Source organism: Gossypium hirsutum, chromosome A02 (genome assembly GCF_007990345.1).
Source record: "Gossypium hirsutum isolate 1008001.06 chromosome A02, Gossypium_hirsutum_v2.1, whole genome shotgun sequence".
Lineage (NCBI taxonomy): Eukaryota > Viridiplantae > Streptophyta > Magnoliopsida > Malvales > Malvaceae > Gossypium > Gossypium hirsutum.
Window position 1 is genome coordinate 18,874,285 of NC_053425.1, and position 71,456 is coordinate 18,945,740.

General features: G+C 34.7%; 4 protein-coding genes across 11 annotated transcripts; 3 read left to right on the plus strand and 1 right to left on the minus strand.

The window, feature by feature from the left end:
• Positions 1-6,300: 6,300 nt before the first annotated feature.
• LOC107951124 (BEACH domain-containing protein B) lies at positions 6,301-36,781 on the plus strand. 8 transcript variants are annotated; one of them, XR_005906218.1, is made up of 42 exons: positions 6,358-6,521; positions 6,976-7,193; positions 7,495-7,558; positions 8,416-8,638; positions 9,208-9,378; positions 9,769-10,089; positions 10,461-10,683; positions 11,595-11,663; positions 12,076-12,534; positions 12,698-13,004; positions 13,790-14,239; positions 14,331-14,489; positions 14,601-14,750; positions 15,704-15,859; positions 16,014-16,055; positions 16,177-16,521; positions 16,673-16,846; positions 17,069-17,229; positions 17,352-17,667; positions 17,781-18,216; positions 18,357-18,693; positions 18,836-19,024; positions 19,694-19,955; positions 20,068-20,259; positions 20,356-20,574; positions 20,683-20,859; positions 21,239-21,354; positions 22,277-22,738; positions 22,882-23,095; positions 23,773-23,994; positions 24,152-24,625; positions 24,723-25,034; positions 25,125-25,577; positions 25,689-25,735; positions 25,840-25,933; positions 31,694-31,900; positions 33,682-33,807; positions 33,909-34,280; positions 34,404-34,635; positions 35,049-35,799; positions 36,123-36,193; positions 36,344-36,781. XR_005906218.1 is itself a non-coding variant. In XM_041082971.1 (40 exons), the coding sequence occupies exons 2-40, from the start codon at positions 7,075-7,077 to the stop codon at positions 35,732-35,734; spliced, it is 9,738 nt and encodes a 3,245-aa protein (XP_040938905.1). In that variant the 5' UTR covers positions 6,358-6,521; positions 6,976-7,074; the 3' UTR covers positions 35,735-35,800. The 8 variants fall into 8 exon arrangements, 1 of the variants encoding a protein (XP_040938905.1); XR_005906223.1 differs by lacking the exon at positions 36,123-36,193 and having other exon boundaries at positions 6,301-6,521; XR_005906226.1 differs by lacking the exon at positions 36,123-36,193 and having other exon boundaries at positions 6,357-6,521; positions 35,055-35,799.
• A 5,998-nt stretch (positions 36,782-42,779) lies between these two features.
• LOC107952201 (GATA transcription factor 25) lies at positions 42,780-47,487 on the plus strand. Its single transcript, XM_016887479.2, has 7 exons — positions 42,780-43,292; positions 43,555-43,638; positions 43,724-43,857; positions 46,104-46,202; positions 46,420-46,525; positions 47,083-47,142; positions 47,254-47,487. Exons 1-7 carry the CDS (start codon positions 43,020-43,022, stop codon positions 47,362-47,364), a joined length of 867 nt encoding a protein of 288 aa, XP_016742968.2. The 5' UTR covers positions 42,780-43,019; the 3' UTR covers positions 47,365-47,487.
• A 3,074-nt stretch (positions 47,488-50,561) lies between these two features.
• On the plus strand, positions 50,562-55,099 carry LOC107952202 (serine hydroxymethyltransferase 2, mitochondrial). Its single transcript, XM_041082980.1, has 15 exons — positions 50,562-50,832; positions 50,941-50,979; positions 51,088-51,174; positions 51,335-51,456; positions 51,747-51,823; positions 51,968-52,092; positions 52,299-52,391; positions 52,883-52,975; positions 53,073-53,270; positions 53,393-53,497; positions 53,628-53,693; positions 53,832-53,909; positions 54,105-54,216; positions 54,317-54,427; positions 54,532-55,099. Exons 1-15 carry the CDS (start codon positions 50,743-50,745, stop codon positions 54,678-54,680), a joined length of 1,545 nt encoding a protein of 514 aa, XP_040938914.1. The 5' UTR covers positions 50,562-50,742; the 3' UTR covers positions 54,681-55,099.
• A 3,088-nt stretch (positions 55,100-58,187) lies between these two features.
• Positions 58,188-61,019, minus strand: LOC107951126 (probable beta-1,4-xylosyltransferase IRX9H). Its single transcript, XM_016886056.2, has 4 exons — positions 60,084-61,019; positions 59,139-59,388; positions 58,812-59,028; positions 58,188-58,546 (listed from the first exon to the last, which is right to left on the minus strand). The coding sequence occupies exons 1-3, from the start codon at positions 60,836-60,838 to the stop codon at positions 58,858-58,860; spliced, it is 1,176 nt and encodes a 391-aa protein (XP_016741545.2). The 5' UTR covers positions 60,839-61,019; the 3' UTR covers positions 58,188-58,546; positions 58,812-58,857.
• Positions 61,020-71,456: the final 10,437 nt, after the last annotated feature.

The following is a 71,456-nucleotide window of genomic DNA, read 5'->3' on the forward strand; positions in this document are numbered from 1 at the left end:
GGATATTGGTGGTCACATACTCTCATTTGGGACAGGTGGAAATTCAGGACTCCATACACTGTGCATGCATTCTAGTCTATACACATCGTTGATATAAGGTGTGTACTCAATTTGTAAGTTCACACATGTGATAATTACATGTGTGCATGGGAACCGAAGTGCTTGGAACCTCCCACAATCACATGTCCTTCATGTTAGGTGCACACAATATGATGCCCCTAACATGTCTTGGCCGAGCCTAGTGTACTCCGTGACCCAAAATTCCATGTTCTGATGCGAATGGCACACTACATTCATAGTTTTCGCTCTTGCTATATTTTGTCTAATTTCTTTCATGACATCCTTGCACCAAACATGGTTGCCCACTATCTGTCCAACATACGCCACCGTCCACTTTGGAAATAAGGCAGACAAGTGAAAGTATGTTTCTTTGACAATCAAGGTTATCGTCAAATGGTGCATCCCTTCCAGTACAAAATTGATGCATTCAGCTAAGTTTGTCATCATGTTCTAGAAACACGAAAATATAGACACTTTTTCATGCCCTTTTTAACTCAAATTCATATAGTTTCGGTAAAATTCTTGTCAAAAAATATATAATAATTATAAAATAATTAAATTGCACTCAAATTATGAACATGTTGAATTTTAATTAACTTTATATTAAATTTTGATTATTTTCAACAGATTTCACAAAGGGTGAAAAATGGCCCGGCAGGCACTGCTAGAAGAGCAAAACCGAGAAGCAATTTTGAAGCATCAAGGAGAATTAATTTTTCAGCCTAAGACGGTCCAAATTATGTGTATTAATTCATAATATAATGAATTTTAATTTTAATCAAATTTAATTTGGGTTAAATAAATTATTATTAATTAATTACGAAATGGGGCCCAGTTGAGCTGAACCGAGAAAATCGATCCAACTGAGCATTGGGCAGCCCAAAACTGTCCCACATGCTGAGCCAATCAGCTTGTTTGTCTGATTATTTGACTTGCAAAATGGCCCTTGAAGAATCCTTCAATTTGCATTCAAATCCCTCTACTATTCATGCCTTTCAAGATTTGCCCTTACATAAAAATAGCAAGTTTGAAATCTTCAAACATGCTACATGTGTGGCCCGACATGGGGGGAGTCTTTAGCTACTGATTTTGGATATTTTTAGTAGTATTCTCAACCTATAAATACCCCCATTGGCTGCTTACTTTAAACACATCTCAAAACCATTCATTCTTCACTTCTTTCTCACTTTTCTCCCTTCATTGTTCTTCATTTTATTCTCCATTCCCTTGCCGATTTCACCTCTTGAAAAAGAGTCATTCAACCACCATTTAGAGCAACATTCAAGTGTTCGTGGAAGCCTCGGTTCAACAAGAACAAGCAGAGAAGGAGGAGTGGAGCAAACTAGTCATGCCTCGAAGACACACTGGATTTGATTCTTGTTCCTTATCCTTTTAATTTTATTGTTGTTGCTATAAACATGTCTATGAATATTTGTGATGTTGATATGTTTAATTTAATTAATTTGGCTTAAATTTAATTCATGTTAGGTTGATTGCATTTCGTCTACTTGAGTTGTTAAAATTGTGTTTGTGTTGTTATAGGCCTCGGTAAGATGTTTGATTAAGTAAAACCATGACTAAGTTATTCTTGCATTACAATTGTAAAGTAACTAATGAATTAATTATTTAAACTGATTGAAATTTTAATTAATTGACACGAAACTTAATTAGTGCATGTTTAATCATCTAAGGTAGCTGAGGGCAAAATTAGCAACAGTATTTAACGACACATTAGCCTTGCATAAGTTGCAAGATTATTGTGATTAAACTGTTTCAAGGTGGAAATACTTTGTTACCTCGCGTAATCTTTTATGTGCTTATGAGATTGAATTAATTATTTGAATTGGCATAAAGATTTGTATAAGAGATTATTTTAATTTCATAAGTATGTATGTGCATTAACATATTTGCTTATTAAAATTTGTTGAATCGGTTGAATTGACATAGAGATATAGTCAAGAGATAAATGGATTTTGGTAGGTAAGTATGTTCATAAGTTAGCAAATTACCGAGTTGTCGTGAATTTATTCGTAACAACATAAACATGAGTTTAATAATTCTAAGTTAAGAAATGTAAATAATCTAGCACAATTATGTCATCTTGATTAAAATTATCTTTCAAAATTGTGCATTGGAATTTTGTATTTTATTTTTATTTATTTTACTTAGTTAAAATCCTAGTTTTTAATCACCTCCTCAAATTAAAAAATTTTTCTTCACCAAAATGTTTTTAAAATTGCATTCATAAATAATTCTTTTCACAGTCCCTGTGGGTACGATAACCCGACATTTACTTGTTACTTTATTACTTGTTTGCGAATATGTATACTTGCACTTTTTCGCTGTACCATGTGCCCATACTATAGACCCCTGTTATACAATTTCATCCACTATTTGAATGCTATATTCGCTATGTATGTCGCACTGTAGTTGTTGATGACACACAAGGTGTCCAACATTTTATGGAAACGGTGTTGGATGAGCTCGTACCCTATCAAAAAAAGCATACTTATGAATGCAAAGAACAAATAAAATATGGTATAGCATAATTGTGCAAATAGTGGCAACTACATACCCATGTCAATGGCATGATCTCGCTCACTTTCTGATATTGCTCTGAGATGCACACATTTCATATATCATGCCAAGATGGGACTATTACCTCTAAAACCTATCATGGAGAGCTCGGGCTCCGGAGTGCTTTTGCTTTATACGGTCACAAGTGGAAGTCTACGTAGAGGTTTCAATCGACGACTGTTATGTGGTCATGGATTGAGGTATAATGGGGGAGCCAGTTATTAAACAACCCATTAATAACTACAACAGCTGTCGAGTCGACCCGAGTTTGACTTGTACTATGCCAAAACATCCGCTCTCTGCTTGAGAGCCCTCTTATGTCCACCTCGGTGTCAGCCTATGGATAAGAATGATGTTGGGATCGCTGATACACCCCATGGTGCAGCGAAAAAATTATTTCGGCGATCCACAGCCATGGATCGATGTACGAGGAGCGAAATGAGTTGTACTAGGGTTGAATATATTCTTTCTCAACTAAAAAATGATGAAATGATGTTGTTCATTCGATGTCGATTCCAAGCCATAATGAAAAATGTCTCATCCTCTACATAGTCCAGCCAGTCAACCACGAACAGAAAAACTCTTTAAACAATTTCAGAAAAAATTCAAAGACGACTGCTATACTTTTTTTTCTTGAGTACCCCAACACACTAAGGGATATCTTCCTTTTATTTTATTTTTGATATCATATATTAGAAAGAAAAAGGAGATTATTCCTTTATTATTAGAGAAACAAATGGAAAGTCATGAAAGAGAATTATATTCTTTCATAACAAAATATCACTTTCCATGCCCTTTTATATTTTAACTAGAATTATTATAACTATTATATTAATAATGTCGGTAAAATATATACAATTAATATTTTATATGAATCAAATTCATATATTAATTTTAAATATGTTTTTTATTTGTTTACAACAAGTTTGTACGTATAATGTGTTCAATATTTAACCATCAAATTAATTTAATTCAATAATTAATTTAATTCATTCGATAGCTAAATACAATACCAAATGTATTTTGATTCTGTTCGCTTCATTATACGGTGTGACCTTATAGGCTCTTGTAACATTAGTAGTAATACTAGAACGTTTCTAATATTACAAGCAATGGGTGGCATTTAGCAATGCATCATTGCTACCCAAGTTACAAGAAATCGTGATTCGACATAACCTTTCTGTGATAACTTTTTCATGTATTATATTTTTTATCCTTAATATCTAGATTGGACACAAGTCATGGATTTGTCACACTTGCATAGTCCAATCTCATATTTCTTGATGTTCTGAGTGGATTATAACAAACAAATAAGTGTGATATCTTATATCAACTTATTCAAGTATGGCCATGCATTTCTAGTCCCATTTCATCAAGAGGCCTAAGATATTACTCTCATTATGTAGGAGGGATAAATTCTATATTGATTAATCATCTTCCACTACATAGATTGTGGCATACCCAACATCAATCTTTTTAGTATAATTTGTTATGGTAGACATTTGAATGTGTCAAAATATGCAACTCACGATGTTGGGATAATAATGATCTCAAGTCTAAGGATCATATACATAGTTGACACTTTGAGTAATGTTGTAATTATTCCATAATAATCCAAGAAACATACTCATAGTGAGTTTGTCCAATATGTTTTTCTCTAACACATACTCATGTATTGATTTTGACATCTCTATGTCAATGGCAACACTTTGTCATCAATCAACTACACATTAGTCTCAATGCATTATTATTGTCCAAACCCATAATAATACTTGACTAAGAACCTTTTAAGAATAATAATATTTTCTTAGGACTTTACTACAATTCAATTTATTTATATACACAGAAAAAGAAACTTAAATAATAATGGCAATGCCTTATATTAATAAACAATGTAAAATAAATATGTAATTGCAATAATCTCATGATTGGTCTTTGGGCATACTATAACAAATGAAATGTTAAAGATACCAGCTGCTTGGAAATAGAGAAAAAAATTATGTTGATTACACCAGAAATCCCTCCGTTTTTTCTATGATTATGACCTCAATCTTATGACCGAAAATAAGCATATATAGTTAATTTAGCCTACTATTTGATAGGCTATTAATTTTTTTTAAAGCATGTTAAAAAATAGACTAAAAATATAACTTAAGCATAATTTAGGTACTAAATTAAAAAAATAAATATAATTTAGGTACAATTTAAAAATAAATATAATTTAGGTACAATTTAAAAAAAAAACTCTTCTAAGTATGGAAATTGAAAAATGTGTATATAACAAAGGGTAAACTATTAAAATAGTCACTTTTATTTGCCTTAGGTTACATTTTAGTCACTTATGTTTGAAATGTTATGTTTTAGTCATTGATATTATTGTATTGTAACATTTTAGTCATTGAGTCATTAATTACCTCTACCAGTATAACAGTAAGGTAATATGGCACGTTAAATCATCATTTTAAACGAAAATTTTAGGTTAAATTATACAATTGGTCCCTATATTTTTTCGTTTTGAGCAATTTAATTTTTTCTTTTATGTTTTTTTAACTTTTTTTCTTTATTTTCCATTCTGTTTTGCTTCTCCCTCCATTTTCCTCACTTCTCTATTTATTTTAACATAGTTTTTCTTTTCATTTGTTAAAACCAGTCCTTATACTTTTATTTTATTTTGGTATTGGGTATTTCCTGTACGTTCTATTTAATCTTCCTTTTGATTAGTTTTTAATATGTTTTCAGCTTAGGGTAACAATTTTGTATTGATCTTCAATGAAACCCAAAATAAAGATTTTTTTAATCTTTTTTTTTGCTTATTATAGACAATTGTGAAATGAGGTATCTAATATTTTACAGTTATTGGTGAAGCCATACAAATGATCCAAAAATGGATTATTGTGATGATTTATAAAATTGCTTGAACTAGATATTTTAATGAAGATCATCATGATACTAGTTAACCCTTCTGATCTCATCAGGGTTAGCTTTGTTTTTAGTTCTTGGCATCAATTTGTTAAGCAAATCAATATCTTTGGTAGAATTTAGCTTGGTGTTCTATTATGTATCAAAGAAGAATTGGTATTGATTAATTCAATAGGATCGATTTCATTCATCTTGTAGTGATCGAAAATGGTCTCTAGGTTTACACAGAGTATGTAATCAAAGATATTTGGCTTTAACAAATAAAGAAATAAAAATAAAAAATTAAATTGTTCAAAAAAACAAAAGTATAGGGACTAGTTTTAATAAATGGAAAACATAAAAAAAAACTATGTTAAAAGAAACGGAGAAGAGATGAAAACAAAGGGAGAAATAGAAGAGAATGGAAATTAAAGAAAAAAAGTTAAAGGAACATAAAAAAATTAAATTACTCAAAACGAAAAAAAGATAGGGATCAATTGTATAAATTAACCTAAAATTTTCGTTTGAAATGATAATTTAACATGCCATGTCAGCTTAACGTTTCACTGTTAACAACAATTAACGGCTAAGTGACTAAAATATTATAATATGATAACATAAGTACTAAAACGTAATATTTCAAATATAAATAACTAAAATGTAATTTAAAATAAACAAAAGTGACTATTTTGATAGTTTACCATAAAACAAAACTGAAATCGTGAATTAAAAGGAAATAGTGGTATAGTTGGAAGGCTTAAGTTGGAAGGCTTAGGCCTAATTATTTATTTCTTTTTTTGCCCTTAACCTTCTTCTTTGTCCCTTTTATTTCCTTTTTTATTTTAGTATTCGCTAATTAATTATTTCTCTCTTTAAATTTCTCACTGAACTCCATTGAAATAAGCTCAACGAAACAATCAGAAGTCAGATCTTGCATCATAAACCCTAGAATTCAAGACAAGACTCCAGCTGTTTGATCTGATCGGGTACTTTTACTTTTTGCAACTAACGACTGCTTTATTTCTATCGTCTTTAATTTGATTTTGCTTGTATGATCGACTATCATCCGCGAGATCTCTCTTCATTTCTCTTTACTTTTGAGATTCTTAATCTTCAATAGCGTGTTTTTGAATGTTTCTCCATTTTATTATCTTCGTGGAAATGTAATAACTACCATCGGTATTACTTAAATTAAATGACTTTCATAACTAATAAATTTTACCGGCTTAGCGAAAAAAAAAAAGACTTAGCTCTTTCCATTTTATTCGGCGTAGAATTTTTCTGTAGAAGAAGATGAAAGTGGATTTACAACAGGGGTGATAGTAAGTTTTTAAAAAGAGTAAATAAATAAATTATCTGTTCCGAGTTATTTGATAAACTGAATTTATAACTGCCTAGGTTACTATTTTGAATCATTTCAGTGTGGTGTGATATGTACAGCTGGATTGATATTGGCTAAAAGTGATGGTCTGGGATGGCCATCTGTTTATTGATTGTTGCATTGTGAAGCTGTAGTTATTGCAAATCTTTGCGGACAGCATGAATATTGTGAAAGGTGTGGCTGATCTTATTCGTCGGACATCTAGTGGCCAAACTGGAGATTCACCAGGGGCACAAGGGGAGAGGTTGTCTCCTCCTACTCCAAGGATTTGCTTCAGGTACTGATGCTTGATGATTGATAATTGATGGTTGTTATTTTATTTTACTTTTTAAATATGTGGTGATACAAAGGAGTTTCTGAGTGAGTAAAATTTGGGACTGCTGAGCATTTTAGTTTAAACTTACTGTTCTACAAGTTTGATTAGTTCCTTATCTGACGGGAGTCCAGCTGTACTAATTCATTGTTTGGAGGTTTAGATTAATCCACTTGGTGCTTTTGGATGCACTTGATTTACCTTATCATTTTATTCAAGCTGAACTTTATTATTATCTTTTCCCCTTTGGGGTACTATCTTCCAGTGAAGGAAATGATGAGGCAGTTTTGAGTTCACTGTGGGAGAGATATGAGAACACGGTGGATAAGGTATGGCCCCATGCCTGAAGTTTTCAGATTTCTATTTATCTTTTCTAATTTCACCAAACCGTTGTAGAACTTATTACCCACTTGTATCAGTTCATATGTGTCATGCATTCTTTTTTCTAGATTTAATACTAGAAAAAGAATGTTATGTTAGCAGCATAAAAGGATGCGAAAATAATCTAGACTGAAATTCAGCCACCTTTAAAGGAAGTGTGTTCAGCCTGCTAAATAAGTTAAAAGGATTAGAGAAGAAACTTGTCTTGAATCTTTGAGCATTGGAAGTTTGTTTGCAGTTATGTAATATTCTTATAGTATGCTTAACTACACTAAGTGTGTTCAATTCAAAATTTTAGAGGCTTTTCAATGTCACTGAACAAGCAAATTTTACTATCTCTTTTACATGCTTTCTCACTTAGGCTATGACATACAATCGAGATTACAATTGGGCCATCTTTAAAGGACGTGCATTCATTCTGCTAAATAAGTTAGAGAAGATACCTTTCTTGGATCTTTGAATGTTGGAAGTTTGTTTGCAGCTATGTAGTATTCTTATAGTATGCTTAACTACTCTCAAGGTGTTTAATTCAAAATTTTAGAGGGTTTCCGATGTCTATGAACAAGAAATTTTACCGTCCCTTTTATATGTTTTCTCACTTTTGGCTCTGGCAATTGTCTTACCAATTTATTCTTTTGCCCTTCTTAAATTCGGGTCTTTCTAAGTAAGCTTTTATTTATCAAAACATTCTCCTTTAAAGTTTTCATTTCAAAGGATTAATGATCATCTTTGAGGTTCTTTCACGTTTATGGGTATAACTTCTATGTTGTTAATGGGTTTCTGTCAATGGTTTGCTCGATTTTAGGCGGAAAAGAAAAGGTCGTTTCATGTTTTCCTCAAGCAGTTTCTGACAGTATTCAAGAACTGGGAGCCTGATAATGGTGGCCAGCTACCAGAAGCTGCTTCAATTACTGAGTATTCTATGAGAGTTAATGATATAGTTGTTGGCTGCTCTGCTGGGCATCCCGCTGAAATCATTTTGACTTTGATTGAAGAGATTGGGCAATTAACCACTTTGGTCTCTGAGTGTAAGTTTATTTATATCTTCTGTTGGAGTTGCTTTTGTTTGGGCAGACAATTTTGTTGATAGGGAGAACTTTTAAGACGATAACAGCAAACAGTAAGAAATTGGAATGTCCAGAAAGAAAAGGAAACTGTAAACTCCCATGATTCCAAAATATTTGTCCTTTATGCAAAATGATGTAAAATTAATGAAGTAATTACTTTTAAAAAATGAAGAAGCTCCATGTGCACCTTAAATTTGTGTGTTCTAGTTCAAGTTGAAGCATTTTTTAACTTGGTACTTCTATTGGGTGGATCTCTTGTAAATAAAAAAACCTCTTCTTTTTGGTACTCCGTGTTACTGTCATTATGTCCTTTATTGGATTCTGGAAAGCTTTTAGTAAATTGTTTTGTAAAGTAAAATTAGTCAGAGGGCATTGTTTTTTGGAGATTATTGTACGTAGATATGGTTATATGCAGTCACTTAAATCTTCCTACTTTTTATGAGTCTCTCTTCCTTGTATAGATTGATTGAATATTTAATGGAAAATATCTAATGTCATTTTATGTGCTTTATTTCCTTTGTTGTATCCAGTAAATACTGGTGTGGGACGCACAGGAATGGATTTTCCAGCAGTTTCCATAAGCTTCACTTCTGAAGGATTACCTGTTTTGGATGCTTTAAAAATTGTTACTCGCTCGTTGCATAATTGCAGAGTTTTTGGTTACTATGGTGGAATTCAGAAACTTCCGGCACTGATGAAAGGTATGATTAGTATTATTGACGCCTCCATAATGTTATTTGAGAAGCTGACACTTTTTGTTCTGGTCTATTGATACTGAAATTCAATGTTGTATGTGATTGGAGGTGGAATGCTTTTTATAGTATCCTAGTTTCTGGTTGTGTAAATAGCTTTATAGAACATTATTCATCAGGTCTTGGATTGTTTTGAAGATTAAATGCAATTAGTTAAAATTTCTTTTTTCATTTAGGTAACTACAGGAATTAAAGATTCTTTAATTGGATTCTACTTGTATGTTGATCTTCCCATTAATTCTGATATGAACTTGTCATTTTTGTTTGTCGTTATGATTAGATTTTACATGGAAGTGTCTGAATTTCATTGCTTAATTCCAAGTTCATTTTTTATCTCAGGGGCAGTTATCCAACTCAAAACAGTGGTTGGTGCAATTCCAGCTGATGAAAGTTTTTCTAATTTGATAGTAGAGAAAATTGCGTTCTTGCAGCGAGTACTTGTATATGTGGTGTCGATCATATGTTGTTTTATTGATTTAAATTCCAATGTATATGAGAAAGCTCAGATTTATAGTATTACTGAAAATTTTTCTGTAATTGGTGCTTTGTCTTCAATTGACCCTGATAGTTTAAAAGATTCTCTTTCTGAAAGAACACTACATTGGCATCGGAAGGCAGTTGTCTCAGTGATGGAAGCTGGCGGCCTTAATTGGTTAGTAGGTAAGGTAGGCATTTTTGTTTATCGTCATACATAACTTGCTAACATGTGAAGCATTTGCTATGGCTACAATATGCATTTTCTTTTGTTTGACAAGTAAAAAGCAGCTGAAAAGCAAAGATACCAATAGGTTCAATATGGTTATTCATGGTTTTGCTGAAAACTGAAATGATGCCCTTATAATTGGCTACCGAATTTGATCAGTTGGTACACTTCTTTATTATTCCTTATAGTTCATTGGGTTGTTCCTTTTTAACGCTTATGTGTTTAAGATTTATTGCTTTTTGATTTTATACGTCTTCACCCCTCCCCCCTCCTATTAGCTGTTCGTTTGCATTTGATCTTTTGGTCATGAAAGCTTCTTGTTTTTCAGAGTTGTTGCGTGTCATCAGAAGGTTGAGTATGAAAGAACAGTGGACAGATATGACACTTCAGTTCTTGACTTTGAGAACCCTTTCTTTTGCATTGTGTGATAATCCACGTGGTCAAAATCATTTCAAAAGCATTGGGGGGCTTGAAGTTCTGTTGGATGGACTTACACTTCCATCAATTAATATGCTACTCTTAAAGAGTGCTACACAGGTTGATGAGCGAAGGTAGTTTTTCTAACTTGGTTTGGGAATTAACTAGTGTCTTGATACTATGCTGAACACTTCATATGAAATATCGTACTGAGAATACTAGTTGAAAAACAGTGGGTACCATTTTGTTTGGTTAAAGAAAAAGAACTAGACCATTTTCTGATATACATTTAGTCACCTTCTTATAAGTTCCCATCAATTTCGTTTCCACTCCACCTTTTTGCTTGGTCAATTGACTACATAACTGTTTAGTGATGTTATCCCACTTCTGTTAGTATTGGATTTCTTGCGGCCTTTGCATTAGAGTTGGGCCTTTCCACCTATAGCCAATTGGTTTCAGGTGGGATGCTTAACAATAACTAATTTAAGCATATCATTTGATAATTTTTCTGGTTTATTTTTCTTCCTTTCCTACTCCCATCCTCCAATGTTTAAAACTTGAACTTTTTAGTTGAATTGAAGTATATGGATGCATTCCATGTGAAGTTGTGTGCATATTGTATGATTAGGTTACTTCCTAGAAGATTTTTCTTTATACTTTCTAAATCCTATAGATAGAGCCAGAGTAATGGCTAAGGTATCCTGTCCTAGGCCATTTTGTTTGAGTATTGTTTTTGATTATGTGATGGCTTTTTGTTTATGTGATGGCCATTTTGTTTGTATCTGGTAAAAGTGTGGTAGGTTATCTTAATTTCTGGTGGGCATATCTGGGAATCTTATAGCTTCCCTGCAAAGTCAATGCACAATGATCTTACAACTTTCTCTAGTTGATTCTTTCCAGCTCTGAAGCCTTGAATTTTTTTTTTTTCCTTTTTGTGTTGCCTGTGAAGAAAATTTATTGTCTCTGAATCTGTAGATGAGTATTTTATTCCTTCCTTATCTACTCTTTCTTGATCTTATGATCTCGTGGTTAAACTTTTATGCAGGGAGCAATATAGGTTGCTGAAAATTTTTGAGCTCCATGTTCTTTCTTTGGAAGTTCTTTGGGAGGCTGTGTATCCTATTTATCACTCATATTTAGTATCTTGTATGCTGTTTTGTTTTAACTGAAATTTGTGAACCTTGTATGCTATTGGAGTTATATAATCTCCTGCTCATATAGTTGAATCTGCAATAAGTGTGTTTCTGCTAGCATGCTGTACCTGTTACTTACTCATGTCATCTTCCTTTTGAGACTAAGGACACTTTTGGATGGACCGTCTTCTTTGAAATTTCAATCTGATTTTGTTTAGTGCAGCAATGACAATGTGCTATTTCACTGTTCCTCCAATTTTCTATAAAGTGGATCTTATTATCAAATGAAATAGGTGAGAATAGTGGTTTCTGTTTTGAACTTATTGCTGAAATTTAACAATTTATGCTATCAGTATGCCTGAACATGTATTAATGACCTTAACAAATCATCAGCTTTGGGAATGTGAATAATCTGCAGTTTCTATGTGAAAATGGAAGAGTTCATAAATTTGCAAATAGCTTTTGTTCACCTGCTTTCGTGTTTCAAGAGTACATACAGCTAATGGAAGATTCAGCTCTGCCACAAGGCAGTCAAACATCCATTTTAAACTTAAAAAATGATAATGCTGAAAGTTATTTGGCGGAGCCTTCTGCTCCTTCACCTGAGAAGGCTCCTTGTAATCAGCTTTGGAATGATTGCGTTGTCAAGTTGAGCAGAGTACTTTGCTCATTTCTTCTTGCTGCAGAAGATGTTAAACTTCAACATGGCCAAGCAACCTCTGGTCGGATTCCCACATCAATTTCTTCAGTTTATGCAGAACTTTCGGTTAAATGGGTACTGAGGGTTCTTCTCCAAGTTTTTCCATGCATTAGGGCTTGTTCCAATCAAAATGAATTTCCAAATCATTTATGGTAAAATTATTCTATTCCTTTCTGTCTCTATTTTAGTTGTGGTGCCCTGAAGCATTGTTCAGATTCCTGCAAGCTATGTTTCTGTCTCCCTTTAGCACTTTGTTCTCTTTTCCGCGTTAGTAACCTACCTCCCCCCCCCTGGGTGTTATTTTGTTTCTTGTAGGGTCTTCATCAGTACCTTGCAGCATTGTGCTCTTAATGCTTTCAAGAAGGTTTTGACTTCGTCAGCTCCATTGCTTGAGGTGTTCCGCAAGGAGGGAATTTGGGACCTTATCTTCTCTGAGAACTTTTTCTATTTTGGATCATCTTCTGAGGAATATTATGAAGGGTCTACTCCATACCCTGATGGATCTCCAAAAAAGGTTGAAGAATATTCTGCTTCTGGGAGTACTGGGATTCAAATTCTTCAGATAGAAGCAAGTTCATTTGTGGAGTTAGCTGCAACTTCTAATGGGAGTATCCATAACTTGGTATGTTCTTGTCACTTCTGAGATATTCTTTGTGAAATGGTTTATGTTCTTGTCAACAGTTATCTTCACTGTGTTTCATGCTTGAATAAATAATTTGTTAGCTAGTTAGATTTGTTATAATAAATAGCTCTGATTGTTAGGATAATCTAGATATAAGTTTGAGATAGACTTGGGTGATCAAGGGTCAGAGTGGGCAAGTCAGAGGTGTTTTGGGCATTATCAGAAGTCTTCAGTACTCCCCTTTAACCATTCATCCAATGTTTGTATACTCGTGTTTCTCATGAATCCAAGTGGGTTGGTAGGTCCAGCATGGATACCAAAATGCTGAATCACAATGCTTGATATTGCCCAAACTAGGATGGTGCCGGGAAATTACCTTAATGCTCTCTGTATAATTAAGAATTTTCTACATGTATGATGTTCTTCAACTTGGTATCTTTCCTTTTTGCTTGCATGTGCTGTTAATTTCTTTTGCCTATGATTCAAAAACATTTCTATATATATGATATTCAGGGTATTAAGAAAATTATAAATATTTAAGTTGATACCTTTCATATGGTTTTGTGATTTAGTGGACCCCTATGGTAGTTTATGATGTTTATGTCTGGGTACATGTTTAATGTTTTTGATATCTGTGCTTGGACAGTTATTCCCATGAATGTTGTAGTTGTTCTTCAATCCTACCCATAATCTGAAAGGATTTTTTTCTTGATTGTTTTTAGAGGCCTCTATTTTTTGTGCTTGGAACATCACTTACTTTTTACCTTCACCTCATGTTGTCACAGCCTGAATTGTCTGCTTTACTGGAAGCCCTTGAACACTCTGCTTGTAATCCTAAGACTGCCAGTGTTGTTGCAAAGAGTTTGCTTCGAATATTACAGCTTTCATCCGAGAAAACTGTTGCTTCCTTTAAGACACTCAATGCAGTTTCCAGAGTTCTTAAAGTTGCTTGCATTCTAGCCCATGAATCTAAAATGTCGGGAAATATGGGCCCTTCGATCGATAATGATTATTTGGAAGGGGTTCTGTCTCATAGCCACCAGAGACTTTATTCTAGTCAAACATCACAGTGTTGGATTAAATGCATGGAACTCTTTGCGGAATTTTTCTCAGTAGCAGATGATGCTAGAACTTTGGTTTTGCATGATTCTACTTGCATTGATTGTTTGTTCGAATTGTTTTGGGAAGAAGGTTTGAGAAATCAAGTTTTCAGATACATTCTTGACCTCATGAAGGTATGCTTTTTGGCTGTTAGAAAGTTTTGTTCTGGTCATTTTAGTTATTAGCTTGCTAAGACTCTACTTTTTCTTCCCCCTATCATTTTAGATTGAATCACTGTTTGAAGAAGATCGAAAAGCGGTGTTATACATATGCTCAAAATATTTTGAAACCTTCACTGTTATAAAGGAGCGTGAAAAATGCTTTGCTGAATTGTCTATTAAGCTATTGGTTGGAATGATAGATGTACTCCAGACTGATCCACTGGTATGTTCCATGAACTGCTCACCTTGACTTGCCTTTTCCCAAGGTCTGCGTATTTGGAAGCTTGGCCATTGAGTTTTATACAAATATCTTATGCATTTCATGTTTCATCAGCATTACCAGGTTTTATTTCGAGATGGAGAATGCTTTTTGCATGTAGTCTCTTTGCTAAATGGCAATCTTGATGAAGCAAACGAAGAGAGGTTGGTTTTGGTTGTTTTACAAACTCTTACTTGCCTGCTTGCAAAGAACGATGCCTCAAAGGTAATTTTCATTCCTTTTATAATTTTTTTTTCTGTTTTCAGAGTCAATGGTTTTTCTGGAGTAGTTGAATGCTTTATCCACGTTTATCCTGAAGGGTGCAAAGATTTAGTCTTTCTTGATGAAGGATTTTGCTTCAGTACTATTTTGACTTTATTTTTGTATGCCGTCATTTGAACTTGAGATTTTATGTTCTTAGTGTGGCCGCCATTATTTTCTATGCCACAGTACATGAGAACACCAAAAAACTTAGTAGCTGGTGTTGGTATGACTTTTCCGAAAACGTAGCTTAATGTTCGATGTCATTCATGTTTATCTCAGGAAGGCAGTGTCCAGTTTGCATTACTGCAGTCCTTTTGTCTTGTGTAATATTTGCACTTACATGAGAACACTAAAAAACTTTGTAGCTGGTGTTGGTATGGCTTTTCTTAAAATGTAGCTTAATGTTCAACAACATGCATGTTTATCTCAGGAAGGCAGTGTCCAGTTTGCATGACTGCAGTCTTTTTGTCTTGTGTGATGTTTTCGCTCAAACTTTATTGTGGAATTAATATGTATTCATGTGTTTGAATCCTTGAGCTTTGGTCTGTGTAGCAAGAAATTGCTTGTTTGAACTTGAGATGATAAATGGCTGCATGGTAAATATTAGAACTAGAACTAATTTTTCATGTCATTAGAACAGTTGAGACATCTAGAAGTGGTGGTGAATTGAGTTCAATTTTTTATGTTTAAGGATTTTAATTGTTCATGTTGTTTAGATCATTGTAATCACAATTTGTTGTTCTGGGTCATTTTAGGAAACTGGTGTTACTTCTCTCATGCTTTTAAAGCACACCAATCTAAAATTAGGTTGACATTTCCTATATCATTGCTGTCTTAAGAATGTTCATGTGTCTTTGCAATTATTCTTTTATTACTCTTATTTTCCATTTTTAATTCAATAATTAATTTTACAGGCAGCATTTAGAGCTCTTGTTGGCAGGGGTTATCAGACATTGCAAAGTTTGTTGTTAGAATTCTGTCAATGGCATCCAAGTGAAGCACTTTTAAATGCACTTCTTGATATGCTTGTTGATGGAAAGTTTGAAATTAATGGAAGCCCTCATATAAAGGTGAATTAATGCCCTGAGTAGTCTCTTTGATCCGCCATCACATCCTTTGTCTGGTCATGTGAATGGATTTCATGATCTTTTGTCATTTTACTCATTGTGCTTGTTAAATTGTTGTCCCTAAATTGGTTTTTTTTCCTGATCCATTTTGATTTAGAATGAAGATGTGGTTATACTGTATTTGAGTGTTCTTCAGAAGGTTAGTAATTCTCTACTCTATTTGATGATACCAAGTTTTCCCAGAATCTGTTATAGCTGATTCTTACTCAATATCCTTTTGAATATTGATGTCATTATTTGCTATTTTTGTGATTGGCCAGAGCAGTGAGTCTTTGAGGCATTATGGTCTTAGTGTTTTTCAGCAGCTGCTTAAGGATTCCCTTTCCAATCGAGCTTCATGTGTTGCAGCAGGAATGCTTAATTTTCTTCTTGATTGGTTTGTTCAAGAATGTGATGACAGTGTCATTTTGAAAATTGCACAACTGATTCAGGTTATTGGTGGCCATAGCATATCTGGGAAGGATATTCGCAAGATCTTTGCTCTCCTTCGAAGTGAGAAAGTGGGGCCTCAACAGCAGTACTGCTCATTATTATTGACCTGTATTTTGTCAATGCTAAATGAGAAGGGACCAACTGCCTTCTTTGATCTCAATGGGGATGATTCTGTAAGTCCTTTTAGTGTCTTAGGGAGAATTTCTGAACAATTTCTTCTGATATCCATATTCCTTTTAGTTATTTTTGGAACTTGTTCCATTCAATTGTTGCCATATGACCATAATTGGAACCTGGTATTCATCTTGTAATTTCTTTTTGTAGGGTATCATAATTAAAACACCCGTGCAATGGCCTCTCAACAAGGGTTTTTCTTTTTCATGTTGGCTTAGGGTGGAGAACTTCCCCATGAATGGAACAATGGGCGTTTTCAAATTTCTAACTGAAAATGGAAGAGGATGCTTAGCGACACTAGCTGAAGATAAGCTTATTTATAAGGTAAAAGATATGCAATATATTTATCTCTAGGAAGTTTCTTCCCAAACACATTACATGTTTATTCACTATTAAATAGAAAAGCAGGCCCCCTTCCCCCTCCCCCAAACACTGAAACGCAAAGATACCTGAAAACAGCTTGTTTTTGTTTTACTTTGTTTTCCTCTGTCTTTGGCGTTATTTCCAATTTCATGCACTTATTAATGTTTTTCTCATGTCCTTCAGACCATCAACCTGAAAGAACAGTGTCTTGAGATGCATGTTAATCTAGTCAGGAAGAAATGGCACTTTCTTTGTATTACTCATACCATAGGAAGAGCCTTTTCTGGGGGTAGCTTATTGAAATGTTATCTTGATGGTGATCTTGTATCCTCTGAAAGATGCAGGTAACATGCCACCTTTAATCATCCTGTGTTTGCATTTTACGTTTTATAGTTAATAACTTCAAGATTAATATTTTCCTCAACACAGTTAAGTTCCCTCTTGATCCCGTCATTTAATGTCTCAGATATGCAAAAGTCAGTGAGATATTGACTAGCTGCTCTATTGGTACAAAAATTGTCTTGCCTCGACATGAAGAAGATGATCCTGTAGAGACCATTCAGGATTCATTTCCTTTTCTTGGTCAGATTGGTCCACTTTATTTGTTTGGTGATGCCATTTCTTCCGAGCAAGTCAAGGCTGTACATTCCCTTGGACCCAGCTATATGTACTCATTCCTAGATAGTGAAACTACTGCATTTGGTGATAACCCTATGCCTAGTGGAATTCTTGGCACAAAAGATGGTCTTGCATCCAAAATCGTATTTGGACTCAATGCACAGGTTCTTTTCTCTCCCTTTATTGGAAACATGTCCACACAAGCACACACATGCATGCCTAAAAGGTAATTTTGCTTTTCTGTTAGCTGAATCGAGGTGTTGATTCCTCTTTTCAGGCGAGTAATGGCAAGATATTGTTTAATGTCTCACCTGCATTGGATCCTGTATCAGATAAGACTCTATTTGAAGCTACTATAATGGTTGGTACACAGTTATGCTCTAGACGCTTGCTCCAAGAGATAATTTACTGTGTTGGAGGGATATCTGTGTTTTTCCCTCTTATCACTCAGTCTGATAGACATGAAAATGATGAAACTGGAGTTTTAGAACGTACACTACTCTTTCTGGTTGTAAAAGAACGTTTGACCGCCGAAGTTATTGAGCTGATTGCTTCTGTCTTAGATGAGAATTTAGCGAATCAGCAGCAAATGCATCTTCTTTCTGGATTTTCAGTACTGGGATTTTTATTGCAGTCACTTCCACCTCAGCAACTCAATATGGAAACACTTTCTGCATTGAAGAATTTGTTCAATGTTGTATCATCATCCTCTGGTATGCATAATGGACCATATCGGGTTGTTTTTATGTAGCAATTATTCATAGCAAATTTTATTTTTGATCTTTATCGTCATTTTTATACCCCATTTAAGGATGTATCTAATTTCTTTTGATGTTTTTGTTTTCCTCTTTAGGATTGTCAGAGCTGCTAATGAAAGAAGCCATATCATCTATTTTTCTCAATCCCCATGTCTGGCTATACACAGCTTACATGGTGCAGCGTGAGCTGTACATGTTTCTCATTGAACAATTTGATAAAGATCTGAGGCTGCTTAAAAGTTTATGCCAGCTTCCACGTGTTATTGACATAATACGAAAGTGTTACTGGGATAGCGTGAAATCTCGGTTTTCCATTGGAGGCCAACAACTTTTACATCCTATTACTAAACAAGTTATTGGAGAAAGACCTGGTAGAGAAGAAATACATAAAATTCACCTTCTTTTATTAAGTCTTGGCGAAATGAGTCTCAGGTATGCATTGTCAACTGGGTGAGGGCATCTGATGTTGCCAGATGTGAAGTATTGGATCAGCTGCTTCATTTTTCATGGACATGCATTGCAGATTATCCTATTTTCTCAGTTTTGTTAAAATACTGTTGCATGTTGTATGCAGGCAAAACATTGCTTCAGCAGATATAAAAGCCCTTGTATCATTCTTTGAAACAAGCCATGATATGACATGCATTGAGGATGTTTTGCATATGGTTATACGTGCTATTTCTCAAAAACCATTGCTTGAGTCCTTCATCGAACAAGTGAATCTATTAGGTGGCTGTCACATTTTTGTCAATCTCCTAAAGAGGTAGGCCTTAGGTATTGAAAGAATGAAATGTGGAAACTTATTGTCATCAGAGACAACAACGACCTTTGTTTCATTGAATAATGACTTCCAGCATTCTTATTGTAATAGTTTCACTTTTGTTGTATATTCCTTTAATTTACTTTAATCTTCATAAAATGTATAACTTTATCTTTATGCTTCTCTACTAACGTTGAGTTTTCTTAAATAATGTCCTTCTCTGTGGAGAAATCTGAAAATTTAATTCGACTCCTGGACTAATCTTTATGCTGTCTATCCTAGCTCATGTTTCTCTGGAATCTTAGAATTTTGTTCCTCTTATTTTCAACTTTAAAACAGGACATTCTTTTTGAAATATGTTTCTGCTTTTCTGCTATGGTCCGAGACAACATCGTGTACTGGTCTTTTGATAGAAAAATTTAACCATTTTTTTGCTCCAAATGCTTATTTAGAGAAGCATTCAGTTGCCAGAAAATGATCCAGTTTCTGAACCAAATGCGTGCTTAAGTATAATTTTACTTCTCTAATTTGCTTATATTTTTCATATGTTGATCTGTTTCCCTTCCTATGAAGATTGAATTGTTTTAACTAGAATTGGTAAAAGTGATCTGCTTTAAATCAAAGGTTTAGAGTGAATTTCTCTTTAGTCACCCTACAATTTGTTTTTCGTAGGGAACATGAGCCTATCAGATTGCTTAGCTTGCAGTTTCTAGGGAGACTTTTGGTTGGTTTGCCATCAGAGAAAAAGGGGGCAAGGTTTTTCAATCTTGCTGTTGGAAGATCAAAGAGTCTTTCTGAAAACAGCAAAAGGACCAGTTCAAGGATGCAACTTCTCTTCATCGCTATATCTGATAGGTTGTTTAACTTTCCACTAACGGATAATTTGTGTGCCACCTTGTTTGATGTTCTTCTAGGTGGCGCTAGCCCGAGACAGGTGGTCTACCAATCATGGATTTCCCTCCTTGTTTTGTTAGCTAATTTTCTGTTATTCTCTTTATTTTGATAATTTTCCACCTTACCTGTTTCTTAAAAATGTTTGTTTACAGGTGTTACAGAAAAATAGCCTTGTTGACAAGCAGAAGAGCAGAGGGAATAATTCTCACTTTCTCCTTCCTCAGATTTTGCTTTTGATTTTTAGATACCTATCCAGCTGTGGAGATGCATCTGAAAGAATGAAAATAATTTGTGATCTACTTGACCTTCTTGATTCAAATCCTCTGAATATAGAAACGTTAATGGTACTGCACCTACTGCATACAATTGATTTTTGATATCATATGTATGCTGTGTATGCTTTTAAAAGTGCCATCTAATTGTTCAAAATTTGCCTTTAGGAATATGGTTGGAATGCTTGGTTAACAGCTTCTGTGAAACTTGACGTTGTAAAAAACTATATGTCTGATTCAAGAGATCAAGGTGACTATGAGATAAATGAGAAAAATCTTGTGATGAGGGTTTTCTCAGTTGTTCTTTGTCACTATATACAATTTATGAAAGGTGGCTGGCAACAATTAGAGGAGACTGTGAATTTTCTACTTCTGCACTGTGAGCAAGTATGTCAAACTCCTTATTTTCTTTTACATATCTATTCTATTCTACTTTATTTTTGTGATTTTTTTCTCCATTAATGGATAATTTGCTTTAATGCTTGTCTTTGGTAGGTTGGCATATCATTCCGATGCTTGCTCTGTGACATTTATGAAAACTTGCTTCAAAGGCTGGTAGATTTATCTGCTGAGGAGAATATTTTTAGTTCACAGCCTTGTCGAGACAATACATTATGTCTTCTGCAACTTGTTGATGAGATGCTTATCTCTGCAGTTGGCAATAAGCTTCCGGTACCAACTTACTTGAGAATGTGTCTATATTATATTTATCCTTGGTTTATCTGCCCTGTCATGGGAATTTTTTTTCTTCCTATTCTCTTTGTCAAATTCCTAACATACCCAATTTAAATATGTGCATTTCCATATAAGATGAAGATTATGTTATCCTTTATTAGATATTTAGGCATTCAAACATTTGAGACTTTAAAAATAGTTATCCTTCCATGAAAGACCAAGCAAGATTTGTCTTTGTGCGTCCTCATTCTCACATACAAACATGTTTCTACAGTGAAGTATGCTTTATGACTTGTCTTGTCTTTCCTACTTATGTATTTTCTTTTTTCTTTTTCGGACTAAAGATTGATATTATTTTGTTCTCTGTTTCTTACAGTTTCCTGCTAATAGCTCTGATTCTTATCTGGGTTCTTTAGAGGTTGAAAGCCAGAAAGAATATGACTCTTTGTTGCATGAGGTCTTGCAAGGAGAATTTGATGACAAAGTATCTGGGTACTGCCAGCTTGATTTTCATTCATTATCTCTGAAACTAATATGTTTTGTATTATCTGTTTGTGCCGTAATTGTGATGAAATCTGTGTGGGTGATTGAAATTAAATGATTTCTTCGAACTATGGTCCAATCTGTTTGTCTAGTCACTGCATTGAGGTTTCCTTTTATTTTGTATGACATTGGCCTTTTTTAATCTTCTATCTTTTCTTAACTTCAAAGTTAGAGATGATTGGCTATTCTACTCTTCTAATCTTTTCATAAATCCTTTGGCATTGTTCTTTTATCTTTTATTTTCTTTCTCTGGTCAAAAGCAAATAAAGTCTTGTTTTGCTTTTCTAGTTCAGGACAATGGACTATTTTCATTTTAGTAAGGAATGACTAGTGATTTTCTGGTGAAAAAGATTTACCCCCTTGTTTTCTGCAGGATGTATATATATGGCTCTGCATAATTTTCTTAATATAAAATCCACCGTTCACTATAGAATTTTCACTCTATGGGAATATCAATTAATATTATTAGGAGAAGTAGAAGCAAGTGTTTACTTTATACAATTTTTAAGAAGTTCTTATAAGCTTAGAATTTTCTTGTGATGATTTAGGGTACTAGTAGTTGGCATTTGTTTCTTTCATGAAACAGAATGATGAATATCAAGTTGGCTGAAACTTCATAACAATTGGATATTTGTCTTACAGTACAATGTTCATGCTTTCCTTGAGTATGTACTTGTTGGAATGGTAGTTGTTGCTTTTTCCCTTTGTGCACCATCCAAAATGGTGTTTGAAACATTGCACGGTTATTTTTACTAGAAGCTTTATAATTGAACTCAACCTCATATGGAGATTTATGAAGACAGTATTCTTCCATCATATAAGTTGTCCAGTAGAAAGTAACTTCATCTTGTTGTGAATTTTCCATTCTCAGAAATCAGGAATCTTATGGGCAGGCAGTGACAAGTGGAGAGGACATACCTATTGATAATTGGTGGAACTTATTTGACAATATATGGGTTGTTATTAGTGAGATGAATGGAATGGGTCCAAGCAAGACAGGACTCAGAAATTCAGCATCTGTTGGTCCATCTCTTGGCCAACGAGCACGTGGCTTGGTAGAATCTCTTAATATTCCTGCTGCAGAAATGGCTGCTGTTGTATCTGGAGGCATTGGCAATGCATTGAGTGGAAAACCAAATAAAAATGTTGATAAAGCCATGGCTTTAAGGGGGGAAAGGTGTCCAAGAATTGTCTTTCGACTTTTAATCCTATACCTCTGTAGGTCCTCCCTGGAAAGAGCCTTGCGCTGTGTTCAACAATTCACCTCACTGTTGCCTTGCTTTTTGGCCACTGATGATGAGCAAAGCAAGAGTCGATTGCAGCTCTTCATCTGGTATTTTTTTAATGCCCAAGTTTCAATATCTTGTGTGTCATACAACCATTTATCTTGAGGTTTAAGAAAGGATATGGATTAGTGCTTTCTGTTGCCTTATGCTTGTTCCATGAAGTGTAACAATAAAATAACATGGTGCTCAGGTCTTTGCTTGTTGTACGATCCCAGTATGGATTGTTAGATAATGGTGGTCGTTTCCATGTAATAGCACACGTGATTCGAGAAACTATAAACTCTGGAAAGTCAATGCTTGCTACTAGCATGGTTGCCCGGGATGATTCATTTGATTCAAGCAGCTACTCAAAAGAAACAGGCTCTATTCACAATCTAATTCAGAAGGATCGACTGCTTTCGGCGGTTTGTTCTGAACTTCAAATTTATCATCTTTTGTTTCACTAAGATTTGTTGTTTACTACCTGTTTCAGTCAGATGGAAATCACATCTTATATTTATTTTCTGATCTTATATTTCAAATGGTTGACAATATTCTGGAATTAGGAAGTTCCATGAATGTTTTGCTATACTAAAGTTCCATTAGATTACAAATGGTTCTCATTCTATTTTCCCAAAGTTTGTGTTGTTTATGTAGACCGTAGTTACACTAGAGATAAAAACCTGGTTTCAATTGATATTTTGATAATTCAACCCATATGATATCCGCATGGTTTCAAGTGATATTTTGATTTTTCAAACTATTTCTATTAAGTCTCACTTTGATGGAAGAAATAAAATGAGATATGAAATGGTGTAAAACTCTGCTTTGTTGTTTACTCTTATGAACATTTTGGTTCTCTGAATTGAGAAAACTCTTTTGACATATCTCTAAGGGTCAATACCAATAACCCTCACGGAGATATCAAATATGTGCATTGCATGTTTTATTGATGCTGCCATTGCAGGAAGGCAGGCAAATATAATGCTAACACTGAATCTGTTGCTTTTTTTATGTGATGTTTTTTCAACTGGCTTTGCCATATTCTGCTGCCCCCTTTTCCAGGTTATCCCCCATTCAGTTCTCTAGTTTCTTGATTCAGGTTTCTGACGAGTCTAAGTATGTAAAAACATTAGAACACGACCGTAGCAGACAGTTGCAGGAGCTTCGTGCTACAATGGGAGAAAATTCTTCTTTAGAAATTCATAACCAGACGGCATTTGAGGATGAGATACAAAGTAGCTTACACACTATTCTTGCTTCAGATGAGAGGAGAAGGGCTGCATTCCTGCTTGCGCAAGAGGAGCAGCAGCAAAATGCTGCTGTATGTTAAATGATTTTTTCTATTTTGGAACATGCTCTTTCTTTTGGTCCATAGTTTTTTTAATAGGTTCATTGTCATTGTTTCATTTGCTTTCATTCCTTTTATTACTTTTGAATCTTGTGCTCATGTGTGTAAATAATAAATTTTGCTCTAACAGGAAAAATGGATGCACATGTTACGAACTTTAATCGATGAAAGAGGTCCTTGGTCTGCCAATCCATTTCCAAATGGATCTGTGATACACTGGAAACTTGACAAGACAGAAGATACATGGCGCCGTAGACCAAAGTTAAGACGGAATTATCATTTTGATGAAAAGATGTGTCATCCGCCTTCCACTTGCCCTAGTAATGAGGCTTCTCTTCCCAGTAGCGAGAACAAATCTAGTTTTGTTGGGCACATTCCTGAGCAAATGAAGCAGTTTCTGCTCCAAGGTGTACGCAGGATTACTGATGAGGGGTGCTCTGAACTTGTTGAAAGTGGTGCTGAACCAAGTGTACAGTCGGTTATTCTTGAGGATCCTTCAGACAGTCACAGTGTGGAAGTAGTTAAAACCATCAATGATCAGATGGATATTGTTCAAGATAGAAAAGAGTTTTCAGCACCTTCACCTGAAACTGAAATTAACGAGGTACATCTTATTTGTGGTATAAGAACAGTCAATCTGTGTTATTTTTTCTCATTAAAACATATGGAATTCATTGTTAATTTGCGGTTTGATGTTGCAGGTTGTTATGTCACTTCCATGTGTGCTTGTGACACCAAAAAGAAAATTGGCAGGTCAATTGGCAGTCATGAAAGATGTCTTGCATTTCTTTGGCGAGTTTATGGTTGAAGGTACAGTAGGATCTTCAGTTTTCAAGAACTTAAATGCATCAGGCCATTTTGAGAGGGGTGATCTAAAGCCAAAGTCTATTAAGTGGTCCATTCCTCTTGATATAAATTCTGAGAAGGGGACTTTTGACAATGTAGAGGCCGAAACTTTGCATAAAGAACAATTGAAAAATGTAAAGCGTTATAGGAGATGGAGTATTGGAAAGGTAGGGAACCATAATTGTCTCATTTGTGCTGCATTGCTTGTATCTCTTATAATTAATTTAATTTCTTCTTGTTTACTTTGATGGCCATAGATTAAAGCTGTTCATTGGACTCGGTATTTGCTTAGATATACTGCTATCGAGATTTTCTTCAGTGATTCAATTGCTCCCTTATTTATAAACTTCGCATCACAGAAGGATGCGAAGGAGATTGGAACCCTGATAGTCTCTACCAGAAATGAGCTGTTGTTACGAAGAGGAAGTAGTAGGGACAGGAATGACCTTATTTCATTTGTTGATAGATGTGTGGCATTGGAAATGGCAGAAACTGCAAGGGAGAGCTGGAGGAGGAGGGATATAACGAATTTTGAGTATTTGATGATTCTCAATACACTTGCAGGAAGATCATATAATGATTTGACTCAGTATCCTGTCTTTCCTTGGATTTTGGCTGATTACTCATCTGAGTTTCTTGATTTTAACAAGTCATCAACTTTTAGGGATCTCTCCAAGCCTGTTGGAGCACTGGACTCAAAACGGTTTGAGGTCAGTTAATTTTGCCTTTTTTTTAATGAATGGCGTACTTAAATACTAATCCTCTACATCACCCTTTTCTTTTTCTTTCCAAATATTTCATTATAATGCTTCTTGATTCAGGTGTTTGAAGACAGGTATCGGAACTTCTGCGATCCCGATATACCCAGGTAATTTTTAATCCTGGTTTCAGTACATTAAGTAGTTCTCTCCTTTAGAGTTTGATTAATTAATTTTGTCTTATTGGCTGCTGTGCTTGTACTTCCTGGTGCAGTTTCTATTATGGATCTCATTACTCAAGCATGGGGATTGTGCTTTATTACCTCCTTCGGTTAGAACCTTTTACGTCTCTTCACCGTAATTTACAGGTATCTTCTTCACGGCATCACAAATTTAGGTATCTTATGATGTACGGTATGTAAATCGACGTCCTCTGATAATGTTATATGATATAAGAGGAGGAAAGAATATCTGGTGATCGGACTGTTTCTTTGGTGCAATGATGTTCAGCTAATAAACTTCTGTAAAACACTGTCAAAAGCACTTTTTTCAGTGTGATCTTTTGTGAAAAAAAGGATATTTTCTATTATATTTTCCACAAGAGATTACATACATATTTATACACATAGTTAGCCGAACTAAGGTAACTTTACGCTAGGAAACAGAATAATTGTAGGGATACTGTACAGCCTTAAAGTTAGGGATAGAATATTTTTAGAATCATATTTGATATACTCAAATATTCTGAAATCTGACACTCCCCCTCAAGCTGGGAAGTGGATATCATCCATTCTCAGCTTGTTTACTAATTTCTGAAACAACTTCCCAGACAATCCTTTGTTAAGTATATCTGCTAGTTGTTCATCAGTGGACACAAATGGAGTGCAAATTAAGTCACTGTCCAGTTTTTCCTTTATGAAATGTCTGTCCACCTCAACGTGCTTCGTTCGATCATGTTGAACTGGATTATGTGCGATATTGATAGCAGACTTATTATCGCAATACAACTTCATTGGACCTTCCCACTTGATCTTCAAGTCTTCCAATATAATCTTTAGCCATAGCAACTCACAAACTCCAAGAGCCATTGCCCTAAATTCAGCTTCTGCACTAGATCTAGCCATAACGTTTTGTTTTTTACTCCTCCAAGTCACAAGGTTGCCTCCTAGGAAAGTGCAGTAACCAGAGGTTGATCTTCTATCAACCATAGATCCTGCATAATCTGCATCGGTATAGGCTTCAAGGGTTAAATTTTCTCCTTTTTTAAATAAGATTCCTTTGCCTGGCGTGCCTTTTAAGTACTGTAGAATCTGATATACAGCACTAAGATGTGATTCCTTAGGATTGTGCATAAACTGACTTACAACACCTACTGCATAGGCAATATCTGGTCTGGTATGGGACAAGTAAATAAGCTTCCCCACAAGTTTTTGATATGACCTTCTATCAACTGCTGTATCTTCTAATACATCTCCGAGTCTGTGGTTCACCTCTATGGGTGTCTCTGTTGGTTTACAGCCCAACTTGCCTGTTTCTGTCAACAAATCAACTATGTATTTTTGCTGAGATATGAATATTCCTTCCCGAGAGTGTGCCACTTCAATACCAAGGAAATATTTTAACTTACCTAGCTCTTTGACTTCGAATTCTTTTACTAGGCATTTTTTTAACTTCTCCATTCCTTTTAGATCATCACCAGTCACAATAATATCATCAATATAGACTAATAAAGCAGTCACTCCCCCTGAAGATGAATGTTTTACGAATAGAGTATGATCTCCTTGACTCTGTTTATATCCCAACTTGAGCATCACTTTGGTAAATCTTCCAAACCAAGCCCTCGGGGACTGTTTTAGTCCATATAAAGCCTTTTTTAGTCTGCAAACTGCCTGTCCTGTATTTGGACCGAATCCTAGAGGAACATCCATATAGACTTCCTCCTCAAGGTCACCGTGTAAAAAGGCATTTTTGATGTCAAATTGCTGTAATTTCCAGCCTCGGTTGGCAGCTAGTGACAAGAACACTCTTACAGTGTTCATCTTTGCAACAAGGGCAAATGTCTCAAGATAGTCTATCCCATACATTTGAGTGTACCCTTTAGCAACCAACCTTGCTTTGTACCTCTCCAAAGAACCATCTGACTTATATTTCACTGTGTACACCCAGCGACATCCCACCGGTTTCTTTCCTTCCGGTAATTTCACTAAGTCCCATGTCTTATTTTTTTCAAGAGCTTCCATTTCAACCTTCATGGCATTTCTCCAATTCTCATCTTCTAATGCCTCGAATACAGTTTTAGGAATGGAAATAGAATTTAGGCTAGTAAGAAAGGCTTTGTGGTTATGGGACAAGTTTTTGTAAGACATGAATAGGTGCAAGGTATGTTTTGTACAAGCTCTAGTCCCCTTTCTAATAGCAATGGGAAAATCATCTAAATCTGTAGTATTAGAATTCAAAGTAGGTTCAGCAGTTACCTCAGGTCGTATAGGAGAAGAAGATGATTGAACTTGCACTGGTGCCTTCTTCCTTGAGTAAACCAGTAACGGACGAGTAGTGTCCTGAATTCCTCTTGGTGATTTGGGTGTACTAGGCTCAGTTTCAGGTTGTATAGGGGTCATTGTTTCAAGTTGGGCAGGTTGGGTAGCAGGCAAGGTCTGAGTGAGAGTGTTTGATTGCTGGACAGGAGCCGGAATGGGAGTGTTTAGAGCTGGAATGAGAGTGTTTGGTTGCTGGACAGGAGCTGGAATGTCAAGAAGAAAGAATTCTTTGTCCTTATCTTCTGTGAATAAGATCTCCCCCTGAAGATAAGGACAAGTGAAGAAATTTTCTTGTTCAGCAAAAGTAACATCAGCTGTTACAAAAAAAAATTGTGGCTGGATGATAGCACTTGTACCCCTTTTGAGTGGAAGAATATCCAAGACACTTGACAGCCCGTGGATCAAATTTCCCTCTATTTTGAGAATGAACTTGGACAAAGGCGACACAGCTAAATACTTTGGGAGTAAGATTATTGGAGGTATTGAAATCAGGAAAAAATTTGGCTAGAACTTGCATAGGACTTTGAGATTCAAGGACCTTTGTAGGCAATCTATTTAACAAATGAGTAGCAGTTAGAACAGCCTCCCCCCAGTATTGTTTAGGGACCTTTTTTTGGAACAATAGGGCTCTTGTAATGGCTAAAATGTGACCATTCTTTCTTTCGGCTACACCATTTTGTTGGGGTGTACTAACACAAGAAAACTCATGTATAATGCCTCTTTCTTGAAAATATGTTGAGAGGAATTGATTGAAATAATCCTTGGCATTGTCTGACCTAAACCTTTTTATTTCGGCCCCAAATTGTGTTTTGATCATGTTGTAAAAAATTGGAAAGACAGACCTAACATCAGATTTTTGTTTTAAAAGAAAAATCCAAGACACACGAGTACAATCATCAATAAAGGATACAAACCACCAAGCTCCAGAAATATTTGAAATAGTGGATGGCCCCCAAACATCACTATGAACAAGAGTAAAAGGAGTGGATGTTCTTTTATTGCTTACTGGAAAAGAGGTACGTTTATGTTTTGCAAGTTCACAGATATCACAATGAAATTTTTCAACAGTTAATCCTTTGAATAGTGAAGGAAACATAATTTTAAGGACTCTAAATGATGGGTGACCAAGGCGAAGGTGATAGAGCCAAATTTGGTCTTTATTGGTTTTAATAGACTCAGATAAGAGATAAAGGTGAGGAATTCAAAACACTAACTTCTTCACTGGATTCTTCAAGATAGTATAGGCCATTTATTTCCTTAGCATGTCCAATCATCCTCCTCGTATTCTGGTCCTGAAAAAGACACAGATTGTGATAGAAAACCACTTTACAGTTAGTCTTTGGTAATTTTTTTAATGGATAAAAGATTGGTAAATAATTTTGGAACATGAAGGACATTTTTAAGAGTAAGGTTTTTGTTTATAACAATATCACCTTGACCGGCCACTGTGATCACAGAACCATCAGCTACTGTTATTTTTCTACTACTAGAACAAGGTGTATATGAAACAAATTTTTGTGAGGAGTGGGTCATGTGGTCTGTAGCTCCTGAGTCAATGACCCAAGAACTTTTGGTATCTGTATTTGAGACTTTAGAACTTTGAGGAGAGGATATACCTGAAAAGGTCAAACTACAAGTACCTGTTGAAGAAGTTTTTTCCAATGATCCCAGCAAATTTTTTAACTTCTCAATTTCTTCTTTATTGAATTCAATAGGTAATTCCTGAGAATTGTTTTTTTTATCTAGCTATCTAGCTGTATTTGCTCGTCCTTGTCCCTTTGATTGTCCACCTTTTTCTGAAAAATTTGTACATTCTATCTGAAAAAGTCTTTAGTGTGACGAGCCTTTTTGCAGTAGGTGCACCATACGAAATCCTTGTTAAAAGACTTTGTACATTCTATCTGTCTATTATCTTCACTAGTTAGCTGCTCCAGGCCAAATCTCCTCTCATTTACAGCATTAGTAACCAAGGCTGAACTATCCACTTGATTGTTCTCCACCATAACTCCTCTTCTTCTTCCTCAGTACGAACAATTGCAATTGTTTCATTTAGTGATGGTAGTTCCTCTTTTCCAAGTATTTGAACTCTTACTGCATCAAACTCAACATTCAGTCCAGCAAGAAAATCATAAACTCGATCCTTTTCAACAGACCTTTTCAGGAGTGCTGCATCTTCACTGCACTTCATCTGAATGCACTGGTAATGATCCATCTCTTGCCACAAACTTTGCAACAGATTGGAATACTCCGTGATTGATCGACTTCCTTGCTTGGTGGATGAAATCTTAGTCTTGATTTCATAGATTTGAGCAGCATCTCGAACTTCAGAATAAGTCTGCTTCACAGCTTCCCATATTTCTTTGGATGTGCTAAGAAACATGCATGAATCACTGATTTCTGGCATCATAGAGTTCCATAACCAAGACAGTCTTGTGCATCCCAAGCATCAAACTTAGGGTCCCCTTCTTTAGGTCCAGTTCCGAGTAAGTGACTCAGCTTTCCTCTTCCTTTCAAGAAGGTAAGAACCAGTTCGGACCATTTTAGATAATTTTTTCCATTTAGCCTGTAGGCTACTTGGATATTTTGAAACTCACTCATTGGATTTGAGTTGTTTACAGAAATTTCTGAGCCTTCCCCAGTGTTACTGGTCTTGATAGTTTCAGTCATGTTGTGTCTGTACAACTTCTATAGACTTGAGGACTGGTTGGGAGTCAGAAAAAAAAAACAGGCTAAAGAAACCGGCTAAAAAATCCCAGAAATCGGGCTAAATAACAGGCTCTGATACCATGTGAAAAACAGGATATTTTTTATTGTATTTTCCACAAGAGATTACATACATATTTATACACATAGTTAGCCTAACTAAGGTAACTTTACGCTAGGAAACAGGATAATTGTAGGGATACTGTACAGCCTTAAAGTTAGGGATAGACTATTTTTAGAATCATATTTGATATACTCAAATATTCTGAAATCTGACATCTTTGCAAAGTGCGCTTTTTTGGGACAGGTAGCAAGTAGCAATATATCTTTTATTTACTCTCGTATGGAGGGAAGTTGAGTACACTTAAATTATCATTACTTGAAACGTTCAACTGCAGGAATTGACCAATATGGTAGTCTCTCTATTTAAAGGAGAACATTAAGTAGTACAAATGACTAAGATACCCTTTAACCTTAATGCTTAACACGGGTGGAAATTATAATCTTAGGTTTTTGCCTGGAAAAAGCACAGCAGTAGTTTTATGAATAAATATTATGAGATAATATTAGCATTTAGTTTTTCAAGGGCATGATGAATGGTAGAGTTATGGGTGAACTTTAGCTATTAATTGATAAGTCATTGCAGTAATGTCATACTAAATCTGATAAGTGTAAAGTCATTGCAATAGTGTCACACAAAGTCTTATCAGTGTATACTAGTAGTCATAGGTATGAATGCATTAAATATGGTTCAAATACAGACTTATGAATAATTTACTTTTCTCATTCAATGTGTCCTATATGCAATTTGGTTTCTTTCCTCTTTTATCACTTAAATTGCGTTGATTCTTGGTTTACAAGCTCCACTAATTTATCATTTTTCATCAGGGTGGTAAATTTGACCATGCAGATCGTCTTTTTCAAAGCATTGAAAGCACATATAGAAATTGCCTATCTAATACAAGTGACGTGAAGGAGTTGATTCCTGAGTTCTATTACATGCCCGAGTTTCTTATCAATTCGAACTCTTATCATCTTGGGGTGAAACAAGATGGCGAACCCATAAATGATGTTTCTCTCCCTCCCTGGGCTATGGTATGTGAATTCCTGTTGAGGATGTCAAGTTTCATAAATTATATAGCGACAAGTTTCTGAATAGGCTGTTTCAGCTTCAAGAACTATTTGGAGTTTATAGTTGTCCTTATATTGCTCGAGAATTATTTAGTAGTCAGAAAGGTTATTTGATTTGTCTTAAGAGGAATAAATACATATGATGCTTGGTTACACGGGAGAATGTCTATAAATTCTGTCAAGGAGATAGAGACTTCTGCAACAAAAATCTAACAGTTTCATTTTAGAATGTTTCACGGGCTTGTTTTTCCAGTAGCTCCTTTTTCTTGCTTAGGTTGTCCAATAATTCGTATCATATCAAATTCAACCCTTGATTAGGATTGTGATTCTAACTGTGTGGGTACAGAGTTTTATTGTTTGTACAGGGCCTGTCATGAGAAATATTGTAGAAGTAACAATTATCAAGGCTCTAATGCTTTTCTAGATATTCCATAATGAAATATGTTTATATTGATTGAATTTTGAATAAATCTATTCATGAGATTATTTATGGGGAAAAAAAAAAAGAAAAGATGCGCAAGATTATATATTAGGTGTATCTGGCAATACTTTTGCAAGAGTAAAAAGCCACATAAGCAGATAAGCAGAACGAGCATATTTTTTACCTTTTTTTAATAGGAAACGATTTATGTTATAATTTTTGTTGACATGATAATGGAGATGAGTATGTTAACAATGACTGAGTAAGTTGGGATAATGGTGAATCTTGCAATGAGAGGCGCTTTGCAAAGATTTACAAAGATGTGGCTCATTTCCCAGAAGGACAGAAAGACCATTGGAAAATGAATAGAAAAGAAAACCTTGCCTGTTTTATACAAAATCATACAGAAACAAATGAATGAAAATTCCTAGGGAAGATAAGATAGAATTATTTAAGATAAGTTAGCATTATTTTTATTTTCAGACTGCAACACGAATTAATATGTAACCTTACAAAATTGAATATCTACCACAATAGGGTGTGGAAAAAATAGTGGATGATGGTTGGAAAACATTGTCATGTTTCCCTTAGGCTTTGCTTGGTAGAGTTGAAAGAAGATTGGAAAGATGGAAAATTGAAGGGGTAGAAAAATAGAAAGATAGAAAATAATTTTTTTTCCATAGATGTGCTTGATAGGGAAGATGGAAATTTTGAAAGAAAAAGTAGTTTTCTGTCCATCCGTTGCTTGGTAGAGTTGAAAAATAAAAGGAAAGAAAATAAAGCATTTGAAAAATGCATAATTTTGAACTAGCATAGATCTCTCTCTCTCTCTCATTTTCTCTCCTCTTATCATTCCAATTTGGAAGGATTGGTTTTTCTATATTAGTATAGAAAACCATCATCTCTCCTATTTTCTTTCCTCTCAATTTACTTCTCTACCAAGCACACTCCAATATTATTTTCTTTCCACTTTTCCACTCCCTCCTTTCATACTTTTCCGCCTAACTTAGCACATCCTTAGTCCTATGAGATGAGGAGTGAACTTTCTAGGAGTTATGCTTCTTAATTTGATGAGAATTTGTGAACTAGACTTGCTCGATACTTTCAAGATTTCTTTAGTAACTTTGTATATGTGTGTGTTTTCATATATCTTTGTAAACTTTTTTAAGACTCTTTTTTCTGGGAGTTAAGCTCCCATTGACTCCTTGACTTGCTAACCTGAAGAATCCTTGTTAATATATGAGTTGGAATTGTATTTTGCTGAGCATTTAGTTTAACCCTAGATGGCCTGCTAAGAAATTTACTTCTGCTTGCCTTTTTGTAGGGGTCACCTGAATTATTTGTTATTAAAAATAGAGAGGCCCTTGAAAGCGAGTATGTTAGCTCAAATCTCCACCACTGGATTGATTTGGTATTTGGTTACAAGCAGCGCGGAAAACCAGCAGTGGAGGTATTCTGTGGAAAGACGATCTTCCGACAACCAAATATTGATTTTCCTTTTCTATTCTTTTGACTCTAAACTGTCTCATTTAAAATATACCTGGGTTGCAGGCTGCAAATGTCTTCTATTATTTAACTTATGAAGGTGCTGTTGATCTGGACTCTATGGATGATGAGTTGCAGAAATCAGCAATTGAAGATCAAATTGCAAATTTCGGTCAGACACCAATCCAGATTTTCCGCAAAAGGCACCCAAGAAGAGGGCCTCCAATTCCAATTGCTCATCCTTTGTATTTTGCACCTGCTTCTATCAATTTGACATCTGTTCTTTCCTGTATAAGTTATCCACCATCAGCTGTTTTGTATGTTGGATTATTGGACTCCATCATTGTCATTGTGAACCAGGGTCTTACTTTATCTGTTAAGATGTGGTTGACAACCCAACTTCAGTCTGGTGGAAATTTCACCTTCTCAGGTTCTCAGGTTAGTTCTTAGTTATAAGTTTGTTTTTTTTAAAAAAAAAAAAAAAAAAGAAAAGAGTCTTTTGGATGTCGTTCAAATTACCTTTGATGTATTTTTGTTTAAGTAACTTTTCAAAATCCGCAGGATCCCTTCTTTGGAGTGGGTTCTGATATTATCTCCCCTCGTAAAATTGGGAGCCCTCTGGCAGAAAATGTTGAACTGGGAGCACAATGCTTTGCGATAATGCAAACACCAGCTGAGAACTTTCTGATATCATGTGGCAATTGGGAAAACAGCTTTCAAGTCATATCTTTGAGTGATGGAAGAATGGTTCAGAGCGTACGACATCACAAAGATGTTGTCAGCTGTGTTGCAGGTATTTTCTTATAAAGGAATCTCGTAACTGCTGACAAAAGGAATGTAAAGCTGAATTCTATTTTTAAACCTCGAGTTCCTAATAATAATTGCAATCTGCTCAAAGTAATCATTTTTTTCTTTGTGTAAAAATGTTTCTTCTTAAAGTGGGTTACATTAGCAATAATGAGAAATAAAAAAAAATTCAAGTAGTGATGCTAAGATGGTTTTGTAATTCAAAGGTTCCATAGGGTATTGATGCGTAAAAGGAAACAAAGAGACAGACATGAATATAAAACTTGAGTTTTATCATCTTATGAGTCTAGATGAGGATGATCTGTATCTGTTACATGCTTTTTTTCCTTATGAATTGTTAGTTTGTGTTACTAGTGCTTCTTGGAGTCTGGTTTCACTAGTGTTGATAACCTACTGCAGTTACAGCTGATGGAAGCATTCTTGCTACTGGAAGTCACGACACTACAGTCATGGTGTGGGAAGTTCTCCGTGTCAGAATCCCAGAAAAGAGAGTTCGGAATATGCAGACAGACTATGTCATTACTGAAACTCCCTTCCATATTCTGTGTGGTCATGATGATATAATTACATGCCTGTATGTCAGTGTGGAGCTTGATATAGTTATTAGCGGGTCAAAAGATGGAACTTGTGTTTTCCATACCTTGAGAGATGGAAGATATGTCCGATCTTTACTACATCCATATCGAAGTGCATTATCAAAACTTGTAGCTTCTCGGCATGGACAGATTGTACTTTATTCTGATGGTGATCTCAGTTTACACCTCTATTCTATTAATGGAAAACATCTTGCCTCTTCAGAATCCAATGGGCGTCTTAACTGTGTTGAACTCAGTGGGTGTGGCGAGTTTTTGGTTTGTGCTGGTGACCAAGGACAGATTGTTGTTCGCTCTATGAGCACACTTGAGGTTGTTCAAAGATATAATGGGATCGGGAAGATAATAACTTCCCTAACTGTAACTCCAGAAGAATGTTTCTTGGCCGGGACAAAAGATGGAAGTCTTCTTGTGTATTCTATAGAAAACCCTCAACACCGTAAAGCTAGCGTCTCCCGGAATCCAAAAACCAAAGTTTCTTTAGCAGGCTAAGCAATGATTCAGGATTGGAATGACTGGTTTGACAATTACGGATTGATTGGCGGTACTGATCTCAGGTATTCTGCTCACCAATGTTTTTTTTCTAGTCATTTCTTTCATTTTGATATAATTCTTAGCATAAGCTTCATTCTTTAAGAATACTAATCTACTACATGCATGTAGTGATGACTATTTTCAGCATGTAAGATCAAAATCTGCTTAATATGGTTTATGTGTCGTTTCTTTCATTTTTTATGTTCATATTGATACTATACATGTGTATACACAGTCCAGATTCGTACCTTGGACCTCAAACGAACAGAACTAATGCTATATATTTGCATGCATTCAGAAAATGGTGTAACAAATTTAAGTGATTATTTTACTTGAATATTTCTAGGTATTTTAGAACATGTTGGAATGTGTCAGAAGGGTTTCACTGCTTATCAGTATTAGACATAGGAGACTCAGGTTTGCTAAATCTTGGCCTGAAAAAATAACTTAAAAGCATTTAGTTGCAGAATTTGAGCTCAATATCCTACTTTTATTTCAACAAATGTCTGGCATTTTATGTTCTGTTTTCATCTTTTTCATTTGCCTTTCTTTTCCAATTTTTAACAGGAAGCATTTGAAAAGCCTATCCATTCCATTTCCAGGTACTGGGGCCATACTGATCTATATATTTAGCACATGAAGAATACTGATTAGTCTTTCAACAGCGTTTTATTATCCAACATACAGGATTCTTACCTATTTTGTAACATTAAGAAATAGGAAGGTAAGATGTGCAAACTTTTTAGAAATTCAATTGTCTATTTTAGATCATAACAAGGAGCTGAGACAGAAAATGTGTACAATATTATTCTGAACTAGGTTAGGTTTCAATTCTTTTGTATTACCAACTCTCTCAGCTCATATATATACTTTTTCTTTTTTTTGCTTTTATAAATAGAAAAATATCCAAAATCTCAACCCAAACTTTGTACATGTATGCAACAATGCCTAGTTCAGAATGAGTAATTTTCGTCACCACCTTTGAATGAATAGATAATTCATAAATCCATGTCGGTTTTTTTTGTATTGTGTCGTGACATTATTGTTTTTAGAGTATTTTATATATTCATATAATTTGTGATACGGTAGTGATTTTATATAGTGTTGCGGGCGGCGTTCTGTATACTGGTGTCTTGTCCATTTTATGGTTTTGTGTTGTGCGCTATCATGTTTAATCTTTCCCAGATCTATATAGGGACGTTTTATGATGTTTTCTGTTTGATTAAAGTACTTGAGAGGTCTCTGGGTTGGATCAAATTAGTTGGATTAATATAGTACTTATACCATTAAAAAGAATTAAATAAGTTTATATTATAACAGAGTCCGTTATTTATAATATTATTTTTCAATTGTAGTTTAATGTCAAATAAAAATTTTCATTTATAAAATCTAACTTTAAAAATTTTAGTTTTGTTAAATAGTAAATGATTTTTTTAAATAGTAAATGTCAGTTTTATTTCAATTTGATTTCATTTGATTCTTTGTAATAGTATAGGGATTAAATTGATTTTTTTTTTTTTTAGTTTCTTGCTGTTGATATAAAGGAGATACGACCCGATATGGAGAAAAAGGTGTACTTTGTTATCATTATGTATTTATATCATATATATGAAAATTTTTCATTAATCACGATTAGAATTTAAACTTTACAAGTAAAGAAGCGGCATGCATATTTGGATATCTTTAAAAAAGATAAGGATAAATTAATAATGAAAAAGAACAATTTATTAATTTTATCCATAGAACAAAAAATTATTGTACCCAAAAATGTATATTTACAATAATTTAAGAAATTTATCTTTGTATTTTTGTTCAAGTTTTTTATTGACATTTTAGGGGCGATTTACATAAATATGCTGAAATGTTTTTTTTGAGTATGTGTGTTTTTTTTTCAATTTATTTGCATATGTTGAATTTGGAGAGAGAAAAAAAATGTGTCTTTGTAGGATGCATTTTCCTTCTAACGGTAACTTTTTCAACGGCTAGAATACCCCTAGTAATTATAAATTTTTCTATATAAATCCTTCCGAAATTTCTTCGTTTCAATTCAATATTCAATTCTCAATTCTCAATTATTTTTTTAAAAATACTTCTTTGAGTCTTATTCTTTCGATTATATTTTAATCCTTATAATTTGTAAAATGGCAAATTAGCTTATTCGTTTAGATGACAAGCGCATCTCCGACGTTCAATTACAAATAGTAAGAAAATATTATTTAATTATTTAATTATAAATAGTTAATTTTTAGGTTGTTAACTAGAGGTGAGCAAAACTTGATTTAACTCGAAAAAATGAAAAAAAATTCGAATTTCGAGTTAAATGAATCGAGTTATTCGAGTTAATTGAGTTATAATGAGTCAATTCAATTTTTTTTTGAATTTCGAGTTCGAATCAAGTTGAGTTTTCGAATTCGAATAACTCGAATAATTCAAATATCATACTATAATATTTTACATTTTTACCCCAAACTTCCAAACCTTTTTACTTTTCCCTCAAAACTTTTACTCCTTCTCACTTTCTCCCCAAAACTTTTATTCCCTTTCCATCCATCTCCAATTTACCCAAAATCCATTTCTCACCAAAATTTTACTCTCCCATGTATTTTTTCTCAAAATTTTACTCCCAAAAACCCTCAAAACTTTTTTTCCCCTAAAATTTTTACTCCCTCCTACTTTCCCCCTAAAATTTTTACTTCCTTCCCATCCCACCTCCCATCTACCCCAAATCCACCCCCCAATTTTTTTTAATATTTTCCCTCCAAAATTTTACTCCCCCCATTTACTCCCCGCTATTTACTTCCCTTAAATTTTTTATTCCCCAAAACTTTTTATTTTCCCCCTGAACTTTTACTTCTCACCCTTTACTCTCAAATAAAAAATCAAAATTATCTAAAAAAAATCACTAAACATAAATAGTAATAATTTTATTTATATCTACTATTTATATTATTAAATTAAATTTCACATTTTATATTATTTATATTATTGAATTGTTTAGTCATATTGAATATTTATATTAAAATTAAATTATTAATTATGCCATTAAATATTCATGTTAAAATTTTATATTGGTATCAATTTCACATTTTATCTTTAAAATAACTTTTATTAAAAATCACATTTTTACATTTAATATATTTTTTAATTCCAAAAAACATAGTGGCAAGAATCTGAAGATAATTGAAACAACTAAGCAAGCAAAGAAGCTAACCCGTATATAAAAGATTAATAAATAAATTATGAGGTGATGAAAGTTAATAAAAATTTTGATTAAGGTGGACAAATTTTATTATGATGGGTGATAGTGGTTACAAGGACCCAAAAATATTTATTAAAATTTAACTCGAACAAATATATTCGATTTGAATTCCATCTCACTCGACTCGATTCGAGAAAATTTCAAATAAAATTAAGATGATAAAATATGATTCGTCAACTCGATTAACTCGAAATTTTTTCATTTGATTCGATCGAACGCTCACCTTTACTGTTAACATTATTAATTTTTTTATGTTTATATACTTAGGTCGAAGATCGGATTTTAAAGACGTACATGCACAATTTAAGCTAAGGTGCATCAGATGCTATTTATGGACACTTGCGAGATGCAAGATTCTTATACGTGGCTCGCATGCTTAAGGGACAAAATTGGATCCCTCACTTATAAGTGCTTTAGTGGAAAAATAGAGACCAAAGACACACATATTCCATCGTCTTTACTATTAGTGTACAATTACACTGGAGGACGTTAGTTTACAACTCGGTCTACTGATCGATTGGGAAGTCGTTATGGGGAAAATGGTGAGTGTCGATTGGAGTGCAACATGTGAGCAACTACTAGGAAAGGTGCCGAACAAAAAGTTTAGGGGTAATCAGATCAAGATGGGATGGTTGGAAGACAACTTCAAAGCTATCGAGGCTTCCACAAGTGACATTGAAAAAGAATAATTCACGTGCGCATTCATCTTAAGGTTGATCGAGGGTCTATTTATGCCAAATAAATCTCAAAATCTGATACATTTAAGGTGGCTACTACTACTAGTCGACTTGAAAGAAGTGAGACAACTTAGTAAGGGATCATAGGTGCTAGTGACATTGTACCGAGAAATGTGTCGAGCAAAGAAACCAGAAAAAGTTAAAATCAGCGGTTGCATGCTCATTTTTCAATCCTTGGCATGGTATCGAACACCATTTTTACACCCCGAGTGGACCCCGCTTGTGAATTCTCACTCGTAATATGGTAAAATTCATTTGATAATATCATTATCGTTATAATTTTGCACTGTTATAATTTTGAAATAACATATTATTTGAATAGGTGGAACAATCCCGCGAGACACACAGGTATACCGATCGAGGTCGAGGATATCCAACTAGCTTTAGATCAATAAATCCAAGAGGATGTTAGTTTATGGATTTCTAAGTTATATAATATTGATTCCATAATTTGAAATTAAATACACGTGCTAAAATTTATAAACTCGTACTGCAGTTAGTATGAATACCATATGCATATCCAAAAATTCAAGAATGTGTCCCGACTCAATATTTGGCCAACCGCAACATTTGGCACGTCAAAGTGTCATTGATTATTTTTGCAACGGTTAAGATGCACGAATTCGACCGAGTGATGTGGCAGTTCGGGTGTACGCAACATATTTTGCCGCCTTCCTAGGAGCTCGATGACCTGTACAAGATTGACTTCCGAGGGAGACTCAAGGAAGATTGGCTAATATTCCACAATAAGTATATCGAGATGTGGCAACGTAGGTACGATTATTTGCCAACGCGTGAACCATTTCTCACACTAGAGTTGGAAACATCTTCGGATTACATGGATTGGTTTGAGCATAACGGCAAGCCATATCTATTTCCGATTGCAGAAAGGAGTAAGCAATATCATCGTAAGAGGCCAAGATGAGAGCCCATCAATCCTAGGTGGGGAGAACATACCGCAGAGGGATCAATGTTTACTCCAGCTCCATATAAAGACTCAATTATTGTGCAACCTCTCAATCAATATAGTTCATATATTTTTATTTCTAACCTAGTTTATTATATACAAGCACTACATCATGCACCATCAGTCGCTGCGTCAACACTTTCTCCAGGTGTATATTCGTACGACTGCCACCCATAAACCATATTACACATTGATGCCGCCAACAACACCAACGTGTCCAGTATTATCGATAATTCCCACCTTAATCGCTATGCAATCGGGTTATGCGACACCATAGAGTTATCTGTCGATAGTGTCACAAACACCCCCAGCATCTTTATTCTACCGAGATGGGTCATCCTTGCAACTACCTATTTATACAGGGGGGATGTATGATGGGCGGCTTGGACCCAGACACAATCAACAATAAATGAAGGAAATGAATATGGAAATCAACATCGAGGTGCACGTGAAGATGAAGACAAAGACGATGAAGAGCCGCCAACCCAAGTTGTTCGACGGAACCCTAGAAATACCCAACGAACACCCGATTATGGCTCACATTCGAAACGTCGATGATTATGTTATTTGTAATATTTCTCAAATACTTCATTCTTTAGTTTTAAATTTTAATTTACGTTGTAGTAAATGTTTTCACTCTAACCCTAACTTGATTGCTTTTGCCTCTGAGCCCACTGCAACCTGGAATTCTTGAGATAAATTTCATATACTGCAACTCAGGATTCCTGAGATAAAATTAAAATTTTTCTTTTTTTGTTCCTGCCCCATCCCCTATATAAATGATCGTTCCCATCCCCTTACTTCATCATATCTCTGTCACCTTTAAATTATTTTTTTCTTTGTCTTGCGTGTTGAAATTGTCGGGTTTACAGATTTTTTTTAGGGAGACGTAGTTATAGTTTTAAGCTGTGTTTGGGTTCACTGTGATGTCATGGAGCTCAATAACCTACAAATTTCACCTGTCGTGTGAGTATGGAGCCATCACCTGAGAAGCCAGGATCGTATTACAACTCGAGGCCCAAGTTGATGGTGATTATACAGTCTCGGGTTGAAGTGTAAGGCTTCAAGTTTACAGATGTTATATTGTCAAAGGATGGAGCATAACTAAGGCCCCAATTGACGGTGGTTATACAGACACAACGAGTTTCTCCTGGTTAGCGGAGGATGCTTTATAAAACTCATACAAAAGTCAAAGACGAAAAACACAAGGGCCTTCTAATATAATCAAATAATTCGTTTTGTCCATTTCAATCGAAGGCGGTGACCCTATTACTAAAACATGTTGCACTCTAATTCTGTCACAGGTTATAGTAATGAGCTCATCGATTTTGGTGGAGATAGATAAAATGAATTACTTGATTATAATGAAATGCCATTGTTTTTTTTCTTTTTTGACTTTTGTATTGGTTTTATAAAGCATCCTCCTCTGACGAGAAATAACTAGTTGTTGTGCCCACATAACCACTGTTAACTAGGGCCTCAGTTATGTTCCATCTTTTGACAGCATAACCTTTGTAAACTTGAAGCCCTAGTTACGCTTCAACTCGAAACCATATAATCACTTTCAACTGAGACCTTAAGTTGCAATTCGATTCAACTCTTCGGGTGATGACTCCATACTCACATGGCAGATGAAATTTGTAGATCACTCAGCTCCACGACATCATTGTAAATTCAAACATATAACAATTTCTATCTCAAACACCGAAAAAATATATATTTACAAACTTTTAATTTCTAATAGAAAAAAAAAATCAACTTATTCTGTAAGATGAATTTTTCTTTCTCTCTCCAAATTCAGCATATATCGATAAATTAAAAAAAAACACATATACTCAATTTGTTTTTCACCATATTTGTTTTAGATAAGTTTTACATAATTTAACATTGATTTTGAGTTGAATCATAAAATTTGCATGCTTTGGAAAAAAAAATTAAAGGAGCTTGGCATTGTGATAGACCAAACTTGAATGGGACATGGAAATTAGAATGGGCAAATGCCTTTAAAATGACATCGTCTCGTTCTGGCCACACTTTCTCATTGGTGTCGGTCGGACCAACAACAACACTCTTTTTAACTTAGACACCATTTCTGACATCACATATATCCTCTCCCACAACAAACCTAATAAAACGCAAGTACTTTTCTTTTCTTTTCATTTTCCTCGTCATTAATTACTTAATTGGATTAATTAGGGTTAATTCTTTTTTTGTCCCTTTTATTCCCCCCCCCTTTCCCCTTTGTTTCACTGTAATGCTTCCATATCCTCAATTTCCTCAATGTACGGACAGTCTCAGCCCATGAACATCCCTGCCTCGATCGCCGACAACGATGTTTCTGCCTCCGCACCGGCCAATAATCACCAAAGCGTTAGTTACGATGCTCATCCTCTTGACGACGGCGTCGGAGTCGATGACGTCTCTGCCGATCCCCTCTATGTCACTTCCACCCCCTCTGACTTAGCCATCGTTCAACGTGTCGACGGTGCCAGCCAACTCACTCTTTCCTTTCGTGGCCAGGTCTATGTTTTCGATGCTATTACTCCCGAGAAGGTATATTACATTTTTTCTTTTTCTCTTAACAACTTTTTCTCAGTTAGGCCGATTAGGGTTTGCTGAATGGTTTGATTTTTGAAGAACCAAAAATCGTTGGCTTAAATTGTAGAAAGATGTGATTGCTTTTCCTCTTACTTTAAGTTATCAAACCGAAAAATGCAACTTCAATATCATACTTTTGACCTCTCGTGTTTCTATATTATCCCCCCCAATAAAATGCACATCGTAATGATTTTCATTTTGGTCGTACTGTTTGCAGTTCCATGCGGTGTTGTTACTTTTGGGTGTAAGTGAACTAACTTCAGGTCCCCATGGTGTTGAAATGTCAGCTCAGAACCAAAGGGTAATTCTCTTAAATTTGTTTAATCTAGAATTTGAATTTATTTTTCTGTTTAATTTTTAGTTTATCTATTCCTTGCTCTTTTTAGGTTGTTTTGGACTTTCCGAGAGGATCTAATCAACCGCATAGAGCAGCCTCTTTAGATAGATTTCGTCAGAAGAGAAAAGAGCGATGCTTTGATAAGAAAGTCCGGTATAGTGTTCGTCAAGAAGTTGCTCTTAGGTGTGCATTTTCCTTCCCTAAATACAGTTATTTTGAACTTTGATATTCAATATGTTGTTCTTGCAATTGAAGCTAGAAACTTAACCCTGAGAACTAGTATTAATGGGCTTTTGAGGTTTGAGGAATTACTGAGAAATAGGATTTTAAGAAGGTTATGGTTTATTATACTCTGAGAAATAGATTGGCTATGTTGGATGGGTGAAGCATATGACCTTTTCCATATATTTTGTATTTCTGCAAGTTATGTTGTTCCGTTTTATATGTTATTGAACATAATCGTTGCATTTGAATCTGAGCCAATTTTTTCTTTATTATTACTGAATACATGATTAACGTTAGATTAGTTTATCTGTTTTTCTGAATCTGTTCACTCATTGTTATAAACCAAGGATCTTTATAAAGAGTATGCTGTGCATTAGTAGACTATAAATATAAATTATCATCCAATTCTAAATTGTGATAAATAAGCATATTGCAGACTGGTAGCAGCCAGCCCAGATAAGATTTTAGGAATTGTGCTAATGAGATATTATAGTCCTATACTCTTATAAGGCCTAATATACCATAAAATTGTTAGAAAAACTCTTTAAGGACCTAGGGAGTAAAAACAGAACTGAGAGACTAACAAATCAGTGTTACAAGTAAATATGTCTTAGAACACTGGCCTGTGTAAGGATATTTTTCAACCCATTTGGTATTACCTAGTTTAATAATTAATTTCTTGGTGCTTGTGACTGAACTTAGCATATTTCATTTTGCTACAAAATTATCAATTCAAGCAGAAAAATGTGATAGAGCATAATATCCACAGGGAATAAACGAATAAGCATTGATCTGGCATGTCTAATCATGTCACTTTTTTTAAAACCGATAAAAGTTTATGCAGTGCTTTTTAAATTGGAAGATTTTGGATTAATTTTCAATTCTGGAATCTATATGAACTCATATTGTAATTCCGTCATCTGTAGTGAGGATGCTATACAATAATGCAATTTCAATTCACTAATAGCTTCTTGTGTCCAAAAATATTGGGGATTTATCTTCTAAAGTGAAAACAAGAAGTCTGAACTGTAGCAGTCAGGCAAGTTTAACACAGTTTAACATACTTATGTACCAGAAATGATTGAAGTGCAATAAGGGTCTTACTGAAGGGAAAAGATATTGAAGAAATAAAACGATAGTGTAGAATACTATTTTTCCTCCAGGTTTAATTGGCTGCTCTAGGTAATAGAACAACACAGACAAATGAGAGAGGATGCCCTTTTTATCCTTCTAGGGAAGTTTACATTTCTACCAATGGTTAACAACATAATTGAGAAAAAGAACATGCATACAGTTGAGTTGATGGAATTGAATTCTTAATATCTTATCTTAGTGTGCTTTATTAAACTGAAATGGGTGCGTAGAAAGCTCATTAGAGATGATCTGTCCTTGTTGACAAATTTTTCTTTATTACATAAATAGTAAGTTCTTGCTTTTGATTTTTTGAGTGCATTAGGATGCAGCGTAATTAAGGGTCAATTCAAGCAGAAAAATGTGATAGAGCATAATATCCACAGGGAATAAGCGAATAAGCATTGATCTGGCATGTCTAATCATGTCACTTTTTTTAAAACCGATATAAGATTATGCAGTGCTTTTTAAATTGGAAGATTTTGGCATAAATTTTCAATTCTGGAATCTATATGAACTCATATTTGTAATTCCGTCATCTATAGTGAGGATGCTATACAATAATGCAATTTCAATTCACTAATAGCTTCTTGTGTCCAAAAATATTGGGGATTTATTTTCTAAAGTGGAAACAAGAAGTCTGAACTGTAGCAGTCAGGCAAGTTTAACACAGTTTAACATACTTATGTACCAGAAATGATTGAAGTGCAATAAGGGTCTTACTGAAGGGAAAAGATATTGAAGAAATAAAACGATAGTGTAGAATACTATTTTTCCTCCAGGTTTAATTGGCTGCTCTAGGTAATAGAACAACACAGACAAATGAGAGGATGCCCTTTTTATCCTTCTAGGGAAGTTACATTTCTACCAATGGTTAACAACATAATTGAGAAAAAGAACATGCATACAGTTGAGTTGATGGAATTGAATTCTTAATATCTTATCTTAGTGTGCTTTATTAAACTGAAATGGGTGCCTAGAAAACTCACTAGAGATGATCTGTCCTTGTTGACAAATTTTTCTTTATTACATATATAGTAAGTTCTTGCTTCTGATTTTTTTGAGTGCATTAGGATGCAGCGTAATAAGGGTCAATTTACATCTGCCAAGAAGTCCGAAGGAGCTCACAGCTGGGGTTCTTCCCAGGAGGATGATAACCTAGCTGATGGCATGTGAGTTTTCTACCATCTTCTAGTCTGTTATTCTTTGCATTTTCTTTCTGCGAAGTTCTGGTAAATATGTTTTATTTTTACTTTTGTTCATACATCTCGATTTCTCATTCATCTTCTTTATCTGGAATTAGCGTAACATTTACATTTCCTGGTAAAATATCAATATATTCTATAATAATCGTAGTTATGGAGTAATGTCATTCTCTCACTTGTCCAGATGTACACACTGTGGCATTAGCTCAAAGTCCACTCCAATGATGCGACGTGGTCCATCTGGTCCAAGGTCTCTATGCAACGCATGTGGACTTTTTTGGGCAAACAAGGTAGGTGTCTCTACTGTGATTTACACTTCATATATCTTCATTTTGTCCATGGCTCTTGTTTACCATTGAGAAAATTTGCTGCTACATCTGTAATCGCGGTTTTTTTTCATATATTGGGTAGTTTTAGATGAGCGAATCACTTTTAATTGCTCCTTGAAGATTTTATCTATTGGGATGTGCAATTAATATTCCGATTGAAAAGTTTAATTGCCATGTGCACAAGAAGTTCTCTATCACAAAAAGTATTGTGCTGTTATAACGTTTAAGGGGACTGACTGGACAGGGATAAGAACTCTTCTCACTGTCTGGGGTGGGGTAAACAGCATTTAGGGATGGGGTTTGGAAAAGTCTGGGGATGTAAGAGGGGACAGAATGCCTTCCCTCCCACTAAACCCTCTCCCATTGTTTACCTCTCCAATTTTGATTCTTGCCTCTAAGTTCTGTCCACTGTCTCTTTATGAGATTTATTATTATTTGCTTTTTAGTTTTGATAGTGCATCTGCTGAACATTCAGCAAGCTACATATGTCGAGTTTGAAAGAATTGTACTTCATGCAGGGAACTTTGAGGGATATTCCCAAGAAAACTCAGGATCTCTCCCTAGTTCCTGTTCAACAGGTGTGTTCCTTAGCACCTAAACTTGTTAGGTTTCTTGATCTAAACTATTATCCCTTGCACTTTGTAAAACATAAACGTGGCTTTTCTTTGCTTTTTTTTGTCGTGATGTAGGGAGAATGTGAAACAAATGACTCAAATTCTGGAACTGCTATCCCTACTACACAAAGCAATGTAGTTTCTTTCTCGAATGGTGATGGCTCGGCTCTAATTGCCGAGAACTGATCATTTTTGCCAATATGACCATTGTGTCGACTAGGTCTTGGATGGTAAATTTTTTAAAAAGAACTGTCTTTGTATGTACAGATATCATAGTTGCCTTGATCAATATACGAGGTTTTCTCCTCCTATTCCTTCTTGAGTTTTTGTACTTTTGCATGAGATTACCTGTTTTAAGAGAACCCTACACCGGATGTATGAGCTGAAGCTTCAAATTTCTACCTTTGGTAATTTTACCTTCCCTGTTTGTCAAAACCTTTTTTTTTTTTTACCCTACCACGTTCCTAAAGGTGAACCTGGTAAATAATATAATACAAACGGTAAGTACTTTTTCTAATGGCTTTGTAGTATGTTTTATTTAATCAATTAAAGTAACTAGATGTCACTAAAAGGAAATTACTAAATTGTTCGATACAATACACTCTTTTGCTTATCACTAGCTAATATGGAGGTTAAACAACTAAAAGAGTCTTACATAAACAAAATAAATTGTGAACTATGAGCTGCTGAAAGACCGCGTTGAGAATTGCTTCCGACGCATGTTAAATCATTTGTACAATTATTGCTTTAATAACCTAGATCTCACACTATGCACTCGGTGATCAAAAAAGATAAGTGGTTATTAGAAATTGTATCAGTAGACATAAAATGTTTAATGGTAGTGGCATTCACTTCTATTTCTGAGTAATATTTAGGTCCCTCGCCAAATTTAATCTGCTCTTCAATGCCTATAATTCGACGTCAACATTTGCTGTTCTTTGGATATGCAGATATCCTCCAATTACTTAATTCCCAAAATGGTTTTTTTATGAGATCCTCAGCACTCACTCTATTAAGGTTTCCTAGAGAAGATCCATTGGTATCAAGTTTAAACCAGTTCTTTGGAGGTGGTTTTCAAGACAGCAACAAACTTGGGTACATGTATTTCATTTACAGCTAGAGATAGCGAAAAACTCATTTAGGACTATGTTCTTTCGGGCAATCATCTCCAAATATTAGGGCGTTGTGGGTGAGGGTCAAGACAAATAACTTCTTCTAATAGGTCCTTGGTTTTACAGATCATATTTTAGCAAAGTTATTATCTACTGTGTAGTCTACCCATTCAACATAAAAAATGATTGGGACTTTGGTAGAAGCAAAAATTCCCTCTCAAAACACTTTTGAGTAAACTGACAATCCTTAAATAGGTGTTGTATATCTTCCTGAGCAGATAAACACAGAGGACACGAGTCTTTCCTCGTTAGCTTCCTATGTCAGAGGAACGATTTGGTGGAGACCACATTGAGGCCACATTTCCAAAGGAATATCTTAAGTTTCAGAGATAGCTTAGCTTTCCAAATGAGCTACCACAAATGAGGATTGTGGTTCAGTCTTTTAGTGCTAATAAATACACACTTGCAAGCGAGAAGCGGCCGTTAAATCTCGTGGGATAAACACAGAAAAACAATGTATACCAGATTCCTCCTATTTATCTCTAACTCGGCTGAAATTCCAGCTACCTTCCTCCTGGTTAAGCGGGCCTGCTCCTAATCCAGACCATCCTACCATTGCGAACAACCCAATTGATCCTTGAGGTGAATAAAGTAGTAATCTTTGGCAAGGAGCTCCATGTTTAGAAGTATTCATTACAAGTTGTGAATTGTTGGGGTTCAGAAAGTATTTAGCTATATGAGTTTTGAGTCCTCATGCATCAGTCTCCAGCCCAACTTAGCGAAGAGAGCTTTATATATATATTGGCGGGGGGGGGGTATATATCTAACACCCCCTATGTTTAAGGAGAGTAATGATGTCCCAACTAGCTAAATGTAGTGTCGAGTGTGATTCTGTCCCTCCCCACAAGAAGTTCTTATTAATACGGTCGAGACTGTTTAGAATAGAAGCTGGAAGTAGTTTGGGATGGTAGACTGGATAATAACTAATCGGCTTGTTGGAGAGAGACGGTTTGCTTACTCAAAGCGTCCAATATTCTATTTAAAAAAAAGTTATTAAAGAAAAATGAAGAGAATTTGTGTATTTGTATCACAAATCGTATTCTGTAAGTAATGTGTAACTGTAAGGCAGCATGTAAGATAAAATATGCGAAAGGGCTGCATGATTTTTAATGTTTTGTATAAGGATATGGGAAGTTTTGAATTGTACAAAAAAAATAAAAATAAAAATAAAAATTGAGAATACAAAATTCAATTTAATTCCTCCATTTCAAATATAATAAAAATGAAAAACTATATTGTGATTCTCACTTTCTTTTTTTAATGAACCAAACTGTTTTTTGATTAGTTTGGCCACCTTTTATAGATTTCAAACCACAACGTTTAGAACCAGTCACCTACTACTACTGTTCTCAATTTTTAAAATATAATTTTGAGTGCAGGTTTAGGTTTAGGTTTAGGCTTAGGGGTGAGAGTTTGTATAAAAAAATTTCGAGTAATTTAATTAGCAATTAGGAGTAAGCATTTAACCGAATCGAGTGAAAAAAATTAGAGTTAATTGAGTTATATTTTATTATTCTAACTTGATTTGATTTTTTTTAAATTGAGTCGAGTGAAATTGTTTGAGTTAAATTAAAAAAATTAAATATGCTACATTATAATTAATTCCATATTACAAAAAATTTAAAAAAGAAGAAGAAGATAATTTAGCATGATAAACTTAAATCATTAATTAATATATTTTAAAATTTTAACTTTATTTATATATTGTTTAGAAATTTTTTTATAATTTAAAAACATATAAATTTTGAATTTTTTATGAATATTTTGAATTTTTAAAAAATATTTTGTTTTTTTTAATTTTTGTTAAGATAGATCAATTAGTTCATTTCTAAAATTGACAAGAGTTGAAGGGGTTTGTTATTTGAGTTAACTTGAATAACTCAGTTCAATTAACTCAAAATTTAAATTTTTTTCAAATTTTGAAATCGAATTGAATTGAGTTTTGTTTATCAACTGAATTTATTTTGATACTTACATTTCTTTCACAATTATAAAAGCTTGATGATATAATACTATAAAATTGTATTATGTGATTAAATCTTCTTTGATAAAACTAATCTAATTATCACATTCAAGTATAAAAAAAATACTTGAAAAAAAATTAAATACTAGAATAATTGTAAATTTGAAGTAAAAGGGAAAAAATTATCAAATTAACCCATATTCCATAGATTTGAGAAAGTGACGTTACACCGCAAAAGCAAAGCAACCAACCCCGTCCCGCCCGAACAAACTTGGATCTGACATATCACAGCCCGCACTTCAATACTTTACTTATACATAATATCAATAATAATCCCAACACAAACAAAACATTTTCAGTCCTCCACCAACCCACTCTAAACACTCTTTTGTTTTTTTCCCTTGGAACAGCTGAGCCAAGACGCGAGTAATGGCGGTGGCAATGAGCTTTCGTAGATTGTCTTCCTCCATCAAGTCCCCAACCAGACCTCTCTTCAGTGGCAGCTCCCTCTATTATATGGTTCTACATCTCTATTTCCTTCTTTTTTGTTCCATTCCTTCTTTAGTTAAATTTCATCTTTCTTTCTTTCTTTTTTTCTTTTTTTCTGATTTCTTTTTTCATTTGCAGTCAACAGCTGCGGCAGAGAAAGAGAAAGCTCGTGCTAATGTAAGCGTCATTAGTAATATTATTTTCAAAGGAGCTTTAGATCTTTGATCTTTTTAATTGTGATTTATGCAAAAAAAAAAAAAACTAAAAACGTGTTTGGTTGTGCAGCGGATACATCAGTTGAATGCTCCGCTAGAGGAAATCGATCCTGAAATTGCTACCATAATCGAACTCGAGAAAGCTAGGCAATGGAAGGTTTTTTTTTTTTGTTAATAAATTCAAATCTCGAGCCTTTTTTTCGCATTTCTGGTTTTTATTTTATAATCTATTTTCTTTTCTATAACTTCAGTCAGGTATTTGATTGATTAAGAGATCAAATCGTTTTTTATTTTATTTTCTGTTTAATGTCTAATAGGGACTAGAACTTATACCATCAGAGAATTTTACATCCCTATCAGTAATGCAAGCAGTGGGCTCTGTCATGATCAACAAGTACAGTGAAGGGTATCCTGGTGCTAGATACTACGGAGGAAACGAGTTAAGACGATCTACTTTGATTTTGCCTATTGTTAATTTTATTTCACTGCTAATATCAGTTTAAAAATGGATGTGGGTTCATCTACAAATTGATTTCAGACTGGTTGTAATTTTCAGGGGATTGAATTGGAAAATAAGATGCATTGCTAGAGATGTTATATGTGGTTTTACTTTTTAGTATAAATTATTGATAACTATGTTGATCTGATTCTTCATTTTTCTTTAAGTCAGTCCGAGTAACATTAATTGGTTAAAGTCACTGTCTAATGTTGTTAATTCTATTTGATCAGATACATTGACATGGCTGAGTCCTTGTGTCAAACGCGTGCACTAGAGGCTTTTGGGTTGGATCCTGCGAAGTGGGGAGGTGAATGGATCATGCAAACCCTTTTCTATATTTAGTTAAATATCTGTTTTTACCCTTTATTTTGAGCATGCGAAGGATTCTATGTACAGAATATTTACTTTCTAGGTAGCATATAACTCATCCTGTATCTGTTTCATTATGCAGTCAATGTGCAGTCACTTTCCGGATCTCCTGCTAACTTTCAGGTTTATACTGCATTGTTGAAACCTCATGAGCGAATTATGGCACTAGATTTACCCCATGGTGGACATCTTTCACATGGTTATCAGGTGCTTACCAATTCCATCAATCACGAGCTTTTCTGCTGAACTTGGTTATAGTTTTGTCTTCTCTTGTTAATTCTAGTTTTTTTTTATTTTTTATCTGCATTTATTTTCTAAAGAAATAGCATATCAGGTAACATTACTTTATGGCCAATCAACTGGTGTTTATAGTGTTTGAAACTCAAGTGTTGATTCTTCTTTGCATCATACAGACTGACACTAAGAAGATATCTGCTGTGTCAATATTCTTTGAGACAATGCCATATAGATTGAATGAGGGTACAGGTTATATTGACTATGATCAGGTAGCGCTTCTCTTCTCTTCTCTTCTATGTTGGTAGAGATGTGAATTTCTCTTTCTTAAATTTCATGCATCTTCAGAAACAGTGTCTGCATTTTGGGTAATCTAGACATGTGTAACTAACAACTTTATCAAGTTCAAAACCTGGAATGCACATTCTGATCAATGTTTCTCTTACTTCTCACAACCCTTTTGAGATTCATGGCTAGAACATTTTGTGAATACTTATTACATGCTTTAAGCATAATTTGACAAAGGAAATAATTATATCTTATAGTTAAAATAAATTTCAATGAATGGTTTGGATTTTTCTGATGTATGGAACTTGCATATATTTCATAAATGAAATTCAACAGTGGAGTGGAAGCTACACGTCTTATCTGTGTCAAAATCTCTTTGCAGAAAATTTTCTTGCATGCAAGTATTTTCTTGACTTAGGTGAAACTTGAGAGACTCTTTCAAATAGTTGATTTAGATGAATTGAAATGTTTGCAGCTAGAGAAAAGTGCAGTGCTTTTCAGACCAAAACTTATAGTTGCTGGTGCCAGTGCTTATGCTCGCCTTTATGATTATGCTCGTATACGCAAGGTAAACACCCTTGACTTGCAGTTGGAAGACTTCATATATCAGTGGAAATTTTGACTCACCTTTAAGATACTAAGAGACTCTAATTGCTTATTGACAGGTCTGTGATAAGCAGAAAGCAATTATGTTGGCTGACATGGCACATATTAGCGGGTTGGTTGCTGCAGGTGTTATTCCATCTCCTTTTGAATACGCTGATGTTGTGACAACCACAACACACAAGTCACTTCGTGGTCCACGTGGTGCTATGATTTTCTTCAGGAAGGGACTCAAAGAGATTAACAAACAAGGGAAAGAGGTGAGTATGTTCTAAGTTTTGGTGTGTTTCTCTCTCTCTCTCTCTCTCTCTCTTATGAGTTTGATTGGTGGAAAATAGAAGGAAAGAGTGACTTATTTAATTTCTTGAGTTCCATCCTACAGGTAATGTATGACTTGGAAGACAAAATTAATCAAGCTGTCTTTCCTGGTCTTCAAGGTGGACCACATAATCACACCATAGCTGGTTTAGCAGTTGCATTGAAGCAGGTACTCTGATAAAAATTTTTTTGTGTATATGCAAGTTAAACACACTATGCCAAGCTCAGGCCATACAAAATCTTGATACAAGTTAACCAGGAGCCTTTAGGTTTCTTGAGTTTGACATATGTGCTTATAGGTCAGAACACCCGAGTACAAGGCTTACCAAGAGCAAGTTCTTAGTAATTGCTCGAAATTTTCTCAGGTAAACTGAATGATCCAGCTCCTATTGATGCAAGTTCACTACTTGGCTTAAGTGAAACATTATGAATAGCATTATTGTGTTTACTCTTGAGTGATTTAACCGTGATATGTTGCAATTCTATATTTTCGGCTTTTGTAGAGGTTGCTGGAGAACGGCTATGAACTAGTATCTGGTGGGACCGAGAACCATTTAGTCTTGGTCAATTTGCGAAACAAGGTATGAGCTTCTTGATTTCTTTGTCCTCTCAAACTGATTTACTGAAAATTCTTTTACCTTTTATGTTGTCCTTACATAGGTTGTGATGATTTTTTTTTTCCAATTTCAAACACTTTTGAACTATTTAATTGGTAATGGAAATATAAAATTATAAAACAATAATAACTTCCTCGCTTTTGGAATGGTGTTCAATAGGGTATTGATGGCTCAAGAGTTGAGAAGGTATTGGAATCAGTTCATATTGCAGCCAATAAAAACACTGTTCCAGGGGATGTGTCTGCTATGGTTCCTGGTGGTATCCGCATGGGTATTGGACCCATTCACACCTTTGGTCATTACGCCATCTGTTTCTTTTGGTGGGTTGCTAGGTCCTTGGATTTTAAATTCTTTGTTTTAATGTGATTCAGGAACCCCAGCTCTCACATCTAGGGGTTTCATTGAGGAAGATTTCGAGAAGGTAGCTGACTTCTTCGACGCTGCTGTGAAATTAGCCTTGAAAATCAAGGCCAAGACGGAAGGTATATTTTTTCCGTTTCCTCTGTCACCTATACAGCAATATTTTTATACGTTGAAATAAAGGAAAGTATGCTCACATATTTCCCTTGAACTATGATTAATCCAGGAACAAAGTTGAAGGATTTTGTAGCAACCTTACAGTCGGATACATACTTTCAAACCGAAATCGCTAAGCTCCGACAAGAAGTGGAGGAGTACGCAAAACAGTTTCCGACTATTGGTTTTGAGAAAGAAGCAATGAAATACAAGGACTAAAGCGGATATCTTTACACACAATGCAAGGTTTGTCAGCTCTAAAGAACTTCCTAAACTGGTTGCTGTCTTATTTGTTGAACGTAATCTTCTAGAGGCAACTATCTTAGAATTTATTGAAATGCCAAAATATGCACGTTAGTTTTTAGTATTAAGGATGTTATCTGGGGTTGAGCCGAACTGTATTCAAACTGTATGAAACTATGAGCTTTTCATTCAAAGTTTGAGACTTGAGTTTGGCTCACGCTCGATCAATTTTCGTTTTCGAAGCTCAAAATCGATTCGCGATTTAAAAAAGAAAATGAACTGCTCATGTTTGTTTGATTAGACTCGTTTATTGGCTATTAAATTCATGTATCAAACAATTCAGCTGAGTTGGATAGCTAGTTTTACTATTTAAAAGATTACAAAATAATTTTTTATATTTATGTTTATACATATGTTATTATTAATTAATAATTCAGGTCACTTGAGCTTGAATTTGAGAAAAAATTAAGTTTTTTTATATTTTTTATGACTAGTGATGGAATTTTCAATTAACCAAGCCAAATTAAAAAGAAATGGAATCTATTAAACAAGAAGATTGGGAAACCATAGCAAATGTGTTATGTTTAACCTTATGATGGTGAATCATGTACATTTTAGTAACATGTATGCATGTATTATAGCCAAAGCGTGCAACTACTAGTGGTTGCCAACTCCTGCCTCTCTTTAAATAAAATATAGCTATTTGTTTAGGTTCTCGAATTTTATTCAGAGGATTTGGATAAAAATGATAGATTCGAAAAATAAGATTGGATAAAAAAATTATACTCATTTAAAATACGGGTTAGTCTCGAGTTTGAACATTCAATGCTTGAATTCAGCATGACCCGATCAGTTTTTAAGTTTATAATACTTTATACTATGTTATTTTTATATATTATGTAATTTATAACACATTCAAAAATATATATGTATTAAATATATAATATTATTCTAATATAAACATTAAAATAATGTTAAGATGACTAAAATAATATAAATATTATTAAGTTTTTTTAAAAATATGTGCGGGTTTAAAATAGGCTTGAGCTAATCTTTTATAAATATAAGTAAACTTGGATAAATTTTAGACATATTTTGAGTTGGACTGAATTTGAGTAAGTATAAAGTTATTATCATGCTTACGCTCGATTCGGCCCATGAATACCTTTACTTACTATGATATTCTTGTCCAATTCGAGCCCTTGCTTTGCTTCATGTTGATGATTAAATATTTTTTTCTTGTATCGATTGAATTATAAATATATTTTAAAAGATAGTTGAATTATAAATACATCACTTTATAATTAATGCTGGGTTCTACGAATCACATAGGAATAATTATAAGTATTCAAAAGAATTTAACAAATAGCAAAGTTTTAATGAACAATCAAATGAAGAATTTAACAATGTATCCAAAACAATCAAATACCTTAAACATAACGGTATAAATATTTTTAGGTAATTTTAGATCAATTGAACAATTTTCAAATTTAAAAATTAAAGTGAACTCAAGTAATTAATATCATTAATTTTTTTTAAATATATGTGTGATATTTTAAAATTTAAAAAAAATTCATTTGATAAAATTTATTAAATTCGTTCGTGTGATATTCTATAATTTAAAAAAATTATTTGGTATAATAAAATTTAATAGAAAAATTCAATGGTTTCCTTTTTATTCTTCATGGCCATTTTATGATCCAAACAATTTTCAAATTTAAAAAAATTAAGTTCAGTTGTTAATGTGGTTAATTTTTTTTGTTAAATTTGTCAGTGTGAGATTCTAAAGTATAAAAAAGAACTCACTTAGTAGAAGTTGCTAAATTCGTTGTTAAGTTCAGTTGTTAATATCGTTCACTTAATGTCCATTTTATGATTCACGTTCTTAATAGAATTGACTTTTTTTTTTGAAAAAAACTTAGTTTGTAGAATTGAATTTAATAGAAAAATCCAATGGCTTTTTTCTTCTTCTTTTTTTCTTGTATTTCTCATGTCTATTTCATTGTTCATATTCAAAATTTGTAGCTTTTTTTTCTAACAATATTATTTCCAAAGTTCAAACTTATATTTCATATTGGATATAATGTGTATTACTACTACACCCAATACTTGTTAACGAAATTCAATGGTGTTAACAATTTTTAAAATTCATTTTAATATTTTAATTAGAATAAATAATTTAGATTATCTAATCAGTTTATAAATATTAAGGTACTATGTCAAAAATTAAATATAAAAATTAAATTTTAAATTTATGTATAGTATAAAAAGTGAAATTGAAATTTAACTATTTTTTATATAATTTAAAACAATCAAATAACAGAATTAAAACTTAACGACTATGTTAATAAAGTAAAAAAAAAAGAAAAAGAAAAGACATGTTCATGTTTTAATAATTTTTAAATTTAAATAGTTAAAAAAAATCAAATCCTCATAAAATAATTAGAAAAATGATTAAGCCTTTCCATATAAATAATGTCTTTTTTTTTTTACATGACACGTCAAAATCATATCATCATTTAACTACATGTCAAAAACTTACATGAAAAAAAATATGTTAAAGACTCAATTGAATATCAATTAATATTTATTTTTAATTAGATACTTAATTGATTTTTAATTATTTTATAAGAGTTTTTTAACAGTTAATCATAAACTTAATTGGATGATTTTTCATGAAAAATAGTTGTTTTTTTTGGTAAAAGAATCACAAAATTCTTTATATTATATTTTAGATTACATTTTATTGAGAAAATAGACAAATTAGTCCTAGTATGTTAGATGAGTAAGTAAAACAATCCACCGATTACAATTTGGTCTTTTTATATAAAGGTATAATAACAAATTTATCCCATAACATTTGCACATTTATTCAATTTGACCCCTACTTTTATTGGAAGTAAATTTTTTAAATCTCATAAGCATTAGATTTTATTGGACCGGTATAGATATTTCATAAAAAAATTATTTATAATTTTTAATTTTTAAAGGACTTAATTAATTTTTTTAATTTGCTACTAAGATTTTTTTTAACTCTTTAGTCCTATTAGATTAAAAAAATTCTAATTTACTTCCAGAAAGATTAAATGTGTAAAAGTTGTCTCACTAAATTTTAAAGTTCTGCTCATCTACCCTTAATTTACCCATATTTTCAGTAGAGAGTAAAATATAATAGAAGGGGATTTGTGGTATTTTACCGTGTTTTGTTTGCGAAATAAAAGATAAAATGGCCAAATAATTAGTTATGCATCTAAACAAGTCAAGACCGTACATCCGATTGTGAGTGCCTATTCTTTTGCACCCTCAATCCACACATAACTTTCTAGTTTTTTACCCATATTATGCAAAGCCAGGCTTTTTTATTTTTTATTTTTATATATTGAAATAATTGAATGAATTCTCAACATGTAACCTGTTCAAGCATCCCAATTCTGAAAACAATACCTTCAAAACAACAAAAATGAAATCATGAGCCTACAAGGATGAGATTAAAGGAAAATGCTGCTTTCAGACAAGTATGATATCGCCATATACAACGATGCTTAAGTACAGGGTATATAAACAATGGATCCACAACAAACCCCACCTATTTTGTGGTGTATGCAAACTGCTCCTGAAAAATACCAAATTAAACCCCCAAAACACCAGAACTCTACCTGAACAAAATTTGTTCCGAAGAATATTCATACTCAAACTCTAGAAAGAATACTGCAAACCTTTTGTTTCTTTGCCAACGTCACATGAATATCTGCATACGCTACCATATGATGATGACGATGATGGCAAATCTGGTCAGATAAGTTTGAACTACCGTGCCACCAGCAGAAACTATGGTCAGAACTCTGGCAAGAAAATAGCTCCAATCAGACACTATATACATATCTATACTAAAAATAAAATCCAAGGCAAAAATATGATTTGCATCAACTTCAAAAGTGGCAACAGCTCAAGAGATAACTGATCTAACACTCGTTTTCATTAGTTTTATCTACTCCATCTATTCATGTGTATTTTTGTCTTTCCATTTTCCGTTAGGGGTTCTCTGTCTGATAAGTCAAGCTTACAGAAAGGAAGAATTTACATTAAATGCAGAATTAAATCTCATACCCAATTAAGCCCTCCACATAAAAAGAATTGTAGAGATGAGCTTCCATCACTTAATAGGCAAAATAACCTCTAGATTCTTCTCTAGTAACCAGCCTTTGGGATAAAAAAGGTTGTCCGTATCTAAATGGAGATGCCAGTTCATAATCCTTGAACAACCATGTGGTATACCTTCCATTTGACTTTCATCTTCCACCACATGCTCTATAAATGTGCTTTCCTGTATAGAACAAAGAATAAGCAAATCAAAGAATCTTGCTGCAATATTGGAAGAGATATTACATAATAGCTTAACTGTGAAAGTATAAAACACAATGGCATAACTCATACTTGGAAACCCTCCTTCACTGTGTCTAACTGTCGAATTGGGTTTGAGGAGGGACGCGCCCATCTTTTTGGATCCCACAATATAGAGCTGTTGAAAGCAAATCCTGACATATCAACATAAAACCTACGGATTCTTTTACTTTTATCATTTGTGTGCCATCCAATTACTTTACTTGCATTGCATACTGGACCTTCCAGAATTGCCTTGTTTTTGCTTTGTGCAAGCATGGCAACAGGCCAAGTTCCGAAACGGCTACAAAAGAAGATGATGAATATTATGGATTGGTGTATGACCGTGTGTAAGCAAAATTAGGAGAGCAGAAAAACTACTTCATAATTACACCATTGAATAGCTCTCTGCAGTCTCTAACCTACTGATGAACAAGATAGACTCGGAATTCAATTTACAATAATCTTCAATTAACAAGTTACATCATTCTTAGCTAAGAAAAAACATGTAAAAGTTAACATCTTCTTTAACCATTCAAAAAAGGAAAACTTTTAATCAGGCGCTAAGAGTTTTAAATTGACATATCATAAGCAACCGATACTAACACATTAGGTGATGTCAATGAAAGTAGATCTAGTAACTCAAGCTATTTGCTCGGATGTCAATGAAACTAGATCTAGTAACTCAAGCTATTTGCTCGGATGTCAATGGAACTAGATCTAGTAACTCAAATACTAAAGATATAACAGGCTGATTTGATTCACAAACGAAAAGCCCTAACACACTAGGTGATGGCAATCATTTACAGATATTGAATGACCAACTACATAACCAAAATCAATTTAATTTTCCACTGCCTCCATCTCTAACTAATAGCCTATCAAAACAATGCTGTTAATAGAATCAACTCGAACAAATTATTTGCACGGCAACAAATACATATCAAAAACCTATTTTTTACCCCAAATTTGTAGAATAAATTAATTTGTTAAAGTTACCTGATAGTTCTCAAGCTTTCAAACAACTCGAGCGTGTAGACATTGTCGTCGTCGGCGAAAAACACGATCCCATCGAGCTTATGCCGTTCGATATGTTCCAAAGCGGCGTTTCTTTGATGAACCCTTGGATCCTTCACGCTGCTAGAGTTGAACGCACATAACACGTGCCGATACATAACCCCGGTTTTCCTCAAAATCTCTGCAGTCTCATGCGACGCCGCTTTCTCCTCCACCACTATCCAAACCAACGGCGGCTTCACTAACCTCAAAACTTGCCCTAACCTGTTCAAGAAATACGCTTGAAATCCCCGATTATAAGTCGGCGTGACAACGATTAACTGCTTTAACGGCTCGATTATATCGGTCGATTCCTTCGGTTCCAACAATTTCGTATTAACGCTCAATGAAACAGAAGTAACAATCTGATCGTCGAATCGGAGGGTGGCATGTGGCGGTTTGAGTTCGGGGAAAGTAAAATCCTTGGCTCGGACATCGGTATCGGAGTATCCGAACGGAGCAATTCCGAAGACAAACCCTATTACAAAAAAGAAGAGACACCTGCAGAAAGACCGCCGCCACCCTTTGCGGTACACTATATTTACGACGTTGAATAAAAAGGGTAAATGCGAAGAGGAGGAGAAATGTTTACTGCTACCGTTGGGTAAAAACTTGTTAGAGGGAGAGGGGAATCCGGAGCCGTTCTGATACGAACGATCATGATATGCCGGCGAAAGAGTCCGACGGATCGAAGCCATTTGATTAATTGACAAAATAAATTTTTTTCTTTTTGGAAAAGGAAAATCACATAATGGGAAAAGAGAAAGGGCTGAGATCTATTGAAGTTAGGGGGCAGAGCTGGATTTTTGTTTTGAGCGCGGAGGCGGACTGCTTCTTTTCCCTTCCTCTTCGTTTATTTTTTATTTTTTAAATTATTTTTGCTTATTATTAAAATTACGCGTAATGCCATAAAATTTCACTTTAAAATGTTATTAATTAAGGGTTAAATATAAAATTAGAACTTTGATTTATCTACTTCTCTCAAATTTGTATTTATGGTTTTTTTTTATTTCAGATTGGTATTTGAATTTTTTTCCTCTTAACTAAATCGATACCTAAACCTAATATCGTTAAGTTTAGGACACCTGACAGAATAATATTGTGACACGTGGCATAAATGATGTCATGACTTCATCTCTTTCCTTCCTCAGACTTTTCAAATCTTTTTCTTTTCTCTTTTTCCTCATATTTTTAAATCTAAAAGACTTTCAATTTTTTTTAATCAAAAGCTTCTTTGTTTCTTCTTTGGTTGTTCTTTTTGTTTAATCAAAACCCTTTTTAATATATGTTTGGAAAATAGGGTATTTTAGGTGTTTGAATTGAATCGTTGAGTAGGGACTAAGTTTGAGTTTTGGGGTTATTGCAGGGTGTTGTAATGGAAGCTAATTGGGTGAATTTGAGGATTTTGGTGTTGGGATTTGAGGTTATAATGGAGAGAGAAAAAAGAGGTGAAGATTGTACATTAATGTTTGTGAAAACAAAGAAAAGGAAATGATGGAGCAGGAGGAAAAAGTTGACTAGTTGAAATTTCTCCCCAAAATAGCTTTTCTATCTTCCAAATGTATATGTCAAACAAGAAAAAATGAATTGAAACATAACAATAGATCAAAATCTCTTGAACTTTGTTCATTGTTTTTCTCACAATAGTTAATAATGTTAACTATTTAAACTATAAAAATTATATTATTTTATAAATATAAAAAATATATATTATATTAAATTAAAGTAGATAAACTAAATTTCAAAAATAATTCAAATTCAACACAAAAAAATTACAATAAATAATGGCATTTAAGATTTTTTAAAATTTTAATAAATAATTATCCATAAACATTATCATTCACTTAAAACATCACCTTTTTTGTTTTAAATTATCTTTTTCCCTTTTTTTAGTAAAAACAAACAACATTAAGTGGAAACAATGAAATCAAACAACTCTACTTAAGAAATCACCTTTTGAATGTAAAATCTCTTGAACCGAAATTGGGGGATCCTCGAAAAGCTTCAACCAAAATTGATTATCATACGTACATTTCGCCATTCAATCAACAGCTATATTTTGAGATCTAGGGATATGACGAATTCTTGTCTTCCATTGATTAAACGTAATTCAGCTAGGTTACTACTGGCAACACTCTTTGTAAGAACAGACTCTACAAGTAGTGAATTGTCATATTCTATCTCCAACTATTTGTAACCTTTCTCCCATACAATACATAAACTATATATTCCGATTTAGGGTCTAGTCAGAATAGTGATTTCGAGACCACAAATTCGAGATAGAAAATATATTTTTATTATATTTTTATGGTCTAAAATTTCACGAAATTATTTCGTGAATTTTTTTTTTGAAAATTTTGACATTTGGGCACTCAATTTAGTCAAAAGAACTAAATCGTAAAAAGTGAAAAAGTTGAGTTCTACATGCTAGAGGTGTCAAATTGTTATGAAATTTTAAATTGGAGGTCCTTATATGGTAATTAGACCATTGGTTAAGTTGGTGGATAAAAATGGACATGGTTAGGCATGTTTCCAAAGTTTTTCATTAAGGGTATTTTGGTCATTTAGTTATTAAAATGAATTAAAAACAAAAATAAAAGCCCAAAAATTTTTCCATCTTCCTCCTTGGCTGAAATTTGCAAGAGAAAGTCATGGCTAAGGTTTTTCAAGCTTTCAAGCTTGATTGTAAGTCCGTTCTAGCCCTGTTTTTAATGATTTTGACGTTTTTGAAATTCTTGTAACACGATCTAGCTATTTCTACCATTAATTTGAGATATGATGAAGGTCTAGGTTTTGAACCATGTTAGAAATTTGTGTATTTTAATGTTTAATGGTAGATTATGCATGTTTATGGTTAGAGAAACGACTTTTACTAAGTGATTTTCGGTGAAAACGTCCAAAAGGACTAAATTGTAAAAGTTATAAAATATGTAGTAAAAGTATCTTTTAATGGAAATTGTGGGCTGCTATAGCTATGAAAATGATTCGGCTAGGCTTTTATGATAAAAAAATTGAATAAATTTCATTTTACGAGCCTAGGGGCAAAAGTGTAATTATGACAAACTTTAGGGGTAATTTTGCCATAGTATGATTTTTCGGTCATATTGAGTAATGTGACTAATAAGTGGGCTAAATGTGATGTTATAGATCAAAGAAAACGAGATTCAGGCCTAAAACAAGGGAAAACGAGTAATTGACGGTTAGGTCCCTCTTTGCCATTTTGGTATCGAGGTAAGTTCGTATGTAAATAATGCTATGTTATGTTTGTCTTTTAAATATTCTAAATGCTTTGATAATGTATGAAATAAATAATTGATTCTATGGTTTTATTTGACGAAGTTCAGATAAGTGAGAAAAATCTTGTTTAAACCTTAGGAATAGAATAGGATATGAGTGACATGTCACTAAAGATATTTGTGACGTATGTGTGATTATGTGATCCAAGTGCTGGTCTCGTATGTCTACAATGGCTGGGTAGTCCGGTATGTGTTGCGGATACCTAACTGCTTGTGTGAGCAGCACTGTGTAGCTGTGTCTTGACCGTCAGCTTGTGTGAGCAGGCCCGAGATTTGTTCGAGAGCGAGCATTTATGTGATATGAGATATGAGGTAGCTTTAGCTACATATGTGGCACTTATGTGCAAAGAATTTCCATGTATCCATTTAGTATTCCAAGTGTTCAACGGGTATGCCAAAGATGAGAAAGTAAGTGGTTATGTTAAGAGATGGTACAGGTATGTACGTAAATATTTTAAGTATTGACTTCATATTATTGTCAGTTATGATCACTATGAAAGTGACTTTGAGATAGCCCAACGATTGTTGATTTATGGTCATGATGTATAAATGCATGGAAACATGGTTGAGGACTATATGTTAGGCCTTGGAGGCCCAATTGATTGGTGAGATAGTAAATGTTGTTCATTTGAATTGTGATTTGTTGGTTATGAGTGAAAGGAAATATTGGTCCAATTGCCTATTAAAATGGTTAAGAAAGCATGGAAAGAAAGAGTTATTACAATTTGAAATATGTTGAGCTATATGCATGAAAACATGAATATACATAAGTAACGTGTACTTTTTCTAAGATGTTTAAAATGATTTGCTAATTATGAAACATGCTACAATGGAGAAATTATGGATGCTAAACTGATAGTCGAGTAATGTTAAATTATTTTAATGAAACAAAAGAGAGTAAACATGTGAATAGTTTATATTGCAACCTTGAGATTTATAGCTATTTTTATATTAACTTGTGCTTATATTGTCAAGCATAGTATATGACTAGCATGAGTCGCTCATTATTTTCATATGAACTCACTAAGTTTTGAAGCTTACTCCCCTTCCTTTCCCATCTCTTATAGGTTAATTTAGCTAGCTTGGGTTGGAGGCTGCCATAGATGTCATCACACTATCAAGCTATCATCGCGGGTAAAAATGAATACAAACCTCTTAAGTTTATGGCATGGTTAGGGACTTAGTCAATTGTGAATGTGTCATTACGATTTAGCCAAAGGTATTGGCTTGTAATGGTTAAGGGTTTGATGTAATGTGAAGCCATGTAAATTGGCTTATATTGGCTTATATTGATATTTGATTCATTTTGTATAAGGCCATGAGATGTGGCTCATATTGATTATTAGGTTGTAATCCTATTTATTTAAGTATGCATGTGCCCATGCAATTGTGATGTGGTTGGTGGTTGTGCGTATGTGATGAGATGTGTCGTAGCTATGAATGCATGATGATCTAATTAGGATTTCTTTAGTATGATGATAACCATGGCTTAAATGAGAATTGGTAAGTTTGGCTTGACAAAGTATGAAGTCTTATGCATGTATAAGTAAAGATGAAATGATCACGATCATGTCTTGTTTGTGTATGTTTAAGTGCTCACTTATGCCATGCTAAGTGCCTTTGAAGTCATGTATGTGTATGTGCAAATAAGGGTGGCAACTGGCTTGGAAAATAGCCTCAAAGTTGTCCACACGAATAGGCACACGGGCGTGTGTCTAGACCGTGTGTGACACACAGTCTGCTCCCATGGGCCTGTGATTTGGCCGTGTGTCCCCTACACTCTAATTTGGTAAAATAGAATGCTCAATATTAAACACACGGGCAGAGACACAGCTGTGTGTCTCAGCCGTGTGGAAGACATGGCCTAAGCACATGGGCATGTGATGTAACACCCCGAACCCGAGACCGACACCGGAGTCGGACACGAGATGTTAACAAACTTTGAAAAATTTTTCCAGACACTGCCCAGTCTGAGTACTAGTCGCTTCAAAAATCATATCTTGAGTTTCACAACTCGAAAATCAGTTTTGTGATTTTTCCCTGAAACTAGACTCATGTCCCCATCTATGTATTTTTTTCTAGAATTTTTGGTCAGGCCAATTAGTACAGTTTATTAGTCAAAGTCTCCCATGTTACAGGGGTCGACTACACTGACCTTTGCTCATTACGACTTGGATATCTCTCTGTACAGAGCTTCAATACTGATGCCGTTTGTTTCTATGGAAACTAGACTCAGAGAGGAATCCATACATGTATGGTATGACTCCTAATTATCTCTGGTCAATTTATAGTGAATTTCCAACGTCGGAACAGGGAATCCAGAAACTGTTCTGGCCCTGTCCCACAAGAACCTGAATATCTCTTACTGTACTGTTCATATGATTGTTTCGTTACTTTCATATGAAAGTAGATTCATCAAGGTTCGATTACATAATTTATTCACTATTTAATTCCACTCCTACGAATTCTTGTGATTTTTCCAATCCACACCACTGCTGCTGTCAGCCTCTATTTTCAAAGTAAACCTTACCTATTTTCGGGGTTTCATGGACCAACTAGGGCCTTGTCATACATATGCCCACATATGATCATACTTAGCCATTCCAATGGCTGATCATTTGCTCAACACTTCCATTCCAACTATAGTTACATCATGAAACCATTTATACATTCATAAACACGAATGGTCTAATGCCATACTCCACTTCTACAAGCCATTTTCGCATGGCTGTACACTTATACATTTCATAAAGTACTCGAAAGACAACAATGGGTAGTCCTATACATGCCATATCAAAATTCAACCAAAATAGTACCCAAAAGAGCCTTTGATAGTGTGGGCGACTTCGACTTCAAGATCCCGAGTCCGATAGCTGGAGAACCAAAAATCTATAAAACAGAGGAGCAATGTAACGAGTAAGCAATTTATGCTTAGTAAGTTTTGAGCAAGGAATTCCAGCATACACAAAGAATAGCACACATTTAGCTAAACGGAATATTTCATAATACGCAATTTACCGATATCAAACTTGCTTCACAACATTAACAACCCTTATGTACATACACAATAAACTAACTTAGCCGAAGGCCGGTAGCTCGTTTATCAACTGAGCGAACATTTATTTGTAAGGGCTCGATTAAATTCAACACATACGTAACATATCCCATATTGGGATGTTTTTCGAGTATTCGCTGGAATTTTACAGCAAGCTCATTCATTACCAAATCACGTACCTTCGGGATTTAACCGGATATAGCTCCTCGTTCAAATGCCTTCGGGACATAGCCCGGTTTTAGTAACTCACACAATGCCTTCGGGACATAACCCGGATTTAACAACTCGCACGAATGCCTTCGGGACTTAACCCGGATTTAGTATCTCGCACAAAGGCCTTCGGGGCTTAACCCGGAATTTGTATCTCGCACAAATGCCTTCGGATCTTAGTCCGGATATATTCACTTAGCACAAAGCCTTCGGGACTTAGCCCGGACAGCATTCAATTAATCATGCACCTCTAACAATAATTCATGGCACATTCGTATTTCTTTTTCATTAGCAAAACTCAACACAAGGCACACACCATCCTTGCACATTCGGCTTAATAGCCACTCATAGAGCATGATTTTAATTTGCTTAAAACATGATTTAATCACATCGTAATTTAAGCTCTCTTACTCAAGAACTTACCTCGGGTGTTGTCGAACGATTCCGCTAGCTATTCGACCACTTTTTCCTTCCCTTTATCGGATTTATTTCCCCTTTGCTCTTGAGCTTAATTAAACAAATAAATTGATTTCATCATTTAGGCATCAAAAAGATGAACACAAGGCACTTAGCCCATATTTATACATTAGACATTAAAGTCTCATACATGCAAAAATCATGCATCAACACAACATATTAGCTAATTTCTTTCCCCTTGGCCGAATATGCATGTCTATTTTTGGGGTCGATTTCAACACTTAATACACACATATACACACTAGTAAAGCATCCTCCCCCTTTTCATCAATTTAGCACATGCATTGCTCATTAACATGCAAAGTTACATTCGGCCTTAGCACACATCTTGCTAGCCGATTCTTCTCCATTTAGCAACCAATGCACATATGTGCTCACACAAAAATGCTAAAAAGGAGGTTCAAGAATCATCAAGCCATCATCACATGCATCATTAACAAGCTTCATATTTTGCATGCAATGGCATTAACACAACCTCCACCTAGGCCGAATCTTAACTCATCCTCATGCCTCATCACCACAACATCAAACATCAACCAAGAATGATGCATCCATGGTCAAGTGCCATTTCCATCACATAGCAAGATTTAGACCATGGGCTAGGTAGAACTCAAGCTAACAACTAAAACATGCATGCATCTCATGGAACATCATCAAACATACCTTAGCCTAGCTACATGCATGGCCGAATCTCTTCACCTTTCTTCTTCTTTCCTCCTTAAAATTTTTGGCCAAGGATGAACCAAAGGATGAGAAATTTTTTTCTTTGTTTTTCTTTCTAATTTAGGCTAAATGAAGGTGAGAAAGGATGAACACAAATTTTTCTCCTTTCTTCTCTTTAGCTCACGGCAATGGGGGGGCAACCACACATTTTTTTTTTCTTTTGTTTCCATTTCTTTATTACCCATACCCCTTATTTTATTCTTCCATTAACAAAACATGTTTCATGACATGTTTTGCCCATCATTCCTTGTCATGGCCGGCCACTACTCATTAGGGGGGGAAATTTGACATGCAAGTCCCCCCTTTGTCCACATGCACTAATAGGTCCTCACACATTGACCTATCACATTTTAAAATTTTCTCACATAAGTCCTATTGACTAAATTCACATGCAATCGACTAAATCGAAGCTTGAAATTTTCACACATTCATAATTACATATTCTAGACAATAAATATCACATTCAACATTTCGGTGACTCGGTTTAGCGGTCCCGAAACCACTTCCCGACTGGGGTCAACTTTGGGCTGTCACAACTCTCCCCCACTTAAGAAATTTTCGTCCCCGAAAATCTTACCGGTAAATAGGTTTGGGTATCGTTCTTTCATCGAGCTCTCGGTCTCCCAAGTAGCTTCCTCGATCCCGTGTTTGAGCCATAACACCTTTACTAGCGGAACTCTTTTGTTTCGCAACTCCTTCACTTCACGAGCTAGGATACGCATCGGTTCTTCTTCATAGCTCATGTCGACTTGAATTTCAACCTCTGATGGGCTAATTATGTGCGATGGATCAGATCGATAGCGTCGAAGCATCGAAACATGAAAGACGTCATGAATCTTTTCAAGCTCCGGGGGCAAAATCAATCTATACGCAACCGGACCAACTCGTTCGGAGATTTCGTACGGCCCAATGAATCTCGGGCTCAACTTGCCCTTATGGCCAAACCTGAGTATCTTTTTCCAAGGTGAAACCTTAAGGAACACTTTGTCTCCCACCTGATACTCGATGTCTTTTCGTTTCAAATCCGCGTACGACTTCTGACGATCTGTGGCTACCTTCAGACTTTCACGGATTACCTTTACTTTCCGTTCAGCATCTTTAATCAAATCAACTCCGAAAATTTTACTTTCACTGAGCTCGGTCCAAAACAATGGTGTACGGCATTTACGACCGTACAAAGCCTCGTAAGGTGCCATCTTAATACTTGATTGAAAACTATGGTTGTAAGCGAATTCAATCAAAGGTAAATACCGTTCCCATGAACTACTGAACTCGAGGATGCAACATCTCAACATATCCTCAAGTATCTGAATTATCCGCTCGGATTGACCATCGGTTTAGGGGTGAAAAGCAGTGCTAAAATGCAGCTTGGTACCCAGAGCTTCTTGCAATTTCTTCCAAAATCGTGAGGTGAATCTCAGATCTCTCTCCGACACGATAGAAACAGGTACCCCGTGTAATCTCACAATTTGAGAAACGTACAATTCAGCTAGTCTATCCAATGAAAAATCCATACACACGGGGATAAAGTAAGCCGACTTAGTCAGTCTATCGACAACAACCCAAATCGCATCCTTCTTACTAGTTGACAATGGCAGTCCGGACACAAAGTCCATTGTGACTCGATCCCATTTCCACTCGGGTATCATGATCGGCTGAAGTAATCTTGAAGGCACTTGATGTTCCGCTTTCACTTGTTGACATATTAAACATCTCGAAACAAAGTCGGAGATGTCTCGTTTCATACCATGCCACCAAAATCGACGTTTCAAATCGTTGTACATTTTCGTACTCCCCGGGTGAATTGACATTTGGCTACAATGGGCTTCGTTCAGAATCATCGAAATGAGTTCCGAATTCCTTGGAACACACAAACGATTTCTGAACCTCAAACAATCATCATCATCAATTTGAAACTCCGATTCCTCGTTCGAACACACTTAGCCCGTTTTGCAACCAATTCATCATCGACTTTCTGGGCTTCACGAATTTGGTGAGTCAATAATGGTTTAGCTTTTAATTCAGCTACCAACACATTGTCTGGTAGAACAGACAAATGCACATTCATCGCTCGTAAAGCAAACAATGACTTCCGGCTTAAGGCGTCTGCAACCACGTTAGCCCTTCCCGGGTGGTAATCAATGACAAGCTCGTAATCTTTCAACAACTCAAGCCAACATCTTTGTCGCAGATTCAAGTCTCGTTGAGTCATCAAATATTTGAGACTTTTGTGATCCGAAAATACATGGCACTTCTCACCAAACAAATGATGTCGCCATATTTTCAAAGCAAATACGATGGCGGCTAATTCGAGATCATGGGTCGGATAATTTCTCTCGTGTGACTTCAATTGTCTCGACGCATAGGCCACAACTCGACCGTCTTGCATCAATACGCAACCCAACCCAAGTAGGGATGCGTCACTATAAATGACAAACTCTTTACCCGATTCGGGTTGCACTAAAATTGGAGCTTCAGTCAAGTGAGTTTTCAGTTGATCAAAACTTTTCTGACACTTCTCCGTCCATTCGAACTTAACGTCCTTTTGAAGTAGCTTCGTCATTGGTGTGGCTATCATCGAGAAACCTTTGACAAATCGTCGGTAATAACCGGCGAGCACCAAAAAGCTCCGAACCTCAGTAATATTTCTCGGAGGTTTCCAGTCAAGTATGGCTGAAATTTTGTTCGGGTCAACTCGAATACCCGACGCGGATACCACATGACCCAAGAAGCTAACCTCTCTTAACCAGAACTCACACTTACTGAACTTAGCATATAACTGCTTCTCCCGCAAAATTTGCAGCACTAGCCTCAGATGCTCAGCATGTTCGGTCTCATCTCTTGAATAGACCAAAATGTCATCAATGAACACAACTACGAACCGATCCAAATATGGTCTAAGATCCGATTCATCAAATCCATAAATACCGCAGGGGCATTAGTGAGCCCAAACGGCATCACTAAGAATTCATAGTGACCATATCTCGTTCTGAAGGCAGTTTTTTTTTTTTTGGTATGTCCGATTCTCGAATTCGCAACTGATAATAGCCCAATCTCAAATCTATTTTTGAGAACACTGTGGCTCCCTTCAGTTGGTCGAACAAATCATCGATGCGCGGCAACGAATATTTATTCTTTATCGTCACTTTATTCAGTTGACGATAGTCAATACACAACCTCATGGTTCCATCCTTCTTTTTCACGAACAATACTGGTGCACCCCAAGGTGAGAAGCTTGGTCGCGCAAAACCTCTATCCGTCAATTCTTGCAACTGAGCTTTTAACTCTTTTAACTCGGTTGGTGCCATACGATATGGGGCTATCGAAATCGGCGTAGTCCTAGGTGCAAGCTCAATACCAAACTCTATCTCCCGAACAGGTGGTAAACCCGGCAATTCTTCCGGAAAAACATCCGGGTATTCACAAACCACCGGCACAGATTCGGGTTTCTTTTCTAATTCTTTGTCATCAAGTACATACGCAAGGTATGCTTCACACCCTTTTCTTACATATTTCTGTGCCAACATTGCTGATATTACAGCTGGCATCCCCTCC

What these genes read in the sequence shown, in the direction of transcription:
- LOC107951126 (XM_016886056.2), bottom strand. Translation starts at nt 60,838, where the DNA reads ATGGCTTCGATCCGTCGGACTCTTTCGCCGGCATATCATGATCGTTCG. An exon ending in GAAAGCTTGAGAACTATCAG is followed by an intron (nt 59,389 to 60,083) that starts GTAACTTTAACA and finishes CTTCTTTTGTAG; the next exon opens with CCGTTTCGGAACTTGGCCTG. An exon ending in CAGTGAAGGAGGGTTTCCAA is followed by an intron (nt 59,029 to 59,138) that starts GTATGAGTTATG and finishes TGTTCTATACAG; the next exon opens with GAAAGCACATTTATAGAGCA.
- LOC107952202 (XM_041082980.1), top strand. Translation starts at nt 50,743, where the DNA reads ATGGCGGTGGCAATGAGCTTTCGTAGATTGTCTTCCTCCATCAAGTCC. An exon ending in ATTGCTCGAAATTTTCTCAG is followed by an intron (nt 53,694 to 53,831) that starts GTAAACTGAATG and finishes CGGCTTTTGTAG; the next exon opens with AGGTTGCTGGAGAACGGCTA. An exon ending in TGGTCAATTTGCGAAACAAG is followed by an intron (nt 53,910 to 54,104) that starts GTATGAGCTTCT and finishes GGTGTTCAATAG; the next exon opens with GGTATTGATGGCTCAAGAGT.
- LOC107951124 (XM_041082971.1), top strand. Translation starts at nt 7,075, where the DNA reads ATGAATATTGTGAAAGGTGTGGCTGATCTTATTCGTCGGACATCTAGT. An exon ending in ATCTCAATGGGGATGATTCT is followed by an intron (nt 16,522 to 16,672) that starts GTAAGTCCTTTT and finishes TTCTTTTTGTAG; the next exon opens with GGTATCATAATTAAAACACC. An exon ending in TGTTGTATCATCATCCTCTG is followed by an intron (nt 18,217 to 18,356) that starts GTATGCATAATG and finishes TTTCCTCTTTAG; the next exon opens with GATTGTCAGAGCTGCTAATG.
- LOC107952201 (XM_016887479.2), top strand. Translation starts at nt 43,020, where the DNA reads ATGTACGGACAGTCTCAGCCCATGAACATCCCTGCCTCGATCGCCGAC. An exon ending in ATGCTATTACTCCCGAGAAG is followed by an intron (nt 43,293 to 43,554) that starts GTATATTACATT and finishes TACTGTTTGCAG; the next exon opens with TTCCATGCGGTGTTGTTACT. An exon ending in GATAACCTAGCTGATGGCAT is followed by an intron (nt 46,203 to 46,419) that starts GTGAGTTTTCTA and finishes TCACTTGTCCAG; the next exon opens with ATGTACACACTGTGGCATTA.